The sequence below is a fragment of the Lepisosteus platostomus genome, chromosome 3, assembly GCF_059453375.1.
Source record: "Lepisosteus platostomus isolate fLepPlt1 chromosome 3, fLepPlt1.hap1, whole genome shotgun sequence".
NCBI classification, from domain to species: domain Eukaryota; kingdom Metazoa; phylum Chordata; class Actinopteri; order Semionotiformes; family Lepisosteidae; genus Lepisosteus; species Lepisosteus platostomus.
Window position 1 is genome coordinate 4,579,101 of NC_142613.1, and position 72,089 is coordinate 4,651,189.

General features: G+C 42.3%; 1 long non-coding RNA gene across 2 annotated transcripts; it reads left to right on the forward strand.

Annotated features, from left to right (window-relative positions):
• Nucleotides 1-31,833: 31,833 nt before the first annotated feature.
• On the forward strand, nt 31,834-42,940 carry LOC148674159 (uncharacterized). 2 transcript variants are annotated; one of them, XR_015935018.1, is made up of 4 exons: nt 31,834-32,112; nt 32,619-32,867; nt 41,264-41,343; nt 41,830-42,940. It is a non-coding gene; the product is annotated as an uncharacterized LOC148674159 (long non-coding RNA). The 2 variants fall into 2 exon arrangements; XR_015935017.1 differs by having other exon boundaries at nt 41,264-42,940.
• Nucleotides 42,941-72,089: the final 29,149 nt, after the last annotated feature.

Consider the following 72,089-nt stretch of genomic DNA (forward strand, 5'->3'; position numbering starts at 1 on the left):
GTAACATATAGTATACACAGCAAATATAATACACTCACTGTACACATGCTATTATAATAACTATGAGTGTTAATAATACAGCTTCGTCTGGGTGAGAAGAAACAAATCTTGTGATTTTTTTGTGAACTTTAATTTGCACAGATCAGAGCTTTCAAAAACTTGGAAACGACAGTTTAAGGCCAATGAGAAGTGTTGTTGTGCATACAGTGCTGAGAAAAGGTTTGTGAATCCCCTGAGGTTAATGTGTATTTTCTTGTAATCTAGACATTAATGGATCTAGGTTCTCAGTAAATTTTAATTAAAAGCTGGGGCTAACCTGATTAAATGTATTATACAAATACAAAAGATATATTTGCCTTCTATATTGCAATTAATTAAAAAAAAAATCAAGCAGTAAATTTCCTCTGGTGAAAACATCTGTCACCCCTTCGTTTCAGTTATGGGAGGCACCTCTTTGAACAGCAGTAACGTCATCTGGACATTTCCTGAAAATGTTTATCAGGCTCTCGCATTCACATTTAGGAATTGTGGCCCATTCTTCCTCACAGAACTGCCTCAGGTCGGTGACATTTGAGGATGTCCTTGTATGAACAGCTCGCCTGAGGTCCTGCCATACCATTTCAATGGGGTTTTGGGTCTGATCGTTGTCTCAGCCAGTTCCAAATGCAAAGCTTCTCCTTCTTCGGCCATTGTATTGTAGATCTGCTCGTATGTGTAGGATCACTGTCTTGCCGGAAGACCCACTGTTGATTCGGCTTCAGGTGATGAATGGGCTCCAGAATGTGCTGATACAACACTGATCTCATGGTTTTAGACAATGATGGCAAGCTGTCCAGGTCCTGAGGCAGGAAACCAGCCTCAGACCATGAGACTGCCCAACAGCCTGCTTGACAGCTGGTATGAGGTTCTTATGTTGGAAGGGAGCGTTTGGATTTTGCCACACAAGACGTTTCTCGTTGTCGCCAAAAAGTTTGTCCAGAGATCATTCTTCCAATACTTCTGTGCATCGGGCTCTTTGGTGAACTTGAGAAAGGAAAAATATTTTTTTCAGAGATCAACGGCTCATTCCTGGCCTCCTCACATGAACTCCATTCCCATTCACTCTTCTCCTGATGCCTGAGGCTTGAACATGGACATTAGGCGCCGGCAGTGAGGCCTGCTGATCCTAAGTGTTACTCAGGGGTACTTTGTGACATCTCCTGGAGATGACCTGTCCTGTCACTGTGTTTTTGAATATTTTCCATCAGTGGAAGGAAGGATTCTCAACTGTTTATAAATGTGTTTGTTACCCCTTTCCAGACTGAACATAAACTATTCTTTTTTGAGGTCCTCTAAATCTCTTGATTGTGGTGAGAATCAAGTTTCTTTTAACCTACACGGTGATGATATAGCGATCCAACGGATAGGAAAAGGCTGCTCAAATTGCTCCATTTGTTTACACAATTATTTAACTACCTCATTCTAATTAATTTCTTAATTGAGGAAACTAGGGGTTCAGCTGTTTTTCCAAATACATGATGCAAATGATTTTTAATTATTATTATTTAATACACTATTGTGTCTGAAAACACACAGACTTGGGAAATACTAACCCTTTTGGTAATTTAAGCAAAGACCTTTTTCGGTTAAACAAGGGTATTTTGGCAAGAAACTGGAATTCCCATAATTATATTACGGGTTCCCAAACATTTTCTCTGAACTGTAAAAACTTAAAGGTTACAAATGAGAGTAGGCTATTTGTCCCCTCTAGTCTGTTTGGTTGTTAGATAATTGATCCAAAGATCTGTTTCATGAAAGAAGCTAAGATTTTACCAGATACATAAAGTCTAATTCTACAATTTAAATTGGTAGATCACATAAATCTACTGATTGCATTTACCAATTACTAATCACATGTACCAATCAAATCTAACATCTAATCTAATTTCTGATAATTAACAAATATGATTCCTTCATAGACAATCATAAAGCTAAAAAGTAACTTTTTGCACTATAATATACAGTTTTACCATGGTTAACTGTTATCCTACAAGGGGCTACAATTTCAATAGACGATTTCAAGAAATTGATTCTGCAAGTGTTTTCAAGACTTTTGAACAGTGAAAAGACAATATTAAAGAGTATTCCAGTACATACAATATTTATTATGCATTATATGTAAATAATACCCAAGGGTGAATGCATATCATTGATAATCTTATTTCCAAGTTTTTTTTAATGATACACTCACATCTACAAAAACAAGTAATGTAAATGTTAAATTATTCATGTCCAACAATATGTGCCTCTTTCACTAACATTTGCTATGACACATAGAAATATCCATGTTTGTACAAGGTCTAGCAATAGAGGGCTTTGCCCAGCAAGGTGCCTAATATTCTTTCCATAACTTGCATTTCACATCTCTAGGATCTAGTTTAATATTTAATCCTGTTTTCAATAAGGACGAGTATCCCTTTGCTAAGGTCATTATATAAAAGATACAACAGCTAAAAACAAAAAAATACTGCAAAGCACACTACATGTATGTGCAAATACAGTTCTCAGAATGAGGGAAAAGAACACAAAAAAGCAGGCATTTTAGTAAAGCTGAGACAGAAGCCAGAATTGCACTGAGCTCCCATAAACCTTTTGTAAAGGACTGCCAGGAGAATTCCTCATAGGGTTAAGAGAGTCTTCATTTCCTACAGTCATGCAGTATGGTACTCTGAGCAAAGATGCCAGGCTCCCAGCTCTAAGACATACATTGATTCTCCTTGGAGGAAATCAGAATACAGGCCAAATGAAAGCAAAATAACGCCAGACACATGCTTGAGGTGTTTCCAATCTCTGTTTGACCTTTGCTTTTAATAAATAGTGATATGGCCAGCAGCCATATCACTGCCAACAGCCATATCACTCTGCAACTCACAACTAGACACCCACTGAAGCTCAGCAGGTGTGAGCCTGGTCAGTACCTGGATGGGAGACCTCCTGGGAAAAACTAAGGTTGCTGCTGGAAGAGGTGTTAGTGGGGCCAGCAGGGGGTGCTCACCCTGTGGTCCATGTGGGTCCTAATGCTCCAGTATAGTGACGGGGACACTATACTGTAAACAGGCGCTGCCCTTTGGATAAGACATAAAACCCGAGGTCCTGACTCTCTGTGGTCATTAAAAATCCCAGGGCGTTTCTCGAAAAGAGTAGGGGTGTAACCCCGGCGTCCTGGCAAAATTTCCCATTGGCCCTTACCAATCATGGCTTCCTAATAATACCCATCTATGAATTGGATTCATTACTCTGTTCTCCTCCCCACTGAGAGCTGGTGTGTGGGGAGAGTACTGGCGCATCATCCAGGTGGGGCTGCACATTGGTGGTGGTGGTGGAGGGGATCCCCATTACCTGTAAAGCGCTTTGAGTGGAGTGTCCAGAAAAGTGCTATATAAGTGTAAGCTATTATTATTATTGAGGAATATAAAATGTCATTCAAAACACAGGGGTGAATGATACACAAAGTGCTTTTGTGGTATCATGTTTAGTTCTGGCTCAAATACAGGCCACTTCCAAACATCTGCCTATGTGTCTGCACATACTCGCCTCCTTCCATCCATTTTCAAACCACTTTATCCAAAACAGGGTCGTAGGATACCTATCCCAGCAAGCAACGGGCGCAAGGCAGGCCACACCCTGGAAGGGATGCGCGATAGAAGTATTGTCGACCAGCAACCAACCTCAATCGATGCCACTGAAGCTTTGGAAGAATTTGCAGCTTTAAAAGTTAGAAGGACATAATAAATGTTATTTAGCCTAACACTTCCATTAAACAGCACAATAGTAAACTGCACAATGCACTTGTAAGACCTCATTCAATACAGTGCATGATATTGGTCACCATGTTACAAAAAACCTATTGTTGCTCTGGAATCAAGTACATTACCAGGTGCAAAAGAATTTTCTTCTCTGACAGGCTAAAAGAACTGACCATTTTTGGTCTTGAACAGAGAACTCTGTGTGGGGACCCGATTCAAGGTTTTCCAAATTCTCTAAGCCACTGACTTCTTCAGAATGAGTGGCGAAGCCCAAACCAGAGGACACAAGTGGAAACTAAGTGGAAATGCATTTAAAAGCGAGAATAGGAGGTGGTTCTTTACACAAAGGGTAGCGGGGAACAGGAGCGAGCCGCCCAGCCATGTTGTTGAAGCAAATAGTTTTCTTTCAAGAAACCCCTCTGTTTCTCGTTCCTCTGATCAACTGGCTACTAGAGACCTAACAATCCAGCCGAGCTTTTTATTATTGATTTTCTTCTCATGTTCTCATATTCTTAATATTAATTTATGCATGTGTGGTCCACAGCTGACCTTACAATACAACTACAGTATTAAAACTAAATGTGGAGACCATGCAGCAAAAAACTAGGTGACAGAATCTCTTCTCAAGTGTAAAAATGAAATTTATTATAGTACCCATTGATTTAGTGCATTGTGACTGGCTGTCATGCCACTAATCAGAAAGCATCTTTTATTTACATCTTGATTAATGTGTATTTTATCCCTAGAAATAGCTTAAAACACATTTAAAACACAGGCAGACAGACGTCATACAAAAGCGAAGAGCAGATAGTAGAAATAGCAATCACAGTGATGATAAAAAGTGTCTTTCTGATCTTCTCTAGCAGTTCTACGCAGCAGCAGATTTCAGGTGGCCCACAGTGTGACAGTGAGCTCCCGACAGAGAAGAGATGTCTCAGCTGCGTGCCGAACTTTTCCGTGGCACTGTGAATCACAGCATACAGTAGGTGTCTCCCTGGCCTGGAAATGTCTGTGGGAGGAGAGTGAGAGGCAGGCGTCTCTGGCAATTTATTGGTTCATCTCATTAAGAAGCCTTTTATCTCTGACATCAGCCTGAGAAGACCAGTATGGAGCTTCTCTCCATTAGAAATGAGAAAGTTCCTTCTTTTTTTTTAAATCTGGAATTGCCAATTGCTTGTCAGTCCTACAACCCCTTGCACCCATATGAGGAGAATGAAAACTTGTGGGTGTCCTCATCCGACAACCCCCCCTTTCGCCGTTTGCCTTTTTAAGAAGCTGTGAGCACCCCACAGGAGTCTTAGCATCATCTGGAAGGTAGTGCAAGTCTCACTGATGTTGCAACACGCTTGCTAGCTCCAGGAACTCCCACTGCAGCCTGCCAGAACTCACAGCAAAACCCCCACAGCAAAGAGCATGGAACTAGGGGAGCACAGGTCACAGTTAGCAAATGACCCTTGGAGATAAGCCAGTGATATCAAGGCTCCAAGTCCTTGTCTTGACTGGCAGAGTATCAGAAACACTAGCAGAGCTTTTACCCTTCCGTCAAATGTAAAGGGTTTTACTGTCAAAATATCACAGCAAGCCAAACTCTGGAATGAACTTGAAATGAAGGACCCCACATAGACAGTGATGCACTGACGGTTATGTGCATGACAGACTTTTTCACATCAAGAACATCATTCTAGTTCATCACTATACTGTATATAGTAATCACAGAGCCGGCATCTGCAGGCGTAACCTGAGTGGTCAAACACAAATGTGTCACGCCCAGTACACCTAGAGAGCACTCTGCTTTTCTCCTGTTCCTAGTTCCCTGTGATTATTCATGACTTTCTGGTGTGTCTTGTTGTGTAGCCTATTTACTTCCTGCTTCTGCTCTGCTACTCGCTCAGCACTGAGGTTCAGATGTCCTGAGACCCGCCTAGCCCCAGGTCACTCCTGTCCGTGGCCTGAGAGCATAGGTTTCTATACGCCATTTCCTGAACAGCTGAGCCCGGGCTAACCCCCGTCTCGCCGCCACGCATAGGGTCTTTTCCGCTCTCCTGCCATTCCACGGTATGTCCTTTCTGACATCTGTGACAAAAGGTTCTTGCCAGCCTGAGTTCATGAGAAGACTTGGCATGCCAAAGCCTTTCACCTACTAGTCAAGAAACAGACCATTCCTGACCCCCACACAGCAGGGTGTAACATACATTGTCTTCCTAAATACAGAATCACAGGCTTACCCCCTCACATACATCCATTCATCTACCCATTTGTCCATTTTCTTACTGCCTCATCCAATTCATGCAATGGGCACAAGGCGAGACACACCTTGGATGGCACTCCAGTCAAGTGCAGGCACACAGACACACTCACACCAGGGCCAATTCTCTCAGAAGCCAATTAACCTACAGTACCAGTTTGTTTTTGGGTTGTGGAATGGACCGGGTAGAACCAAGAGGAAACCCAGGCAGAACATACAAACCACACAAACGGCACCCAAGTGTATAACTGAGCCCAAAGCCCCAGCGCTGTGAAGCAGCAATGCTAACCTCTGCACCACTGTGCCATCTCCATACAAAAATGAACTGAAAAATTCAGGTGAGATTATGCATGCACTTTACCACGCATGATGTAAATGTATTAGGGATTGCATGCCTGTATTCATATATCTGGTTTAGTGCAGTATAAAACATAAACATCCTGTTCATCAACACAAACACACAAGTAAATTAAGTCTCACTGCATGTCTTTGTTTGCACAGAAGTGGTGGCAGTGCACACAGTGCCAGTCATTGTTGTGTAAAGGCAGGAGAAGAATGGGCCCAGTGGAAGAATTGGGTACAGGAAATGCCATTGTTTGCAACAGTATGCTACATACTCATTCCATCAAGAAATAAAAAATAAGGACAACTGAGAGTTTTGTGCTGGATTTCAGACCACAGCATTTTCCTCATACATGCTACTACTTCATGTAAAAGAACCACCCAAAATAACAAATCAAGTTTATTGTCACGGTTCTCAAAATATGAGCTGAAGGCTGTTATACAGAACCACCTCCATTCACCTAAACCTAAATCCTGCTGCTGACTCCTCTCTCTCAATGCTGTCTGTGTGTGCCCACTGTATGCAATCTCATTTTCTCCCCTGTGGGAACGGATAAGACTTTCTTGCATTTTAATTGTTTGTTGAAATAAATTGCAAAACAAAAGAAAAAAAGTTCAGTCCAGGGGATGATGATTTACAATTACATTTCCTGGAAGCTGGGCGCAGTACTTGACAGCACTCTTAGCTGACAGTGGTGTTAATTAGTTTGGAATAATTTGAAGATGAAAACAGGACTGAATCTGTAAGTAAGACGTTCACATTAAGATCATCAAAAGCTGCACGGCGGGCTGGTTTCACGCATAACAAACGAGTGTGAGCTGCCGCTGAAAAAAAAAAAATTGCATGTTTTTAACAGAACTGCATAGCAGTGGAACAGAATGACAGGGAAGGTTTAAATTCGGTCTCACCAGGAATGACAAACACCCAAGATGAAAGTGTCATGGAGCGAAATTGTGGCTTAACTCGCTTGGCATAGGGCTGACCTCCCAGCCAGAGGACAAGGAGAGCGGGACCCCCCTGCAGGGTGACCAAGTTTGGGAGAGGAATGGATTGTCAGGAACGATTGCTGACAGTTTGGTTGAGTTTGGTTGTTGTCATCCCTCCAGAACATTTCTTAAAAACTCCATTTAAGCAATCAACCAATACTCACAAAGCCACTGGACTGATGACTGGTGACTCCTAGGAAAACTCCTAGTTTTTAGCCAACTATGCCATGTAGAAAATTTAAAGGTGGCCCATAGCCACCACTGCATCCAGACCAGACAAGAAAATTATCCCACATAATTGTCATCTTTTATTCCACTAACAACTACGATCACTTATCTCTGTTCACACCCTTCTGAAACACAGAAAATAGACGTATCCCCAGGGGACACTCACGTGAAGCCTCATGGAGCCCAGTTACCTAAACCAAATGCCCAAAAGAGCAGTCCAGCATAGCTTTTCTTCTGAAACAGTTCTATCTGGTGGCCAGGTGTACCTCCTTCTGTCACAGCAAGGAGCAGGAGGAAGCTGTGTATAGTCCTTTGGCTCTGCCAAAGGATTCTCTCCAGTCATGGTTGTCCTGAACAATGTGGTCCATTGTGGGTCCAACACAGGGCAGGGGGAGGTAGATGATGCCTTGGCCTTCCTCTGTTGCTCTCTGTAGAGTCCCCCGCTGGCATCCTTCTGCTCCTGTTTCCACCAGTGTCTCCCCAGACCTTCCTGGTGAGTCCTCCTGAAGGAGGCTGATAAAGCTCTTCCCTGGCCAGGGCTCAGAACTCGCAATGAGGGGTGGGAATCCAGACATGAAAAATACAAAACTGACTAGTCTAAATGAGCTGAGTATAACAAAAATGGACTATTCTAAGTTTATAAAATACCATTCTCTATTCAGTATTCTATCTATCTCTGCTTTTTTTATTTTGCTTGTGTATTATTAGCTTTAAGCTACAAACTGACCTGTTCACTGTTTCTTACCAATATGCTGAGTTACAGCATCTAATAGAGTATCAGACCCTCTCCAGCTGATCCCAGACACATGATTGCATTGATTGCTGTGTGTTTGTCCAGAAGGTCACTGTGGGATCTAATGATGAGCCAAAGACCTCATCCTCAATTTCAGAAGCCCTTCACAGAACAGCTTGGAAACAAGCATAGCAATGAGAGTCAGGGGGTCACCTCTAAAAAGAACATGACGTCTAAACAGACAGCAAAGGTCTGTGTCAGAGGTCATAAGGTGAAATGGGATGTTATATGTACAATATAGTGAATTAGTGGCTTGGGATAGGTTGTTGCTCTCTAAAGGCACATTCCAAGTAGTTTAAGACCATGCTTTGACATGAAGCTACTGTATGTCAACATCAAAATAGTTTCCTTTATACTGTACATGCACTCTATTGATATGCAAACATATATAAAGGGTCTGGAAAATATTTTAAAGAAATTAAAAAACCTATCATGCCTTTCACTTATAAATAGAAAAGCATTAGTATAATACATCATAATCACCATTTCCTTAATAGCACTTACACTGTTTGTGAAGTTTGCATTAAGTGTGAGTATGAAGGAAATACTTGATATGATAAAACAGACATGCAAGAAAATGAATACATTTCCAATAAACATGCAAATTATTCAAAATGCTATTTTTTTCAAAACCAATTCCTTTGATTTTCAAATGTTTTTCTCATACATCACCCAGGTGGGGCTGCACATTGGTGGCGGTGGAAGGGAGTCCCCATTACCTGTAAAGCACTTTGAGTAGAGTGTCCAGAAATATCTGTGTGTATATATAAGCTAAATAAGTTATTATTATTATTATAATACATGATAATATCATAATATTATTATATGATCATATTATAATTATTATATTATAACATAATATTATTATCATACATGTCTGCATCTACTTTTAAGTATTGAAACGTGCCTGTTTAACCCATCAGTTCTTTGTGGACTGTAGGCCCTCCGCAGTGTGAGAAAGAGCACCTAAATCACTAGCAGCAGCGTGAAAGCAGGTCAGCTCAGGTGCACCGAAACAATCAGACACCAAGGCCAGAAGACAATGACCATAAAGAAGTCGTTTTAAAAGAAAACGAAGAGGCTCTTTTCCGGCTGTATGGATTGGAGGCTCACTCTAAAGATGGATTAAAAGATTCCACAAGGCAGGACTGGCAAGACGTCAGAAGTGTTAAGGTGCATTAAACTACTTATTTAGTGGAATCAGTATGAGTTGAATTGAGACATTAATCTGGCAGCCTGGAGCAAATAAATCTCTTGAGTGAGACTCTTGAGTGAATCTGCCATTACAGGCAGTCTTTTGGGTAGCAGGCTCAGTCATATGGCCCGGGCACTGTGGGTCGGCATTCTTCACAACGAGGTATAGGAGTCTTAGCCAGATACCCTTAAAACAACTGGTGACCGCACAATGGTGTGCATGTAATAAATATACAGTATACAGTATATTTTTAAAAAGCGCCTTTTGTCTGGAAAGTTTCAAGCACAGCGCTATCTGTACATCACATTCCTGCTCACATTTCTTTCATCCACAGTGAACAGAAAGTGCCCGCCAAAAACCCAAACTCAGCTACCAGAGTTTGTGCTATCAGATAGTACCGCTGACTTATTTTCCTCCCAGCATAGAAATAGAATAGAATAGAATAGAAAGAACAGACATTCTTTCCAGGATGCAGTGTCACCCTGTGCACTGAATTGGATGGATGAACACAACAAAAACCCCCAAATAACTGGGGGTTCACAGCACTTCCCTTTCAGCTTTCAGCCACAGAACGTTTCGTGTTGTTTCGTGTGCTTGTGTCACTGTAATGAAGGATCTGGAAAGCAAAATATTTTAAGGCGACGCCAGTAAGTACAAGCAAACTACAATGTTCTTCGGCCAAAATGCTTTCCACAACAGCCCTCTCTCTTCCTCTTTACAGGAGCAGTTTTAAGGTTATGGCTGCTCAGTGCTCTTGCTTTTCCACAGTGATTCTCACGACGTGCTGATATAATGCAGGCTTGTCTGAGTTCACTGATCCCACGCTTGACTTGTCAGTGTCACAGATGCTACAGGGACTGAAGGCGCCCTGAGGCAGATATTGCAGGCAGCCCTATTTACTCTGCCCTCAAGTTAATTTTTAACAATAGGCCTTAATTGTGAGATCATTTGAATATCTGCCTAAGGGAGAGCTTTATCATCTCAGATTTTGCTTATGGGCTTGGAATATAGTTATAAAACCGGCTCCTTACTCATATCACAACCAATACATTTATTCCTACTCACTACGAGCAATGTAGAATTTAATATTAGTTACGCATCTAGTTCTGTATTATTTTTTATTTCTGTAAGAATGTATGTAAATGCCTGCGTAAATTAGTACTCGATATGTATCCGTTTCAGAGTCGAGGAAACATTTTGAGCTTGAGTTCAATAGCTGAACAGATGACATGGTTTCATCATGTGTTTAGCTAATTGATTTTAAAGACCCAAGAAACATCCTGATTTGTTTTTTAAATTAAGGAGTTATTTTAGTAAATAGAAATCTGACCTTTTACTTTATGCCTTAAGCAAATTTAAAACGGTCTGGAGGTTTGGTATTCAGTATTTAATTACTGATATGAAGTCAGTGTATTGTGGAAATATGGGCCACAGTTCTTAGGCCTGATAAATTAAATAAAAATATTCAGAATACACACACTTTCAAAGTGGAATTTCTGAGAAGGATTCTCTTGAAGAATAAGACAGCATGAGGAGGCTGTCAATTATAAGTTACAGTTTTGGGTCTCATAATGGCTACTCACTTGCTAAACATTATGAGGAAAGCTACATCTATTGAACATTTCTACAGCTAATGATCTGTTGAGAGGAAAAATATGAAGGAAACACAGCCTTTTGTGTTTCAAGAAAAATAGCCCAGCCAATTAATACCCACAGGAAATCAAGTTGATATATTTGAGATTATACCAATCAGGTTTCATTCCTTCACTCATTAGGTCCACAATCCTCTGTACAAGCTTTTTGATTACCAGACAAGCTGAACCAGTAACAAATGCTCCGATTGTTACAGTACGTCACACTGAAGAAGCACTGGGTAAGGACATCATCATCACATCACTGAACTTTCAATACCCACTTATGACCAATTCAGGGTCACTGTGGCCAGGAGCCCATTCCTGGAAGCACCGGATACAAGGAGGGATACACACTGACACAGACGTGCACACACTCACACCAGGGCCAGTACTTACAGAAGACAATTAACTTAAAAGCATATTTTTCGACTGTGGGAGGAAACCAGAGCACCCAGAGGAAACCCACACAGACACAGGGAGAACATGCAAACTCCACACATACAGCACCCCAGGATTGGAACCCAGGGCCCTGGCCCTGTGAAACAGCAACGCTGACCACTGCGCCACCGTGCTGTCCCCCCACTGGCAAGAGGAATAAAATGAGAAGAGACATATTTAACGAAAAGTGCAGAAAGAATCAAGAGCTGCTCTCCTCAAACAGGCACTGACTTCAAACATTTGCGGGTTTTCCAATGAAAAATAAACCGGGCTGAAAAGAACCCGACCCTTTCTCCCCAGTAATTCCAACCTTCCAGTTGTTCATAGACTGCTTATGATGTGTTAATTCTCAGTCAGATCTGAGTGTGTCCAAAAGCGTCCACATTTTCATCACGCTCTTTCTAATCAGTATTGTATAGTTTATGTAGTGCCGTCAGCAGACAGACTCCCATCTCTTTAAGATCTAGTCTTCGAAAAGGCTGTGGGACTGCAGTCTGCAGCTTTCACAACCTGAAGGACTCTATCCCGCCTAGTCTTCGAAAAGGCTGTGGGACTGCAGTCTGCAGCTTTCACAACCTGAAGGACTCTATCCCGCCTAGTCTTCGAAAAGGCTGTGGGACTGCAGTCTGCAGCTTTCACAACCTGAAGGACTCTATCCCGCCTAGTCTTCGAAAAGGCTGTGGGACTGCAGTCTGCAGCTTTCACAACCTGAAGGACTCTATCCCGGCACAAGTCAATCTCCTGCACACACGTCTGCTGAGGCTGACAGACACATTAGTCTTGAGAGCACAGAAATACATTTGTTTCCCTGAAGGAATTTCAGCTGCACACTCTTGACTGAGCAGGACCTGAGCAAGCAGTCACCTTTGCCAGTCTTCTCTGAGTCCTTGATTGCAGACACTTCCCAATCCACATTTCTGAGGTGAAGCTTTTCTCAGAATAAACTTAATTTTTCTCTTTCCACTGTATAACTATACAGTTATACTATCTATATAACTGTATAACTATACTCTTAACTGTATAGTTATCATATACAGTTAACTATACAAAAAGGCTTTTGATTACATTAAAGCATTAGAAAATATGATATTAAGAAAAGTATAAAATAGGGACAGTGGGAAAATTGAATTTTAGGTTGTAATGTCACAAACGTCATCACACAGCTCCATCACTTCTAATAGCAAACTGTGTTCTAATTTTACCCTGTACTACTGTTTTCACACAACAGGTCTCCTTGGGCAAATTACTGCCGCTAACAAGAACAAACTGCTGTGACATTCACCTTTCTAATGCGGAGGTCCTCATATCTGATAATTAATTTTAATAGGAGGCTGCGGAAAATTTATTTATTAAGCAGGACTGAGTCGTTACAGTTTTTAGCGCTTTGAGGTTAATTTCATATTTTCTTTGATGCTGTTTTACCGTTACCTTTTTAACTTATAAAAGCAGGCTGTCATAAGGTGTGGGCTGAGCAGAAATAGCAGCTGCAGTCACCCGTTTTGCGAAACTGTACTGGAACTGGCAGACGTAAGCTCTTCATTACATGGGGAACTGTACATTTCGCTTCCTGCTTGCCCACTGGAACTGAGGGCTGGGCTCTCCTGTGGTTGTTGGTCCTGTGCTGACTATTCTTAGTCATTGATGTATCTTAGGCTGCCTGTTGTCGTTTTATTTTCATTCTCTTTCTGGGTGAAATATAGTCATTACTCCTTAGGCAGCACTTGTCTCCGCTACTGGTGCTTTTGTAGCCTTTCTGCCAAATGTACACAGATAAAGGCAGCTGCAAATTCAGACCCCAAATTCTGTTCAGAAAGAAAAAAATCATGAAATACCTCAAAAAGCTGTAAAAACGCCCTCGGGGGAATAGGGCTCCCAAAGGGCATAAGCAATCAAAGCCTCTGCTGAGAGGACAGGATATGCCCTGCAGCTGTTAAATGTGCAAATACCTGAACAGCCTTGTTGCTGAAGCCGATTCTCGCAGATGTTTCCGGAAATGGCCTCAGATCAATTACTAGTTACCAAGCAAGGCAGGTGGGCTGAATGATGTCCAGAGCTCTTAGGGGATGGTTTCCGAGCCTGGTCCTGGTGACCCCCAGACACCTGCTGGTTTCCGTTCCGGCCCACCTGTAATTAGACAGCTGAAGCCTTGATGGATCCAAGAAGCTGCTTCAGTTGAATATTTCCACTCTGTTTCTGGTCACAACTGGGGGATTTTATTTCACTTACAAAACACAATGTTTCAAGCTCCACCATGCGTAAGAGCTGGGGACAAACAGTTCAAATCAATCTTATTATTATTATTACAGTAAGTCAATGCAGGGCTTGATTGTGGAACTGAGGGCACGGCTGGCACACAAACCAACAGGCGTGTGAGGTCACCAGGAACAGGATTGGGAACCAATGTCCTACTGTGTAGTGCACAGCTGTCCCCATCCTAATGTTTCCAGGTGCCCCCTGTCAGGGAACCAATAGATAGAATGGGAGGATCCTTATGTGTAGCCGTGAATCCTGCAGAATGTAGAGTAGCACAGGGACAGTATCCAAAACACGTAATCTGGGGGCTTGGTCGATTGGAGAAGCAATGAGTCCAGTAACAAGGGAAATCCGAGAAAGACAATTCTGAGAACCGAAATCCAAAGAGCTTTTTTAAAAAAGGCAGGAGCAAAGATTAGGAACCGGGTGATAAGTCAAAAAGGTTGAACTGCACACAAGAGTATACTACAGAAGGCTTCTCAATTGTGACCATGGATTGGTGAGTGAGGGAACTTTAAATCCTGAAGGGAGAGGGACGTGGTTGGATAATTGGTCCGGGAGTGAGAATCTGTGGAATGTGGTGCATGTGGGAATGTGATGGGTTCAGTTAGGAATGAGATCGTGAAACAGTGGGATGGGGAATGTAATGAAATTTGCGAGGGAGAGCGTGCATGTTGGGATTGGCCGGTGTTGGAACCATGTGCCAGTTTACTCACTTTGTCTCCACTGTTGGGGCTGTCCAGAGGCACCCATCTATGCAGCTCTGCAATGCATCCACTAGTCATGTGCTACACTGCCCTTATCTCCTGCAAGGGCTGTAACGATAAGCCAGGGTGAGGAGTAACTGGTTATTCTAAATTTAAGGGGGAAAATAATTGGAGATTCTGAATGGGAAAAAAAAGAGATACACAGAAGACAGAGATTTGAAAGAAGTGAAGCTGGTGGATGATGTGATTGGGATTGTCAGGAGGTTTCGACAAGACAGGGCTGCCAGTCTAATTGACTACCTGCTGCTCTGCTTTGTACAGTCTGTGCAAGGGACTGGCAGGGAATCAAGAAAGAGTTTTAAGAAGGAAAAAAAAAGTTAGCTTTCTTAGAAATCTAAAAATAGAAGAAAGACGATTTGGGATAAGAGAAGCATTTAGGGCAAGTATAAAGGAAGATCATAAAATGCAAGTTTCTGGTCAGTTACAAAAACATACATATATTGTTTCTACAGTTTCTGTTTAGAAAATGAACTGCATGTTTTTTTCATTTTGAGTATCTTTTCCTGTATTTTGTTGTTGTATTATAAAGCTCGGTCTCTTTAGCTTTCAGTCACAGAATCAGAATCGACAGAATTTCCTTTCTTTGTAGCTTTCCTTAGATTCCTTCTAACTGCCCAGTAGATTTATCAGTGATTGTACCTGGCTGAGCTTTCCTGAAGACAGGTGCTTTACTGGGAAATGCAATTTCACCTGAGGGTAGACAGGTCCCCCAGATCATGGGGTTGAATTCCAGAAGCCACAGAGCGAGAAACGTTTTCCATTTACAAGGAGACCCCAGATGTTGCTAAGCTCTGGAAACAGGAACAAGCCTGGAAAACAATGGGATATACAGTACAGTGCCTTGCAAAAGTATTCTTTTACTGCTTTAAAGCTTGCAGTCATAACACAACGAATTAGCAATTTATATTTGGAATATACACAACTTACTCCACACATTCAAAACAAGAAAAAGAGACATAAGCATATAATATTTTAATATGAGGGAAACGGAAAGGTCATGATTGCATAATCATTCAAACCTTTTGCTGTGGGAAGCCTAAATTAATTTAGTCACACAAAATTACCTTAATGAGCCACATTATTAGTGGAGTGGCCTCTGCCTGTGCAGTTCTCATGAATTCTGAATAAAAACACCAGTCACTGCGAGGTTCCTGGTTCAGGTGAGCGAATTTAAAGCGACTCAAACACGAAGACAAAGGAGCTTTCAAAGCAGGTAATTTTGGGTGCAATAACAAGCTCAGTTTGTAGGTTATTTTCTCTTTAGCTTACTGCACTCACACCTATAGCACGATCTGCTGCAAAATCTATGAGAAAGACCGAACCAATCAACACTACAATAACTGCGAGTGCAAAAGAGGTTACAGTAAAATTGGGCTCATCACAACCTTAAAAACTTCAACCACAGGAGAAAAGTATGTACATTAGTATTTATTATGCTGTTTGTACAAAATAATGTATTTTAGCTAAATTCTATTATAATTATTTTCAAAAATTAGGATGGAAAGTTACAGTAGTTTTGTTCTCACTGCTGTATTGCAGAATTAACCCAATGCAAGTCATTATCAGAATATTCTTCACAATGTGTTTAGACTTTGAATGACCTGTGAGTTGCCCACATCGTTATCCAAGATCCCAAACAGGAGTGCTGCACTACTGTACTGCTGTATTACTGAGTTTGTAGTACTGGGTTGTAAACCAGAGAAGCAGTGTGAAGGAGAGATGTTGCTGAACTGTTGCTCCTTTTACTTTGAGATGCTGAGTGAGTTGTTTGAAGGGTTGAGGCACAAATCAGTAAACTAGCCAGTGTGAAACCTGTCAAAGTCTTGACAAATGTTTGGGTAGAGTACTGAAGATACTGCTCTCAGCAGGGCAAGCTCAGGGCTCTCTCTCTGTCTCAGTAGTTTCTCCACTGTTGTCTCCCCCCCTCCCAGCTACAGTCCCTTCCACCTCAGAGCAAGCTGGCAGTCAATATTGTCTTGTTTCAGAATTGCGCCCACCTGCAGAAAATAAATCTTCACCTGCGAATGATTTGCTTTTTTCTTTAGACTGCAGTATTTTCTTTAGACTGCCATCTGTTTTCTGAGGCAGGCACTTTTTCCACTATTGGGGTTGGAGCCCATCGGCATGCTCAGTGACTCGAGGCGCTGGAGCTCAGAGCTGGTCAAGCAGAAGAAAGAGAGACAAGGTCCGGGTCTGTCACAGGATAATCCTGGCTCAGACCCCCTCATCAGGGCTGGTACCCTGTACAGTAGCCTTTACTACAGCAATCACAGTAACCAGGAGCCTTTACTACAGCAATCACAGTAACCAGGAGCCTTTACTACAGCAATCACAGTAACCAGGGCCATCACTACAGCAATCACAGTAACCAGGAGCCATTACTACAGCAATCACAGTAACCAGGGCCATCACTACAGCAATCACAGTAACCAGGGCCATCACTACAGCAATCACAGTAACCAGCGGCCTTTACTACAGCAATCACAGTAACCAGGGCCATCACTACAGCAATCACAGTAACCAGGGCCATAACTACAGCAATCACAGTAACCAGGGGCTAATACTACAGCAATCACAGTAACCAGGAGCCATTACTACAGCAATCACAGTAACCAGGGCCATCACTACAGCAATCACAGTAACCAGGGCCATCACTACAGCAATCACAGTAACCAGGGCCATCACTACAGCAATCACAGTAACCAGGGCCATCACTACAGCAATCACAGTAACCAGGAGCCATCACTACAGCAATCACAGTAACCAGCGGCCATTACTACAGCAATCACAGTAACCAGGGCCATCACTACAGCAATCACAGTAACCAGGAGCCATCACTACAGCAATCACAGTAACCAGGGCCATCACTACAGCAATCACAGTAACCAGGGCCATCACTACAGCAATCACAGTAACCAGGGGCTAATACTATAGCAATCACAGTAACCAGGGCCATCACTACAGCAATCACAGTAACCAGGGGCTAATACTACAGCAATCACAGTAACCAGGGGCTAATACTACAGCAATCACAGTAACCAGGGCCATCACTACAGCAATCACAGTAACCAGGGCCATCACTACAGCAATCACAGTAACCAGGGCCATCACTACAGCAATCACAGTAACCAGGGCCATCACTACAGCAATCACAGTAACCAGGGCCATCACTACAGCAATCACAGTAACCAGGAGCCATCACTACAGCAATCACAGTAACCAGGGCCATCACTACAGCAATCACAGTAACCAGGAGCCATTACTACAGCAATCACAGTAACCAGGGGCTAATACTACAGCAATCACAGTAACCAGGGCCATCACTACAGCAATCACAGTAACCAGGGCCATCACTACAGCAATCACAGTAACCAGGGCCATCACTACAGCAATCACAGTAACCAGGAGCCATCACTACAGCAATCACAGTAACCAGGAGCCATCACTACAGCAATCACAGTAACCAGGGGCTAATACTATAGCAATCACAGTAACCAGGGGCTAATACTATAGCAATCACAGTAACCAGGGCCATCACTACAGCAATCACAGTAACCAGGGCCATCACTACAGCAATCAGAGTAACCAGGGCCATCACTACAGCAATCACAGTAACCAGGGCCATCACTACAGCAATCACAGTAACCAGGAGCCATCACTACAGCAATCACAGTAACCAGCGGCCATTACTACAGCAATCACAGTAACCAGGGCCATCACTACAGCAATCACAGTAACCAGGGCCATCACTACAGCAATCACAGTAACCAGGAGCCATTACTACAGCAATCACAGTAACCAGCGGCCATTACTACAGCAATCACAGTAACCAGGGCCATCACTACAGTAATCACAGTAACCAGGGCCATCACTACAGCAATCACAGTAACCAGGGGCTAATACTACAGCACTCACAGTAACCAGGGCCATCACTACAGCAATCACAGTAACCAGGGCCATCACTACAGCAATCACAGTAACCAGGGCCATCACTACAGCAATCACAGTAACCAGGAGCCATCACTACAGCAATCACAGTAACCAGCGGCCATTACTACAGCAATCACAGTAACCAGGGCCATCACTACAGCAATCACAGTAACCAGGGCCATCACTACAGCAATCACAGTAACCAGGAGCCATTACTACAGCAATCACAGTAACCAGCGGCCATTACTACAGCAATCACAGTAACCAGGGCCATCACTACAGTAATCACAGTAACCAGGGCCATCACTACAGCAATCACAGTAACCAGGGGCTAATACTACAGCACTCACAGTAACCAGGGCCATCACTACAGCAATCACAGTAACCAGGGCCATCACTACAGCAATCACAGTAACCAGAGCCATCACTACAGCAATCACAGTAACCAGGGGCTAATACTACAGCAATCACAGTAACCAGGGCCATCACTACAGCAATCACAGTAACCAGGGCCATCACTACAGCAATCACAGTAACCAGGGCCATCACTACAGCAATCACAGTAACCAGGGGCTAATACTACAGCAATCACAGTAACCAGGGCCATCACTACAGCAATCACAGTAACCAGGGCCATCACTACAGCAATCACAGTAACCAGGAGCCATTACTACAGCAATCACAGTAACCAGCGGTCATCACTACAGCAATCACAGTAACCAGCGGCCATTACTACAGCAATCACAGTAACCAGGGCCATCACTACAGCAATCACAGTAACCAGGGCCATCACTACAGCAATCACAGTAACCAGGGCCATCACTACAGCAATCACAGTAACCAGCGGCCATTACTACAGCAATCACAGTAACCAGGGCCATCACTACAGTAATCACAGTAACCAGGGCCATCACTACAGCAATCACAGTAACCAGGGGCTAATACTACAGCAATCACAGTAACCAGGGCCATCACTACAGCAATCACAGTAACCAGGGGCTAATACTACAGTAATCACAGTAACCAGGGCCATTACTACAGTAATCACAGTAACCAGGGCCATTACTACAGTAATCACAGTAACCAGGGCCATCACTACAGCAATCACAGTAACTTACAGCCATTACTACAGCTGCTTTACTTAACAGTGAGAAATTCGGCATGAACTAAAAACAATTCCTGTATAAGCATCCTAAAAACAATGTTTTTAGCCTGGAACGCTAAACTGACCTGCATTCTTACATATTACTTGTCAGGTTCTTTTGTTGCTTTAACCAAGAAAATAATCTCAGGCGTGCAGCTGTGTAAATCAATATTAAACACGCTAATGTGCCGATCCAATGAGAAAGCAATTTCTCCAACTAGCATATGAGTGAGGGAGGTAATCAGTCGTGAGTCTGATATATAATACAATCGACCTTGGTGGTTTTAAGGTGCTGTGCAGTTCTCTCTTCGAAAACCGCATCTGATATCCAGTACGCCCCTATGCGCTGCTTAAGTCAATGGCGTGTTACCATTCTGTCCATTTGGACGAAAAAAAATCAATGCCCATTACAAACCATTGCACTTATCTGTCACCGGCGGTTTCAGTCTGTCATCAATTTCTGTTTGCTCAGCCTACAATAACAACGTTAGTATTGATATCAATATCCGCATGAGGGGATCTGGCTCTATGACTGAGTCTTTGGCAAACGGCAATTCGTTCTTTAAGTAGAGAAACTTAACATCAGCGCCTGTGCAAGAGGCTAACGCATTTACTTTTGTGATGTGTGCACAACAGTCATATCAGTTAGCAGAGGGGGCTGTTAACAGCTCACAATGTAGGTTGGTCCCGTTTGGACAGCATGCAACAAACATGAAACTTAGAAATATTGCATTTCAATAGCTGTGCCTAGCTGCCAAAATCATCACACTACTGTACATCCTAATACTTATCAGACCATGTTTACCACTGACCTGTTTACAAGAGCTCATACCAAACAGCATTAGGGAATGCTGACAAAACAGTAGAAAATCACAGTGAAAGCACAGAGAGGTATGTATGGTAAAGTACTCATGACATACTGTAGGAAGCTGTAGCACGGCAAGGTTAATATCACACCACAGAAACATATCAGTACTTAGAGACAAGAAATGAAATAAACTGTTACTTACAGTGACGGGAAATTTACTTTGCCAAAACAATCCTTTATAATTACCGATTAGTTGTGTGAGTGATTACTTTTTCAATTTAAGAAGAAGTTGAGAGGAAATTAACTCTGAACAGTTGTCAGTTACACTGATCTACAGTATGTAGTGTACATACAGTCTAATCCTGCTCACCCATCTATCTATTTTCTAACCACTTTTTCCAATCCAGGGTTGCAGGGGAGCTAGAGTCTACCTTAGTAAGCAAAGGGCGCAGGGCAGGGTACACCACGAATGACCAGTCCATCGCAAGGCAGACAGACACAAAAACACACACACGCTCACACCAGGGCCAGGTTTCCCAGAAGCCAATTAACTCACCAATATGTCTTTGGACTGTGGGAGGAAACTGAAGCACCTGGAGGAAACCCATGCAAACCTGGGGAGAACATGCAAACTCCACACAGTTAGTACCCCAGGTCCAGAATCAAACTTGGGGCCCCATTACAATACATTCCCTCTTAAAATCAATTTCTTCTTACTTCTTGTAAATTCAAAAAAGTAATCCCTTACACAATACCCTGTAACTGCAATAGATTAATTCTGAAAATTAATTTTCCCCAACTGTGTGAACCTGTTATCACAGCTATCTGGGCCACAGCATGTGAGCAGTATTAATTAACACAGAACAGATGTTCTGTGCTTGTGGTTCTATATACCTTTGCATGGTACCCTGGATCGAACTCCCACCAGTGATAAAGATGCCAAATATGAAAAGAGAAAAGCAAAAAATCACAGATGTGACTTTATGAAGAGTTCAGCACAAAGACTCTCCCACCAGCAGCAACCTCCTTCCACCATTCTATACAACCTGGACTACTACTTTGATTTGTAGACTTATTATAAAACACATAGGAAGAGAGTCTAACCAGCAAAAATATTTATCACCCTCTCACCAGTATTCACAGCGGCTTGAGCTGTAATCACTCATTCGGCTGCTGAAAAATGCGTTTAAGGACAAGGGCTGGTATTTGTATTCCTGCTGAGTAAAAAATAAAGTTAAGTCTTCGAGATTGAACTACCACATAGAGTGAGCTCTGCAGCTTGCATTATTGCAAAAAAAAATCAAAGGAATATCAACGAGTCACAGATCAGTGATGAATCTCTCTGCTGTTTTACTCATGTACCAATACATCAAAGTCCTAGATACTCGCTCCAGGAACCTATGGAGTGAAAAGGCTCATGGCCTGGATTTTAGTATAAGAAAGGTAAGGGATGTGATATATTTGGACACCCAGGGATTTTCCTAACTCCTCCCCTGCAGAGCAGCTGTTAAAAAGGGTTGCTCAGGGTTCTTCCTGTAAGCTTTGGAAGTAAAGTACAGTAGAGGACTAACATTTAATACCACTTAACACGGCTTCATCCAGTTCCCAGATAGCTGCCTCGCGCGTTTGACAGGAGACCGCCAAAGGCAAAGGCCTTCAGTCTTTAATATTAAAATTAATGAACAGGTTTCGGAAAAGGGCCTGGAGGCAAGGTTTCATCTAGTAAATAACGTTGTCATGAGAACACAGAGGGAGTGAACAGGAAATTAAAAAAAAACAGACGGCCTCCCATCTGTGTACTGAAGGAGAGCAAAGGTCTTTGACATTTACAGCCACTCACTGGCACCTTTGGGTATCTCACTTCAGAGTGGAGGCCCCGATAAAGAGAAGCCAGAGAGAGAGAGGATTGAATATCATGCCGCGCCTAATGAGCCGGCTAACTGAGAATCTTCAGAATGCATCCGAGTTTTGCGTACCCTGTAGCCAGGAGATTGAGGACATAAAGATGTACAAGTGTTTGGGCCTTGTGAAGAGAGCACGCATACACAGTGCTGAAGCCATTTTGTATTATTAGTTCCTCGCACGCAGCGACTTTGTTATAGCATTCCCAAAAGCACAAAACAGATACACAATATGCTGTAACTGCTGGGTAAAAGAGAATAATTGAAATGCTTTAACAAAACAGTAATAATGAAGCATAAGCAGATTAACGCCATTGAACTGAATGAAATTTAAAGTGGAAAGTGGCTCCTTATTTCAAATCCGAATTCAAATATATTGGAAACAGAGGACTTTGGACTGCCTTTTCTGGGACCCAGACTTTGAAATACTTGTCATACCTCACAAATATAGTTCTTTTTTTGCGCTTACCAGCACCCCTTCTGATTCACAGCACTTAACGTGACGAACAAATGCCAAACATCCCCATTTCTGGCACAAACACGAGCCTTCAGATGGATTTGGGCCTCAGGCCCTGCACGACGCAGAGGGGCAAGATGCAGTCAGCTACGTCTGAGGAGAAAGAGAGAAACACATGGCTTTCGTGTTTCTGGATGTGAGTGCAGGGTTACACTGTACATAAGCCAGGTATCTTATTCCACGTCCTGACCAAGAACATAAATCCATGACAAACTACCAGTGGTACATGAAAACAAACAACTCCAAATGTGAAACTTCTTGAAGACTTGCCTTCTTGGTAAAAACACTTGCAAATCCACTCCCAGCTCAGGGAAGACCACACACCGGAAGGCGCCCGCTGGCAGTCACAAAGTGCGGGTGAAGGACAGTTTCAGAAACATGCCCTCTTCTCACTAACCGCCTGCGTACGCCTCTGTGTTGCCGTGGCTACACGCGCCTTCAGAACGGCCTATTCATGTTTACAAGGTTTTGAATACTAAAACAGACTGTACACTATTATGCTGATGTCTGTGGGGAAAAAAAGGGGAAGACTTTCATGAGCAGTGGCGTGGAAGTCACGCAGTTCCAATACTCCACGACTAGACTGAATCTTCTACCGTGGAGGCTCAGTTTAGTAATGGCTTGCATTTGCTGCCATGTCACCCTGTATTATCACAGACTACCATCTTATATTAATAGTTCAAGCTGTTTTGCTGTGTAGGAGGAACTGGGCTAACCGATTGTGACTTGAGTTTTTAAAGACAAAATGATCTTTAATAACAAAACCCATTCCTTGTTATATTATCTTCTTCCCTAAGGATCCTAAAGTTAATTCAGGAGCGGGTTGGGGGGGGGTTTATTACTTAAGCATGGCACCCATGTGGGTAACGTGTGCCAGCCATTCTGCTCCAGCGGCTCGTCAGTTGAATTAAAGGTGGAACTCCGATTGTTCAAGCCCAGAGTGGAGTATGCAGGACACCAGAGTTGACACACTGTAACTGTGACACACTGTAAAGCTCTTTGAGATGCTACGTTTAAAGGCGCTATATAAAATAAAGTTTCTCCTTCTTCTTACTCTTCTGAACACTGCCATGTGATAGTTAATGGCCAAGCAGGCAGGACCTCTCTTATTCAAAGGATGGCGCCTCCTACAGCAGAGTGACCAATAACCTTGAACAACCATGCTGGGGCATTGGTTGGGAAATTGTGGTACGCAGGGAAGAGCACCACCTACTGGTCCACCAGTACCATACGCATCAGAAATCTGGTTTTCCTTTGAAAATAAATGGTTATTCCATTGAATAATAGAGAATAGCGTATAAAGCATTCATTTTATAAACTCACGGCTAAATCCAACCCTCTTGAACGCCCCTCCAAAAGAAAAACGTTTGTGCTGCCAATCTTCCATCTCTTGGCTTGACACTCCTCCGCGGGAATATCCGTGATGTTATTGCGCAACCCTGTTTCCCCTGTGGAGACAGGGGGGTAACGGGACCACTGTAGGGTGACCCCCTTTTTGTAAGATGTTATTTCATTATTCAATCTCCAAATAATGAATTTGAAGGCTGCCTCTTTAACTTCGGCCAAATTGGTTCGGTCTGCGTGCCGGATAACAAGATCCTGAGTGTCGAGCAATCGAAAATGGATGACATTAAAATAAAGGTTAATTGATGTAAATGGCTTGTCAAACAGAATGGAAAGGGCTATCTTTATGCACTGAAAAGAGATAACAAAAGCTTTTGTCCTACACAGCATGAAGCTTTCGCTTTTCCAATGATTCCTGGGTTATCTGTGACTGATACTTTTTTTTCCCACCACTTAAAGGGCAAATAACTAATTTTCGAAACCTTTTTTTTTTTACAATTTGCATATGAATCTTCCTGAAAGCAGAACGTGTACAAAAGATTTTTTTTAACATTAAAGCAAGGAAATGAACCTTCAGCTTGCTGAAACGGAGACTCTACATGAGTTAATTTCACTCACAGATATAGAAGGACATTTCAATGGAGCTACAGTATGTCAAGCTCACCGAAAAAAAAACTAGTAAAGGCAGCATACAATTATAGATTTAAAACATGCATTTATTTATAAACATGCATTTTGTAAATCGTTTGCAGTCCGTGCATTGTAATGCTGGAAGGGAAAGGCAGTTTGGAATGAGGATCATCCTTGTTATGTCAAGCGAGTTCATTGCCACTTGTCATAAATAAATGGTACTTGCATTCTGTCTGGATCTTAATAGGGTTGGTGCACTTGGTAGTATTGTAAGACGGAAAGCACTGTTTAGCATTTAATAAGTAAAACACAAGGGAGATAATGGCCCTTTTTCAGGAATGGAAAATGTCTGTGCAGCAGTGTGATCCATTTCAGTTTTTCTAAACCACACAGTCTCAGGCTTGCTAAGCTAGTGAGCCCACTCTGACAACTGAATGCACAAAACCAGTGGTCATGGCACAGCAAAAATTCTCCTCTTGAGGTGTGCACTATGCCCACTCTGATGCCTCCCTGCTGTGTGTTTATGACTGTGCATGGGAATGTTCATCACCATGGCATTTGTACCCTACAGTACGTGTCCCAAGTTCCACCTGCCTCATCAGCACAATTTTTGCATAGCGTAAAAAATGTAAACCAGACAAACACCCATGTAATTAAGAGTCCCATCTTTACTCATACTTGTAAACAGGCATAAGAACTTCACTTCACACACAGATTCAGGGAAAAAGAGCATCAGTTCTCATCGCACAACTACAAATGTTCAAAAACCTTTTGAGAGCTCCTACATCCACACCTTCTGTTTGCATTTCATCTTCCTATCAGGCTGACTGCAGGAAGTCATCTCAATCACAGTGATATTACATCTGCCTTGCTGGCTTAGGTGGCTAATTTGTACTTGTGGTGACTGGAGCTCAAATCCAACTCTGGATAAGACAGAAAGAAAGGAGTTTGGCTGCAACATAAAACTGTCTTCATTCCAAAGCCAGCTCCCTAACTGACCGTGTCTGTCATTAGCACGCTGCCTCTGAAGGAAGGGCTGGGGCAGCATGAGAAGTCCATTAACTGGGACCAAAGACATTCGAGTCATCAGGACAGGATCGTGAAACAACGAAGTTTATGCACACGTGCCCTCTAGACCCACCAGGCTTGAGGTTCTGTATTCTGGCCTGCTGGAGGAGGCAGGACCCCCAGTATGACCACACTAAGAAATGGAAGGAGCCGGACCAAGGCAAGTGGAGCTCATTAGCGATAATGGAGATGACGAACAGAATGGTGAAGACAGGAGGCAGATACACTCTCATACTGAGGTACTGTACGATGGGTTACAGCCCTCTGTTTTGCTGAGTGTTGCTAATTGGCAGAGTATTTGAGACACTGCAGATGGGCATCCACCTTCCAAACTGGCTTAATTCAATTTTCAAGAAAACACCTATAAATTTCATGAGCACTGTAACAGAATGTGATTGGTACCAATTGTCCTGAACTTTTGGGCTTCACTTCAGTCAAAGGTACTATAACAGAAACAACAGAGATTAGAGGGAAAAGCAGAAGATTTAAACAATCCTAATTAACCAAATTACACTTTAAAATGTTCACTTTTCTGCACAGTTCATCGAAAGCTGTTGCCTGGAAATCAAGTCAGGGTCTACATCTTCTGTGGCCAAAGGGTGTTGAATTCTCCTCCTTTTTGGTGACACATCACGTTCAAAGACTGCCCCAAGTGCTGTTTTCATTAACATTTCAGGTTGTTGAAGTGTCAAAACTTCATTAGGGAAATCGAGTGACCTGCCGTGTCCCTTGTCAGAATTTATTACAGAATTAACACTGCATTGGAAATTGTTCGGAAATTTCATTTTAGGCACCGTGAACGCAGGTCAAAGTTGATTTTTTCCCAGGTTGTGGATATATTCATGTCATGATTTTAGATCTTTCTTTGTGAAGTTATGAACTAATATACTGACGCACAACAGTATTCTATTATTGTACTGACGAACAAGAGGCAGAAAATGAAGGATTGATTATTGAATTTATCATTTGTGTGGAAAGGTTGCTTATTACTAAGATATATGTTTTTAATAAAATACAATATCGTAATGCCATAATACTGAAGGTCAGAGCAAAAGCTTTGGGTTTGAATAATGCAGAGGAGACACATTATTGCAGAGGTTGCCAGGCTATGAAAAGGCGCTGTGATAATTTTAGATTTTGCAGAACCAGGGAGCTACAGTGATACAGTGGTCAAGACAATAATTTAATAATAGATGAGACTCTTTACGACCCTCAAAGAGTGCTCAGGAACTAAGAAGCTACTGCTATCATAATGGGCCCATTAAGGTCCACAATCCAATGGATTTCCAGTATGGGAAGGGTTTAATAAGAAATAAATCTTTCAGTACATTTCAATAAGACGACATCCATCGATTTTTAAAGATAGGAATACACATCTCGGAGATAAACTTAAGCATTGCTTCTCTAAAGACATGGCCCTTACTCCCAATATTTCTTTTCTCCACTGTACTGACGTGCAACACGTGGAGGAGGTCCCTTGGTCGACTGTGGAAAGCTGTGGCTCTGATCTTTGAAACGAAGCACGAGCTGTGAAAAATAATGATGCTGTGGCTGGTGTCCATCCTAGAGTGTCCTGAGACTCCACGGCAATTGGACGTGACAGCTATTGTTTTGGATATATTGGATAACTAATTAATTCCCGCTTACAGCGATGAAAACTTAGGATTGGAAGACTGTCAACTGATCTGCAGTGTAATGATCTCATTATTTGTGCCTCAATGATTTGATGTGAAACGCCAAAAAACTGGCTCGGAAATACAACACTCACCCCCTCACCCCACTCCCCCCCAAAAAACATTTTCTTAATTCATATTGGTAATGACAAGCCCTTCTGTGTGCTGTTTCTCACAGGCTCCAGTGACAACATTTTGATTTCCCCACTGCCGTTTCAGCTAATGAGCTTCAGACAGAATGGTTACATAATAGTGGTGGCAATTTGGCCAGCTTCCTAGTTTTATTCGGGAATGATTTATTAATTCCGAAATTCCATCGAGCAGTTTACATCTCAGGCGGTAAGATCCAACCAAATACAGCACATTAACTGCAAGTTTTGTTTCAAGCATTCAAAGCTCTGCTATTAGTGCTGAATGCACTTCCTCTTGATTTCTAACGATGTTCTACAAGGTGTTGTTTCGTGTCTGAGTTAATCTTTTGGTTTGGCCATCTCTTAGGATTAGGAATACTTGAAATGGACTCCTACGTAACCACCCTGGTTTATGACTAAAGGGATTTAGTTCCTTTAAACCCTCGTCATATGACATCTCTCTGACATTACACTCAGCCCTGAATCTTTTTCTCCCAAAATACCTCAAAACACACACACTACCCATTCCTAGTGTTTGAGATACAACATTGTATCGCTGTTTTATCACTTTTAGTAGCTGTTACATTATTTTTTCTGTCTCTCTCAGAAAAAATTCATACCTGCTCTTTGGTATTCAATGCCAAGCATACAGATTTTGCTGACACAGTGTCTTATAAGCATAGGAACGTGGGATCATGGGTGGCGTGGTGGCACAGTGGCCAGCATTGCTGCTTCGCAGTGCTGAAGATCTGGGTTGAATTCTGGAGCGGTGGCTCTGTGGCTAAGGATCTGCGCCTGTAACTGGAAGGTTGCCGGTTCAAATCCTGCGGCCAGCAGAGGAATCCTACTCCGTTGGGCCCCTGAGCAAGGCCCTTAACCCCAGCTGCTCCAGAGACGCCGTACAATGGCAGACCCTGCGCTCTGACCCCAAGCTTCTCTCCCTGTCTGTGTGTCTGTGTCTCCATGGAGAAAAGCTGGGGTATGCGAAAAGACGAATTCCTAATGCAAGAAATTGTATAGGGCTAATAAAGAAACATTAATTCCTGGGGTTCTATCTGCATGGAGTTTGCATGTTCTCCCTGTGCTCTTGTGGGATTCATCCAGGTAACCCACTTTTCTCCCACAGTCCAAAGACATGCTATTAGGTCAATTGTCTTCTGGGAAAATTGGCCCTCGTGTGAGTGTCCAGTCCAGGGTGTTGCTCGCCTTGCGCCCACTGCTTCCCGGAGGGCGACTGGTCAGAAAATGGACGGACATGCGATCATGGCACGGCCACCTTGTAAGTCAGAGGAAAAAGAATGTGACAGCTGGTATTTCCCTTCGTTTCCTGTACTGACCCACCAGCATCGCCCTTCTTTAAGAGTCCCGTAGTACCTGGCTCTGGAGGATGACGCCATCGGGCACAGCTCTTCCTCCTGGTCCACTCCACAGTGCTCAATGGAAAGATCACGTCTGACATACTGCAGATGCCTGCAGTGGCCAGGTTAATGTAATTCTGCAGGTCTGTGTGGGCAGGAGGAGCAAACTGGGGTTTACAGGCCGTTACGTCTGGAGTACAGCACACAGCTCTCACAGCACAGTGCAGCACAGTGGGTTTTGACAGTCTGCTGTTAGGCTGTGAAAATAAGAATGAACGAGATGTGCAGCCGATGTCAACTTTACAGCTGCACACAGAAAATTTAAAAACTGCCACCTTGACTCCTCCACTACTGCTTTCTGAATTCTGAAACTGACCTCCTCCCAAACGCCTTTTACTGTATATATCACCAATGCATAATTCTATTAAGACACTGTGTTCAGGTTGTTTACAAACAGCCCTGTATCTATAGTGAAGACAGCCATTCTCCTGTGTGCTCCCTTCTGTTACGCCAGGAGGTGCTTCAGGCCCAAGGGCAAGGGTGTCGCAGTCCAGGGGTGGTGGCTGGCACACTCCAGAGACCAGGCCAAGCATGCCAGGGCGGGCAGCGGAGGTGCGCCAGGGCCCTGGTGCAGAGTCCCTGGGACAGGACAGGACAGGACAGGACAGGACAAGTGGGCAAGAACGCTGGCAGGCCGAAGCAGAGTCTGGTGGGCAACAACAGGCAGGAGTGCGCTAGAGCTGGCAGCTGTGCCACGCGCCCAGGTGCAGGGCAGAGCCGCCTGGTCCCCAGCCGGGCCAGGGCGCCCCCGCGAGGATGACAAGTCCAGCGCAGCAGGCGATCCTCACCGTTGGCACACACCCCAAGGGGGGCAGGGCCACGCCCACTGCGGGGAACATGCTGTGTCCCCAAGAGCACCTCACCCCTGCCGAAGGACATGTCCAGTGTGATGTAAGCTCCGCAGCGCCTCGCTGTGCTCTTCACAGCCAGGAGGCTGGATGCCTGCAGCATGCAGCAGGCTGGACCACTGGGGGAAGAGCACTGCAAAGGACACAGGGACATGGGCAGGCCACGGGGAAAGATCAGGCAGGCAGGAAAACAGGACAGAACCGAAAATGGGAGTCAGGCAGGGAGAGCTCTGCTGGCTGGAGGTCCGAAAGTGCAGGGCGGGGCGGGTCAGGGATGGAAACGCAATGCCAGATTGCCGAGGAGGAGACTCGCAGCCCCTGATCGGACTGATCTCTTATTGCATTCAGGCGTCATGAGTGTAGTGTGTCCTCAGCAACAGAAGCAGGGCAGGCAGGAGGGAGGAGCTTCACAGAGGGGTGGATGTAACATATTTATGCTGAAACCGCAAACAAACGTTAAGAAGGAATAGACTTGAAGTAGCAGAATGAAGGTTAAGGGGAAAGGAGAAAGGCTCAGTGAAAACAACATGTGGGTGCAGGGCCCAGGGCAAGGGGCTGAATGATAGAGAGAGAGAGAGAGAGAGAGAGAGAGAGAGAGAGAGAGAGAGAGAGAGAGAGAGAGAGAGAGAGAGAGAGAGAGAGAGAGAGAGAGAGAGAGAGTAAATGGGATGAGTCTTGCGTATTTAATGACACACACTGCTTTGGTCAGAGAGCAGTAATGTCACGCTGGATGTCATTCATCTGGGGAGGGAGGGGGGGGGAGTGTTGTGCGCTACATTGTTTTGGACTTGACTTTGCATGCCATGTGTTTTATCTCTCCGCCAGCTCTGCTCATCGCTGCACGCCACTCACAGCTCTTTAGTCAGCGGCACCTCACAACACTTACTCAGAGTCACGCCACCAAGTGCGGCGTCCCAGTTCACTGCGGCTGCACCTCGGCAGCAGCTTATGTGTTTCAGATAAAAGAAATAATCAAGGGGAAGCGGCGATCGCAGTCATTTTAAGAAGGTGCACAGGAGGTTGAGATAAAACAAACTCAGGAAATAAAAAAACCTCTCAGATACCCTCCAGGCAGATGACAAGTTCTGCTAGACTGAGACAAATTGGTGTGATGGCAAAAAAAAAAAAGGACAGACAGCGACGTTTCTTGGGTACAAATAACTCCTGGAGAATTCAGAGTGCGTGTGCAGAAGATATCAAATAAGATGCATTTCTTTCTGGATGGGCAGTTTGCTTGTGTTCTGTTCTTATTTTTTTATTATTTTGGTGCACAATTTGCTATTATATAAGTGCAAAACTAACACTGAGAATTAAGTTAAAACAAAGCAACACAACAAAGATGGAAGAGGATGAGGAGGTCCAAACTATTTGCCCTTAACAAGAGCTGATAGCAGATTCACCTTCTACAGTACATGAGCGGAAATGTACTTCTTATGACTAGATTGTTTAATAGCATAGCTAGCAATTCATCAGAAGCCTTTAAGATCTGAGAGACTTTACCCTCATGAACATTTACTGGAGTAAACCGTCACCTGATCACAGACTGCTGTAGCATTGCAGGGTGAAAATATATATATAGCTAGAAGAAGGTAAATTAGTGATTACACAGAAAACGCATGATACAATATTGCCAGGCAGATCTACTAAGGTTTACTTTCATAAAGCATCAGGAAGTAAAAAAAGGGTGTGAGGCACACTTGGCACATGTCCAACTTTAACAGTACCAGCCCCCTTTCCACTGAATTAAGATTTAATTTTCGTGAGCCTGCTGTGCATCGACCGTCTCTTGCTTGCAAGAGCTCAGCTTGAAATTTTAAACAGTTGTGACTATTACAGCTTCCAAAACAAAGTGCACAGCGGCATGTATACCCCCTTTAAGGCTCTCTCCCAAATTCCACTCTTGTGGAGTTAAACAAGACTGCAGCTCGCTGGATTACACACTTGGCTGCGTCTGCCTTCGGAAACCACATGGGCAGGCATGTGAAGCTGCCGGAACATTGTCTTCTCACAAAGAGCAGTACAAGGACTCTTAGGTAAGTTTTAAAGAAAGAAGCAGACTGGAGAAGCAGCCTACCTAGTTTCAAATTCAAGGCAGTGTACAACCTTAGCACTCTGGGGAGAGACAGAACACAGTGCTGAGCACATAAAACCCAACAACCTTTGTTTGCCAAGCCCCCCAAAACAAGAATAGCAAAGGCCGCGCATTTGTTGGCAAGAAACAAGTTTGGAAGAATCGGCATCCGAGACGATATTCTCATAATTTCTCCCCATCACTGACGCAGTCACGTAGAGCGGTTATTACTCATGGACGTGTTACTGACGCAAAACAAGGGACCTACACTGAGAGGCCTAATTAGGTTATTTGTTTTCTGTTTTAGGGAGGGGAGAAAAGTCCTCTGTTGCCTCAGGGGGACTGATGATTAGATATTCAGTTAAGGTAATGTTTCTGAGATCAGTGGCAGTAATGCTTTGTAACAGAATTAGCTGTGTAGCTCAGGTTCACATGACCATCTGTTCGTCTTTTCCTTCCCCCACACAGTTTGCTCACTGGATTCCCGAGCCCTGCAGGAGGGAAATGACAAGGGACTGAGGTGCCAGCCCAGAGCGGTGCTTTCCCTGTGCCCATTCGGTCCAGTACATCGCCCGGAACTGGGCAGCGCAGGTCCTGGGGCGCAGCCCAGCGAGAGCCGCAGACCAGCAGGGAGGCCTGCAGGAGCACCGCCAACAAGAGACGCCATCCTCCAGCACGGTGGCGGACTGGAAAGAGCTGGTGATGATGAGCAAAAAGGTACAGTAGATTCTTCCCCAATTTGGATACTGTGTTAATGCCCCAAGTGCTAATACATAATGTGCATCCTATAAAAAGGGCTGTAAGGAAGATGGCTAAATTCCACCTCTGATGAGCTTCTGGTGCTCCTATCTATGGAGATCAGAATAGGAAACAATCGTTCTATGGTCCGTCTGTACCTTTGTGGCCATACTATGCTGAAAGCTAATCACATCTTGTCTTAAGAACCTTAATGAATTTGTGTGCAGGCTCTGCAATGGACTAGCATGCTGTTGTGTGCTCACTGTCTGCTGCTGTGACCCAGTATGGAGAATGGATGGGTGATAGCCAGGCCATCAACATCAGAGACAAGCAGCCCTGTGGCCCAGATGTTGCCTGCTGAAGCCTAGGCCATACCACTGGCTGACTGGCACGGGGGGTCTGCAAGTCTGCCAGAACACAACCAGGGCTGAATGGACATTAGTCAGCCAGTGTCGTCTTGGCTAAACAGTGTACCCAGTGCCTTGCTGGGCCCCTGCAATCTTGCAGTGAGATCAGTGAGAGACACACCTCTCCTCCATTCAGCACTGACTCTCCTATACAGTGCGACAGAGCTTGCAGTGTGCACCACATACACTACTCTGACAGGTGGGTATGTCAGGGAAGCATGGAGCTGTGATGCTGAATCTTAAAACGGGGGATTGCAAAGGTGGTGGGTGTATCAAAAAAAAAGCGGGTGATCAGTCACAAAATGCTTTTCTTCCGAATTCCTTGATTTTCAGTTGTTACCTAGTGGTCCGTGGTGGTGAGTACCCGACTAATTCTGAGAATACACTTACAGTAACTCAAACCACAATCCTAAATCCTACCCCTTACCCCTACTCTGACTTTTAAACTAATCCTAGAGTCGGACGCGGGTGCAATCCTACCATCGCGGCACATGTTCCCCGCAGGTTTGGACTGACAGGCACATGAGAGAGAAATGCTTTTGTCAAAATTGATCAATGAGAGGCCAGCTCAGGTTCATGGCTTCTAAAAGAATCTCTGCCCCTGCTGGAGCGCCGGTGTCTCTGAGGGCCTGATCCTATGACAGCAGCTTCTATCCATTCAGAATTTGAGATGCAGGACATTAAAGCAAAGTGAATATGAAGCATTGCCTTTTAATGGAGTACATAGCCAATCTAGCCGAGAACAAGGAAGCCTCCAATCAAGAGTGGCATTTACACACATCTGATAATTATGTCTCTTACTGGCATACAGTTACCAAGTAGCAGCAGAAAATCATTATATTCATTATCCTACAGATTCATCACCAATGCACGAGTATAAATACTGCGAATGTCTCATTAAGAGAGCCAGCAAAGCTGAAAGATTGGACTTCTGCTCAAATCCGTCTCCTAACTCCCTTGTGCTTATTCATAAGGACGGAAGAAAGGAGCCAACGGTTTATGCACATTAGCCTTTCTGTCATCTGGAGCCATTTTTTCGTCCATCAACTCTATTTATACCGCGTGGCCATTTCAGAAACTTATTGCAGCTGGAGATTCATAAAGCCTTTCATTATCTCGAAAATCAAAGAACTCCCACCTCAACTAACTATACAGCACACCCACAAATTGCCCAGAGCCTTTAACTGTCTTATTACAAATAATATGGAAAAAGGGGTTCAGTTGTATTTTTTATTTTATTTTAGGAGAACCTGCACGCTTCACATATGTGTGACAGAGTTCTGAGTTTCTAATGAACTTTTTCTCAAAATCTTGTGAAATGTTACCACAGAACGCTTGCACAGATTGTGCCTGGACTAGACCACAGAAAGACCCCGGCACCCTGGGATACAGTTGTCTTCAGGAAACGTTTAATAGCGCACATCTATGGTTCTAGGTAGTAAAAGGACAGTAAAAACATGATTAAACTACATGAAAAAACTGTAAATGTACCAGATTCCCAGGGTATATTTTTCAAGAAAAAAGCAGGGCACTTACTGTACCTGAGTTCTCAACATCTCTTTTACTGGGGGAACAGCCTCTTGGATTGTTGGGGGTGATGTCAGCAGTGTCTCAGTAGCAGTCAGAGGTACCCCAAGATGGCAGTATGAATCTGGGGTGCACACTCAATTGCTCAGTACTATACTGCATACTGCTCTACACTGTACATTATTCCGCCTCTATCTTTGTGCTAAATGATTCACACAGCATTCAGGGCAAACTGTTCTAATATGGGAGAAGGTGGGCACGCCCCTGGAATTCTTAAACTTGAACCCCAAAACGAACATTGCGAATGGGCTTTGAATGAAGATAACAGAATGAGAAGAGAGAAATCAGGAAGCCTTAATGAACGCAGACTGCTGATTTTCACACACTAAATAAAAGCAGAAGAATTTAGTCATCTCAAATAATTAATTGGGAAAAATAAGTACAAAGAGAACAACAGCACCCAACTTGTCAGATTTCATTCTTCCTTCACTGAACAGATGTTCCTGCCCACACCTGCCTGGATAATGGAAGGAGATTTTTTAAAATTATTTTGGAGTCCCCAGAGTTAAGGCAGATATTTAGTTTTTGTTTATTTGTTGTGTAAATCAAAAGCATAATTATATAAAAATTAAAATTGGATTAGATGACAAGAGATGGTGAGGCCTTATTTAAATTAACAGCATTACTCAGCTGGCTTGTTAATGTTGCCTAGTTTAATAGCTATCATTGGTACTGCATGGGATAGTCAGTTAAAACCAGATTTTGTTTTTTGCAAATCAGGGATTGGGGTGTGCAGACAGTTTAACGGGATTCACTGTGAGCGCGACCTACACAAAATTCATTTTAGCGAGACGGGGTCGGCGAGAATGCAGACAGGAATTCATGCTTTTTTAGAATTGAAACCGCTCTCTATTACCGATTTCTATTACCGTCACTGCAGTAAAGACAGCTGGAAACAAAAACGATTATAACTGTAACGCATACGGCCATCAGGGCGTGTAAGAGCCGGCTTACCAGAGCGGTGACGTCGCCGCCCTTCCCTGTGATAGCAGGACTACTGGGCTGTAGAGAGATCTCTCTTTAGCTCACCGGGCTGGGTCCCTGCTGAGTGACGCAAGGGCGCCCGCCTGAACCCCCGTAGCGTTACATAACCAAGCTGGAACACACTAGGGTCACTTGGGGTACAGGTACAAAGGAATAGAGTGATTAAGCGGGTACAGGTATAAAAAGGATGTAAACTGGGGATAACTATTTCCATGACAGCCCGACAGCCCGACAGCCCACAACCGATGTGCAACCCGCGCTGGCCAGGAGCCCTCAGTCCCTCCCATCCTGCCCCGCGCCGCGCACCTCAGCCGAGCGCTCTTCGGGCGCAACGCCAGGCGAGGGCGCCACAATATTATAGCGTCCCGCTCCCGGACTGGGAGTCTCTGAAGCTTGCTAATTTACGGACTCATTTCCCCTCTCTGTAAATTGGGGGTGGGGTGGGCTTTTCCTTTCCATCTCTGGTGCCAAACCCCCAAGCTGAGCAGCTCCAGCAGTTTTACGAAATTCAAACAACTTTTACTGGCACGGCCGGTAAAATAAATCACAGTGGTGCCAAAGCACACACAATCAATTCAACATCTAAATATTGGGAATTTATAATACAAACGCATCGTTACCCCCTCTCTCTCGTCCCTCTTGGCCTCCCACCTGCTGTTCCTGTCCTTTCCCAGTGACCCACACACCCGTACACTACCGTCTCCTGCCTCTTTCACTACAGCGCCGCTTGTGCTGGGTGTTCGCTGAAATATTAAAAGAACAGCCTTACCTTACCTTAATCCTGGTCATCTATGAAACACAAATTTATTGACCAGATCCTGTAAATGCGTCGCCGAAATGGAGCGAATAAGAACGAACAATACTGTACATGCTCAATTAAGTAATCGATTACTAATAGGGGAAGCTCGTCACCGCAAACCAAACCAAACCAAACCAGTTTTGACCTACAGAAGCCGTCCATAAGGCAGTTAATTTCTTACTACCTCGTGTGTAACTTTGATAAAAACTCTAAAAACAGACGGTAAGTTGTGAGACCACTACAACATGCACACAGGTCTCTGCCGTCTGCACCTGCACGCAACACACGTCCACCACGGATGTTAAATTTCACACGTTTTTTTTTTTGCAATCATTTTAAAACGCCATCTTTACCCCTCACCCTTCCCTCTTCCGTAAGTACAGGGAGGGATTGCAATCGAAGTTTTAATTTAAAAAAAGTTTGAAGTGTTTTGGAATCATGGACTTTTTTTTTAAATGGGAGCTTTAATTTTAGGCTCTGTCAAAACAGAAATGCACTTTAAAACATCTTCTAATGTTAGCCCGTCTTTGCCACAAAATGACAGCATTAGTACAAAACCGCCTCAAGGACAGAGGAGAACTGGCGCGTAAGAGACGCTGTCTAAAAACGTCTTTCTCTTTTCTTTTCAGACAAATTTAATCAGTGCAAAAACACGCAAACGGGAGTGGGTGTAGGACTACTCGGGAATACTTTACGCGCCTTTGAATAATTTCAAATTTGCTTGGGTGGTAACTGAAGAAAAGCTGTTTGACCTCCTTTTCCTTTTACCACAGCTGTCAAACAGGGCAGCAAAGTTCCACCTGAAATGCTTTTCCCGCACCTTTTGCAGTAGTCCAAAAACAAAAGGCCTCACAGACTGTAGAAAACCTCATGCTGATGAAGTGTGGCTTCTGGTGTGTAAACAAGTATTTTTTTACGGATAAAGCAGCAAAACGTTTTTGTCTGTGCTTTTTTTTTTCCGGGTTTTTCATTCAAATCTTGATAGGTGGCACCTGAGGGCTTCATCAGTTCGCACAGGACTCTCAGTCTGGGTTAGGAAACGGGGAAATACTGCAGTTTTATTCCCTCAAAATACAATTGAGTGACCTGAACCACTTGAGTCTTCTAGAGCTGGCTCCCACAGCTGAGTGATGGATTTATTGCAGGGGACTTATGTTGGGGGTGATACCTTATTACTTATCTTGTTAAAACGCAATTATTGTGGCGCAATAACTTGAACTTGACCTTGAACTTTATTGCCATATGTAACCGGTACATGTACTGGTACAATGGAATTCTTACTTACAGAAAGTCTCTCGATTGTTAAAAAAGTGTAAAAACACAAAGTGCAGACAGTGCATCAAGACAATATACAAACAAACAGTAGACAATGTACAAGTAAACAGTTTGAATGTAAACAATGCAGACATGTAAATAATGACTGCAGATGTGCAATAAATAAATCATAATGAGGTAGATGGTGTAGGTGTGGTCCGTGGGGCATGGCCAAATGTGTTGGCCAATCGCACTGCTTGTGGGTAGAAGCTATTGCAGAATCTGGTGGTAAGTGACCGTATGCTCTTGTATCTCCTGCCTGAGCGCAGTGGGATGAAGAGCCCAGTGCCAGGGTGGTGACTGTCCTCTGTGATGGCCCAAATTCTACCACGGCAGCGGTCCTCATAGAGCTGTTTAATCTCTGTGAGACCACGGCTGATGATCTTCAGGGCCACATTCCCCATTCTCTGCAGTGCCTTTAATGTGATCTCGTCATGATAAACAGTATTGCGATGATTGGCGTGTTTAAGTCATCTCGTGGATGTAAGGAGTTGAGGAGGCCATTTTTCCCTGTGGGTTTCTGTTCCTCATACTTTGAGACACTGCTTTTCTGATCGAAAAGCAGGAGAGACAGCGTCTCTCAGTCCTTATAGGGCGTGAAAGACGGGAAAGAGGTGATCAAGAAGGGAAAGTGGAAAAGGCACAGGAATAGTCCATTCTTGGGGGAGCGAAATGATGGAGCATATCGCTACAATATTATGTTATTTTTTTTCCGCTCCGTGGTACTAAGAGGTTTTTATAGGTGTCCACTTTTGACCCTCGTGTTAGCGTCTAGCTTTTCCTATGTTTTGCTCCTGTGCTGATGTTTTCTTCCTCACGCCGTCACTAAGAAGTGGGAAATCGCCGTTTGTTACTATAACTCTAAGCAGGAAAGTTAAAAGCTGATGCCTTTCTGTTTTTTTCTTGGCAGGCTGAGTTTAAAAAAATTACAAATTTATCAACGCCTGAAATAAATCCTGTGAAGTTCGCCTGTTGGCAGCGGCCGTCCTACGCAGTATTTCAAATCAAATGTCAGTTACTGACGTCAAGATTCACTGATAGCTTGTTAAACAAAATCAGCTGAATGACATACAGTCGGCCGAGTCATAAGGGCTTAACTACAGATGTTGGGAAGGGATGTAACAGTCATTAAGCATTTTGTAAGATCAGTCCTGTAAGAATAACTAGATTGGGGCCCTCCAGGGCCAGATCCGTATCCAAGATCATAACCCCAGTCCAGCTGCCAACTGGAAACTACACTCCTGGTGATTGAAATGGTCAGAAATTGCTTCCTTCCAAACAGTGTACTGTACACCCCCCCCCCCCCAAAGTTCAGTTTCAGTTAAATGTGACGCCAACCCAACTTGCCATCTGCGTCTCCTTTCCTGATTTGTACTTGAGGCCTTTTGACTCTTGGGTTAATATGAGCCCATTCTAATCTGTCTCTCATAGACTGCTGCACAGTGCTTGAGCTGCAAATCTTAAAACTCCCGAACAGAACAAGTTTCCTGGTGGTGCATCAGATACAAAGAGGAGAATGTCTCTCTCGTACTAACAATTTAACTACTAGGCTCACGCTTCGATAAAGTGAGGCCTCAAATGAAATGAGCAAAAGCACATCACTTGTCTTTGCTTTGCACAGAATAATTGTCTAATGCACTGCAATAATGTGCTTAATTTAATTTGTACTGCACTGCAAGATCCCATTTCTATGAAAGTTTCTGAAAGCAAATTACCCCGTTTTTTAAAGATAATTGCGGTCAAAAAAATCAGATTTAAAGGCTGAAAAAACGAACTCTTCATGTATTTAACAAGATTTTTAATTCCTTCTGGAATCGCTAAGGAGAATATCGTATTTTCAATGCACTTCTGTTAGTATTAAGTACATTTGAGAAGGATTCCAGTTGGCATAAGTCAAGTGTTCCCAAAATTCTCTGGCTGAATGAACCATGATCATCCCACACTTACGCATATGAACAAATAGAAAAGTAGCATCTACATAATGCTAATATTCCAGCTGTTAATATCTTAGGAAGCTTCTTAATTCAGTCAAGAGTCAAGGAAATCCATACAGTAGCTTGTCTTGGAAGCACAGGGCACAAGACAGGACCTAACCAGCATGTCCTTGGAAGGTGGGAGGAAATCAGAGAACCTGGAGAAAACGTGGAGACTCCACACAGAAGGACCCTCAGGCTGCAATCAAACCCAGGACCCAAGCACTGGTGTCAGTAACAACTGCAGATTTGTAGAAAGCAAATATTTGTGGCACAATACAATACTACTCAGACATACAGTATATGCTTTTATAATATTAAGGAACACATTTTCCTTGCACTTTATTCCTGCGAAATGAAAATAATGTGATACGCCAGTGATGAAGCTCTTTTCCAACATTGCTCACTTGCCTGGGGTCTGGATGGAAGAGTTCAATTTTATTGTATTTTAATAGTATAAAAAAAGCCATTTAGGAGACTCCTCATTCATATCAACTAAGTGGAGAAGAGCTTCTGCACTGACTCCTGCAGAAAGGCCTGTGCTTTATGTGTCTTTCGCTAGCAGGCTCAGTAACTATGAGTTGGGTGATACAGACTGACTAAGTGCTGGATCATGGGCCTGAACTGGAGATAACTCAGCAGAAAGCTATTTACCGGAACCGACGGCTGTGCACGTTAGCTGTGCACGGAACAGGACTTTCCACGTGCCTGTCCTTCTGTGGCATTGCAAATAACAGGCCATTTATCCCACACTCTCCGCTGGCATTGACTTTGCTTTCTGAGAATGCATTAAATGCTTTTAGAATGTTCTCGAGAGGCTGCATTAGCCAGTTAGCAAATTAGAGGAAGCCTATTAGCACTCGCATGAAGTTCAATACAAAGCAAAAATATCATAAAAAAAACCAAACAAACAAATCTGACAGTGCAAGTAAAGGAGTGATACTGTGGGTACAGATCCTAACTCTTCCCCATAGATTTGACGTCCAAGCAATCCATCCATCCATTTTCTAACAGCTTAGGGTCGTGATGGAGCCAGAGTCTATCCTGGCAAGCAACGGGCACAGGGCAGGCTACACCCTGGATGGGACTGCAGTCCAACGCAAGCCAGGCACACAGATACCCACACACACACGGTCACACCAGAGCCTGTTTTCCCAGAAGCCACGTAAACTACTGGACCCGCATGTCTTTGGACTGTGGGAGGAAACTGGAGCTCCCGGAGGAAACCCACGCAAAACACCCACAGCACCATGGGATCCGCTTCTGTGCCAGCTATAATTCTAATCAATTTTCTTTCATACATCTTTTCAGGAACTGTTTGTCCTGGCGTAGTCTGATGACAGCCGCCATTCCACCTTGAAGTAACTCGTCAGGCTCAGAAGATAAGCTAGGTGTCACGATCGTTACTCCTCCTCTTAAGGGCGCTCCAGCCCTTCCTCGTTCTGTCCCATTCCCCACACCTGTTCCTTATTCCAGCCCCTCTTTAGTTCCACCTTTAAAGCCAGACGCAGGCGTTTGCTCGGGGCTTCTCATTGAATCCCGTTTCGTGAGAGCCCGGGGTCCTGCCGCGTCTGGCTCCGTTATGGTTTTAGTTTCCTGTTCCTGATTCCTTGTCCCGCCGGTCCCGACCCGGTTCTGGTTTTAACTACTTTGGATGGATCCCCTGGTCTTGGACTTTGCCTTCCGTTTTGGATTTCCCTTTTGGATTTATGCTTGGATTGTTTGCCCCGGACTCACTTCCCCTGGACACCTGCTCACCTTGGACACGCCCCCCTGTCTCCTGACCGACTCCTGCATGATATTTTTCCCTATTGTTTCTTCACCTTTCGGATCGTGTCGTCCGCATAGGGCCCGGAAAGAACTGTTCCTGACACTAGGCTGGAGCAGTGCTGGGGATGGGGTTGTGTCTAAGGGGAACTTCGAGTTGTTAATGGACCAGCAAGTGAGACTCTTCCCCACAAATTCCAAAACGAGGGCCCTTGTGTGGTGACGGAGGAGGGGATGACCCTGTTCAAAATGCAGAGGTGCAGTTGTCTCCTTCAGATCACTCCACAGGACACTGACTGACCTTCAAGTGATGATCAAACTCTGTCCTTGTATTCAAGTACCGGTGTTGCAAATCCAATACTGCCTAGCAAGGAATTATTATTACTATTCAGAGTGTTGTTGTACTTGAGAGATAAATAAAAAATACAAAATCAACCAGATATGTTAGTGAGAATGAGATCTGTAATACAAGTAACTGAAATTGAAACCTGAAGTGGTTTTTGGAGTAAATCCTACAATGTAAATTTCATTCAAATAAATACTTAAATATTTATTAACGGGGGTATTTCAAGGTAAAATGAAAGCTTTTTACCATCTGCTCTAAACATTACACATTGAGGACATGATATATGCAAACTGGATTTAATTTTCAAATTCTGTAACATATACATTAACAGTAAAGCAGCCTATTAAGTTTTAAATAATTTCTTTTCTGTGAGCAAAAAATCCTAAGATAATTGCATGGTTGCCTGGCAACTCCACATCAAGCATTGTCAGTTTTTTCATCAGCTTTGTAAACCCTTTTTTTTAAGTGCAGCAGTGACTTCAGAACAAATTTCATGTCAAGAAAATCCATTATACTTGTGCGGCAGTCTCTTCTTGAGAAGAGCTTTTCCAGGGGTAGTTAATTAACTTTTTTGGCTTTTATCTTTTTTTCACAAGTCACTTCAGAAATATGTATTATATTTTCATTTTATGTGGTCAATTTCCAATTTCAGCTTGAGCTTCAAGAGAAAAGTAAATTTGTGTTTGTGATTAACATGTTTAAAGAATTAAATGCTCTTTGTTGAAACCTCAAACAAGAATTTAGTGCTTAATGATTTCCAGAAATCAATTTATGATAAAATATAGCTGTATTTTACTTGTATTTACAACTCTTTTGTGTTTTATTCTTGTTTTGTAACACCACTTCGTGTATTTGAATGAAAGCTCAAGAGAGATTAAAACAACCAATATCTCACCTCTGCTTCCTCCATGATGTAAATTCCTGAAGAGCTGTGAGTGTCATAACATGCCCATCTTTCTTCCTTGCATTAATATTTCTACATCCCTCTTCCTCCAACCTACTGTATCTTCCTCTTTGTATGTCCTCCTTGTCTTACAGCCAGGAGCCTGGCCCTCAACAAAGAAGGTGAATCCAAAATGTCCAGTGCCTAACTTCTCAGTTAACATTCCATTAACACTGCATTGCTGGGTGTTGCTATTTGTCAAGATCTGTTTTAAAAACAGAAGTATTTAAGAAATGCTGTAAAAGTAGAGGAACAGCCTTTGCCTGTTTGTCCCATGTTGCTCATTCGGTCGCCTAACAACCTATCGATCCAAGGATCTCCTCCAGCTGTTTCTGGAAGGATCCCATAGACTTGACTACTGCAACATGGCTGAGTGCTTTGGTTCCAGACCCTCACAATGCTTTGGATAAAGAAGAGTTTAGCACTTTCAACCCTAAACGTACTTTGTGTTGTGTTCCTACTTGAAGGCTTGAAAAATTCTTCTGTCAAAGCACACCTGTGCATCAGAAAAGAAGAATCAGAGTCTTGACCATCACAGGAACTCAGATTCTGTTAGGATAGCAGCCTAACAGAAAGGGAATTACTGATAGCCATCTGGTCTTTTTTTCTGGAGTCAATCACACAAACAAGCTTACTCACTGCTCCATATGACAAATAAACACAGACAATCTCAGCCCTATGTATTATGCATGAAATGCTTATCCACACAAATAAATTATTACCCCTAAGTATTAACGAGAAATCATGCAAACTGCAACTATTTATAGGCCATATGGAAGTATTGTAAGAACCATGGTGTGTTCATTATCCACTCATGTCTCTCCCACACCATGTTCACAACAAAGAAAGATGGAATAAAGAACAATTGGGATTTAAGAGAAAAGTCCTGGCAAACTATGGTACACAGCTGTAAAACTGTTCTTCCCTTGCACACAGGGCTGTGTTGTTTTCACTGTGTCTGGGAAAGCATGTGTTTTGAATCTCTGAGCTGTTTTGATAATAAACAGACATGAAACCCTGGTACCCACCCTGTATTAAACCTCACACAGGACAATAATTAGCATCCTTTTCAATTCAATTCAGTACCATTCAAAATACTTTATTCATCCCCAAGGGGGCACTTTAAGATTTTTTGCCATTTGTATTTTCAAAGTGAAATTTCACACCCTTATTAAATGCAGAAAGTGGTACGTGGAAGTTAATTCCATGGGGAAACGGTCAAGCTTTCCTCACTGCTGAAGAGTTTTTAACAGTTAAAATGTATTTTTTCTTTCCTATCACCTTTCAGCTCAGAATTAACACGCCGGTGCACCTCCTAACCTGACTGTCTTCAAGCAGAAACCTCCTCAGGAATATTGCAAACAAAACAAAGTATTTCATTCTTCTCCCATTTTCTGATCTTAATAAACGTGTTTTGCAGGCATAATAATAGAGGTATCGTAGTGCTATTTTCATCAACTCTGAACTAATTGTGATAGTGTTTATGGCAGCAAAGCTAATGGAAAAGAGCCCCTGACAAACCCAGTGTAGAAAAAAACTGGAAAGGGCACGTTGGGTGTCACTGGATAAATTTGGGTTCGTGTGGAGATCACGCTGTTCTGCAAAGAAGTTTAACACATTTTATTTCGGTGCAGCCAGGCAGACTTTCATCCATCTATCCATTTTCTGACCTCTTTATCCAATTCAGGGTTGTGGGAAGGAGTCGTAACCTATCCTGGCAAGATACAGGCACAAAGGCAGGGTACAGTCTGGACAAGACACCAGTCCATCGCAGGTCAGAGACACACACACTCACACCAGGGCCGATTTTTCCAGAAGCCAATTAACCCACCAGCATGTCTTTAGACAGTAGGTGGAAACCAGAGCATCCGGAAACACGGGGAGAACATACAAGCTCCACACAGACAGCACCCCTGGTCTGGAATTTAACCCAGAGCCTCACGGCTGCAAGACAACAATGCAATACCATCCTGTGCAGGCAGGCATGTAAAACTTAAAGTAAATAGCATGTTTCACACAGTCTGAAAGCTGCAGTTTGGATTGTCCAGGATATCTGTCCTTGAGACACTTGTAATAAAGCCCCCCAGGAAGAGGTTACTTAATCGGAGCCGAGGCTCATCATGAGACTTTGACACATGACTGGCACTTGCAAGCTGAGCAACGCTGTGATTCACAAATTACAACTCACACTCTTCGCCCTGTTTGAATGGCAGCTATTCCCTTTATTTTTAAGGGGCTTCTCTCTCTCGTCTTTTTATGTCGCTTCTGCTCCTGTAATGTAATTTGCGGTTGTTGGAAAATAAAATGGCACCGCTCTGTTTTGACAAGAAAACAGATAGGTCTCGAGGAATGCACAGTTATTTGTATCGGTCTGCTGATCATGTTTTTACAATCATGTACGAACATGTTTTTAACAGAGTTCATAACAAAAAGCCGACAAACACAGCTCCTGCCAATCACCTGCTCTCAGTAGATCTAAATCCAAGAGTACACTAGACTCACTCTCCCTGTCTCCCTTTCCAAGTGCGCTTTCTCCAATGTTATGGACAAAACCTTTGTATCAGAACTGTTCAGAACTGTTGACGTGTCTTATAATGGGATTCTAACTGGGCAAGCTTGCCTCTTACCTCTTAACACCACGACGGTGAAGCCAAAATATGAACTTAGTGTAATGCTCATCGTCTTTCAATAAAGTATCCAACACCCTATTTCCTGTGATTTGTTTAGAGAACGCTTGAATTTTAATTGACTGCACAAAGTACGTGGGATCAATCTTATTTGATTTGAATCAATGCTCTGGCCTCTGTGCCAACATACATGTACAACCATTAATGCTAAAGATACAGTATAAAAGGGCAGAATCAACATCTACTGTAGAATCCCCTTCTATATTATAAAACCTGTAAGCATTCCCTGACCAGCAGGGAGATTAGGATAAGGGCTGGTTTTGTTGTAACTGTTCCTTTCCATAGTACAGATAACTTTGAATGTATTCCTGCAGTACAGTCAAAAAGCATTAGTTATTATAACAGGCCATACTGCACTTCTCTATCATCTTATGTGTAGAGGTACTCAATAAAATACTATTGACGTACTTTTGAACTGCTCAAGGTCACGTGTACATGGCTCAGAATGACCATAAGGTTTGTGTCACCTATGCAATTTGCCCACTTACAGGCTCCCTTTTCAGGCTGGACCGTGTTTCAGCTCTTTTCCTCTCAGAGCAACACATTTTCAGTTTCTAAACGATGACGTGCTGAAATGACTGTCTGGTAATCTCTCACATAAACATCTCCGGTAAATTTCACATGTAGATGAACAGCTACAAGACCGGTGTTAGCAGGCAATTTGATCCACCCAATCTGGGAAAGCAGCAGGTTGTACAGCTGGAGGCACAGTTGCCTTGTCCTGTAATGCAAACACAAAGGCAAAAGGTTTTTAAAGCTCTGGCAACCAGGAAAGATGGGGTCCAGCAAGTCATTCCTCTGGCAGATAAGAGGTGTGTAATGTGTATCGTCTTGTGATCAGCACTTAGCCAGCACCCATATCACCCTGCAACTCACAACTGGCACCCCACAGAAGCTCAGCAGGTGTGAGGAGGACACTAGACTGTAAAAAGGCGCCGTTCCTGGTCCTGACCATGTGGTCATTAAAAATCCCAGAGCGTTTCTCTGAAAGAGTAAGGGTATAAGCCTGGCGTACTGGCCAAATTTCCCATTGTCCCTTACCAATCATGGCCTCCTAATAATCCCCATCAATATATTTTCTTCATTGCTTTGTTCTCCCCACTGATAGCTGGTGTGTGGTGAGTGTTCTGGCACTCTCTGGCTGCCATTGGATCATCATGGTGGGGCTACACTGGTGGTGGTGGAGAGGATCCCCATTACCTGTAAAGCACTTTGAGTGGAGTGTCCAGAAAAGCGCTGTATAAGTGTAAGCAATTATTACTGTTATAAAATCAACATTTTACCTGTAAATCAAAGTTCAAAGTTGCAATAAGAGCAGACAAAAAGTAGTCAACCACCCCTCACCACACACACACAAGAAAAGAATAGGCCTGAGCAGTTTATAATCTCAGTGCTTCTCTAACCCAGATCTGTACAATATGGGCCAGGCGAGGCAGTATACAGTAGGAGCTTCAGGGAAGAGCGATAGAAGTTAACATAAGAAGTGTGAGGAGCCATCTCGAATCTCAGTCCAGCTGTCGCAACCACAGCTGTTAGAATGAGCCATGAATATTCTGCACCTGATCACAGGAGCCTGCGGCCTAGAAACAAATTGCACCAAAGAGCCCACCAGCCTCTTTAATTGACAAAACTGCAAAGAACACTGACTAGACCAGCAGGCAGGAGAGCAGATGTCTGCTTTAGACCTACAGCTAACACTGATTGCAATGCATGTGTCCTGCACTCTGCACAATCCTATCCCTGGTTGCTAGTTGTGTAGCTAACTACAGTATAATCTCTTCTGGGAAACAAATCTCGATCATAGAGATGACATGTACCTGTACGTCTGCAAAGGTTGCAAAGGATTACAATCTCAGTCAAACAAAATCAAATTGAGCTGGGTAATCAATAGAAATAACCGTATGATTAATTATTTTAAAAACGTTAAAAGCAGAGCTGCAGGTCAAAGGATTATTAACCAAGATGATTCGAGAGAACTCTTGCTCCAAACACTTTTATCAATTTTATCAATAGCCTTCTGAACATCTAAATAAATCACACTGTCTGAGTGTAAATTATATGTACAGTATATGTGTGCCTGCTACCGTTGTTGTTTGGTGCAGGGACTGCTACTGCTGCTCTGGGTTCAATCCCGTACCTGATGTGCTGTCTGTGTGGAGTTTTTATGTTCTCTCCGTGTTTGCACAAGTTTCCTCCAGGTGCTCTGGTTTGCTCCCTCAATCCAAGGATATACTGGTAAGTGAATTGGCTTCTAGGAGTGTGAGTGTTTGCTTGTCAATAGAAATAATTGTACTATTCATTATTTAAAAAAAATATTTTAAAAGCAGAACTGCAGGTCAAAACATTTTTTAACCCATATTATTATTAACCAAGAGGACGAGATACAGTTCTCATACAATTCTCATCTGTGTCTCGTCTGAGTCTGTGTGTCTGTGTGTCTGCCCTGTGATGGCCCAGCATCCAGTCCAGGGTGTTTCCCGACTTGTGCCCATTTCTTGCTGGGATAGACTCTGGCTCTCCTGTGACCCTGAATAGGCAGAAGCAGTTCAAAAATGGATGGAAGGCTTGGTGGATTGATAGATAGATGGCTCTGTACTAAAAAGCAGTACAATCCCTTGGAGTGGAGCTGAGGCTTCTATGAAGGGAATTCTGAGTATTAGTCCCGTTTAACACACTTCCAATTGTTAGATTTCACTTAACACAGCAGAACACTGCTAATATCTTTATTGCAAAATGAAAATTGCTGCATTTCATTAGGCTAGGCCATTTGAATCAATACTATAGGCTGTTTTTGCTAATAGTCACTGATAATAGGAAGACAGTCTTTAAATGACCAGAGGCTGTAGTGTATCATGTACAGTTTATCATACAATCACGTTTCTCAAGGTTTCTCAAAACAGCACCTGCTGCCATGGAGTGACTTTGCTTCTGCTTTTGTAGAGTGAAGGATTATATTTATATGCAGCAGCAGTATGGGATGGACGAATGTGTGCAATTACAAATTAAATCCACCTTAGAGATACAGTGAGTATTTTCAAGTCTCTGAATTGTTGTAAGTACTCAGCTCGATCCACTCCAGTCTATATTCTACAAATAAAGGCACCCCAATCGTTAATTAGGCAACTTGAAAAGCACACAGACGTTTATATTACAGATCACCAGAGGTCGTTTCTCCCATCATTAATTCGGGGATTTGAAACTGGGGGTGCCGTCTGGTCATTAATGGCTTTCTTACAGGTTTCTTCCATGGTAATTGATTCCTAATAAGTGATGAATCACGAATCTCTGCACGGCAGGATTATCCTCACTCCATGAGCCATCATGACTATAACGTCTTTACTTTGTTTTCTTTTATTGGCACTTTAAGCAGTTTTGCTGTATAAAAGCTAAGTGCTCTTGAGGTAATTAGGAGGTTGTTTCAGAAGCAGTTTGAAGAGTACACAAAGAAACACTGTCACAGCAGCAGTCTGGAGCCTCCTTTCATGCATGACATTATAGACTTTCTGGTGCCCTAATGTCAACCCATACTGTGGAATTACCTTCTGTGTTACTCCTCAGCCAACTTGTGAGGGTTTCTTCACTCCAACGAAGACAAAAAGGAAATTTCAGCGCTGCTAACAGGAGGGCCTTAATGGGTAACATGCATACTTTTTTGAAAAAGGAACAACGCATTAATCTGTGACCTCAGATCATCAACATTTCTATATAGTTATTATTTTCTTTCACACCATCCATGTACAGTATGTCTCTTATTTGTCAATGTGTCCACGCTGTGTTCGATGTTTTGTGGAATATGTTTACTGTATGTCTTTTACCTGCCTGAAAATAAAATTTCCCATCTGGGACAATAAAATAAATGAAGTCATTTGCTTCTGGTTTCATCTCTTTGGCACAGCATTTAGAATCAGTAGGTTGGATTGTTCCTCAGGGCCAATTAAAGTTTGCCCCTGTTTGCCAGTGATTTGGCTACATGCTACAGAAGGGCTTTTTGTCACTCACTGTTAATCACTGCACTCCACCTCCTGTGATCATAGATGGAGGATATCCATTTCTATAGTCAATCCATTCAAGAAATTGATTAACACCCGAGAAAAAAAAAACATGATGAAAATTATACTATATTTATTTGTATGTTTGTTCAGGTAAGATAGCTAGCAGGCTGTTTCCACTTCAGATTATTTCAAACTGGAGAAGCTGTGGAAGGAGCAGCTTTTTCCCAACTGATTTGGTCACCTGGTGAGGGCATGATACTGTATTATAAGCTTGTACTGCAAGCCAGCACAGGTGAACGAGAACCACTGTCTGGTTTTCTCCAGTTCCTTGTTAACACAGAAGGAAAGCAACAAGGGAAGGAAAACTCTCATGTTGAGAAGCCTTTGGGGAAGGAAAGAATGGTGAGAAATGGGGAAGGCAGGGGGCAGGGGAGAAGCACTCATCTACATTTCTCCATTCTGTAAGTAACCCTTTCGACCTGCCTGAACCTCTCTTTAATCTACTGGAGGAAGCAGTAAAAATCATGCTGCTCGCAAGACGGGACTCAACTTTCTCAACCTCTGCAGTGTTGCCAGCACCAAGCCTGCGTTGGAGAAGACGTCATTATGGATGACGAATTTGGATGTCTCGTTATGCCTTTGCTGTCCATTTGGTTCAACCATACCATACATTAAAAAAGTTAAAAGCAGATATTGGCAAGTTTCCCTGAAATGAATGTTTTTCTATTTGTGCCAGTCAACCATCAATCATTTTTTAAACAGGTGTGCTTTTAATTAAAAATCTCTGCAGCACCGCTTTGCTGGAGCGAAAGTGGCACTAAGATATGGCCCCGAACCGTGATCTATGCCTTTGTTCATAATTAATGATTACAGTTGTCGCTCATTTGATTTCCAATCTTGTGTGTGCAAGAGTACTCAATTACTCTGAGTGCACAGCATATTCAATAGTCCTACAGTTGTAAAGAGGGGGCTATTAGATTGTACTTTAAAGAATGATGAGGAGAAATTCAGTCCACATGTAGAACAATCCATGTTAGATACTATTTATCGTGCTCGTCGGAGGTCATGAAAACCTATTAATCTGTTTGCTGCTGTCACCCTCTCAGCAGTCAATCTTCTCTTCATCTCCTACAAATGAATATAAATTCTTTTCAAGTCCACCCTCTTTCAGCCGATTCAAATCTATACAATCCCAGCAGCGCACTTAGGACACCCTTCAAATAGTGCCAAGATGCGACAGATAATTTTTAATGCACTTTTTAAATATGTTTTAGCCGCTTCATCTCTTTATCGTTGCCTTCATTAAAGATAAGCAAAATCAACATACTTAATGCCACTTAATATGTAAAACATTGAAAGCGTGAAGGAGTTCATAGGGAGCACGGTTGTTGTGAGGTTTTCAACTGCTTAGAACAGAGAACAACAGAAACAAAGTGATGTTTTGGGATTTCCACAGCTGTAACAAAGCGTACATGGAAGAGAAATAGAAAAATGTATTTTAAAATAGGTACTGATGCACACCATTAAACAGGCTATGCTTTACAACTCACAGATACAGTACAAATGGAACCATATTTTAAATAGTGAGCAGACAGGTCTGTTTATTGTTTAAGCAGTATTGAGCTTAACAAAATACTAAACTCGAGACATGTGATTTCATAAGAACACGTGACTTACAAATGTCAAAGTTAGTTGTGCAAGAATGTGTGCTGATAAACATCCAAAAAGACATAATTCAAGAGACAGCCATTCAAATAGATGTGATGTTATTCAATGGAAGAACAGAATAAGATACAAGTGTGCCCTTCTTGAGTAATGAAGATTGCTTGTTACGCCCTCTACAGCTAGAGGGCGCTCCTACTCTGTCCTGGTCCTAGTTTCCCTGTGCTTTGCTTGTCCTTCCGGTGTGTCTTTGTGTGGGGCTATATATTTCCGGTCACCCTTTCCTCCTTGCTTAGCATTGAGAGATTTTGGATGTCTTGAGACCCGCCTAGCACCAGGTCGTTTCCTCCGTGGCCTGAGGGCAAAGGTTTGACCTCCTGAACCCGGGCTAGGCCCCGTTTTGCAGCTACACATAGGGTCTTTTTTGCTCTCCTGGCCATTCCACAGCATGCCTTTCCGACATCCGTGACATTGCCAGAATTGCTATCATTATGAACGAAGGCAGACTTTCTGTACTTGCCCACAGAATGAGATGCTCTGCTACAACAATCAGCAGACGAGTCCAGATAATCTAGGAAACAAGCTCTGGGAGGGACAGGTCACTTTTTGGAAGGCAGAGAGTCACCAACAATATCATATCAGTCTGCTCGATGTGCATAACCAGCTTTAGACTATACCAGCTATGACATGAGCAGTTCCAGGAAGACATGACAAATTCCTAATGCAAGAAATTGTATATGGCTAATAACGTAATCTTATCTTCCCCTGAACATCTGCTGAAAGATTTGCTTGCCATCTGCATGGAAATTATGTTTGGAGAGCGATCAGGGGTAACATAAACAAGTGAGACAAAATTGTCTTTTGTTGGTCCAGGGATCAATGGGCGTATTGGCAAAGAGTGTGGAAGAGTTTGTTATTCAGGGAAAAGGACTCTTTTGCCCCTGAAGGAAGGCAGTGACTGTTGCATTAGTCAAGACCACCACTGAGGTGGTAGGAGTGTGATGATACGTGGACAAATCTCACGAGAACACCCTTGATATAGATTTAGAAATCAAATGCAGAGGTGTCGTGCTGGCCAAAGGTTTCCTGATCCCACCTGCACATTTGTATCATTATCAAACTAACAGACTCTTAGCTTGATTTTGATATTTTGATAATCAGCCACGAAGCAGCACTGTCAGCCCTTACCACTATTTCATATCGCAGTCACGCTCTCGCGTAATACGTCACATCATTCTGGTAAATGCTGGCGCATTCCCACGACCTTGGTCAATCAGCCACCAGCCCGATCCAATTCCCGTAAACGACCGAAAACGACAGCGCACAATCTAATCATCCTCTCACGCCTCTCGCTCCTCACCGCACCTTCTATTTACACCTTCACAACCCTCACTTTACCACTCGGTATTAAACAGCCAACTGTTTCTCTGAGCTCTTCAGCTTTAAAAACCCCTTTTTGCGAAACCTTTCCCAGAGCCTCCCGGATACGACACTGCCTGCCTTCCTGACTCCGACTTCGCCTTGCCCTTTTGGATTCGTTCCCTACCCAACCTGCATAGGGTTCTTCCCACCGTTCGCAACAATCGCTGAATCAGTACTCAAAACGTTCATTTCTTTAGCACCCACAGAAGCACACGGCGTCCAGCCAGGCTTGTAAAACTGAGACAAACAATTAACAAGAACTCTTCACTGGGTCCAAAGTGACACTCAAATGAACTCTGCTAGGACTCGGAGCATTCTGGGAAACAGACAGGGAAAGTTACTAATAAGGGGTGCTTTTGCAAATTCCAGTTATAGCCAAGTCACCTGTTAGCTGAGGCCACAAAACAAAAGCAAGAAAAAGTCGCGCTAGAGAAATGCAAAGCAACATTGTTTTCTTTATTCAAGAAAGAAAATCCCAAGTGAAGGAGAGAAAGTGAAAGAGAGAGAGAAAACAGTGAAGGGGTGGTTTCAGGCAAAATTATCTCTATAACAATGACTACGTCAATTTGGAAATAATGTTTACTTGAAGGGAGCCTAAGGTACAACTGACAAACAAATTATTCAGTCATATCCCATTTCAACAGTGTGAAAGCAGAGTGTTCACTAACCTTGTGAACCGGCTAATGTAAAGACATTGAGATTCCGACTAGTTTTTGTTTAAAACACATCAATTTTCTTTTGCTGTGAGTGCGGAGCTCCAGCTTCGCCTCAGTGGTCCAGTGAAAGAGACTGAAGGCAAAAAATGGCCTCTAACCTCCTGCCCAGTCAGATACTCTTCTAATCCACTTACCTTAATCGAGGAAATCTGCTGAAGCACAGGGGCCCAGCGGACAGGCAGGCTGTTACGTCCCCAGTGTGGCTCAGTCGAGGGGCGAGTGAGGACTAACATACGAGCCAGGAAATACACACAACTACGTGTAGGATGGCGGAAGAACGCTGGGAAGTAAGAAAAAAACCAACAGGATAAGTGAATAAAAACCCCCAACTAACTACACTATTCTACAACCCAATAACCCGCTAAACCTGTCTCCCGAGAAAAGGGTGAGAAAAGTCTTCCGCAAGCTATCTTTCCGCTCTATACTAAACTGAGCTATAACGGAAAACTAAAAAAAAACATGGGTTCCACACCAATCCCGACCCTTTTTCTTCTTACACCTATCTTCAGACACCCTCAGGAAATACCGGCATTTAAACCGGACCGCTCTCTTCAACCAATCCAGAGAGAGACTTAATTTAGGGACACGCCCACCTCCAAAACTGGATTCCCTCAAGGGAGGACAGTGAAAAAAGAGAATGTAACACAGGCCTGAAGCGAGCCATGCCCTGCAACTCCAGGACGTGCTTACAGCAGGCGTCACTGTCGCAAACTTGTCCTCTATGGGACATTCCAGCCCAAACTACAGAAGAGAAGCTGAGCCTTGTGTTTTATTGAGCTCTCAGCTTTCCCATAGAGATGGACGTAGTATATACATGCACACACACACATACACACCAGGGCCATTTTTCCCAAAGCCAACTGACCTGGCATCAAGTATTTGGACTGTGGGAGGAAATCAGAGCACTGAGGAGAACATGCTAACTCCACACAGACAGCAACACAGGTCTGAAACTGAACCCAGGGCCCCAGCACCGCAAGGAAGCAAAGATAACAGCCTTGTAAGACACGTTTTCCTGGAAAAAAGTGTGTATACACATAGAAATAGTTGAATTATCAATGACACAATATTATTTATTATTTTTGCAATTATTACTTCTGATCAACAGTACTGTATATAAAGTATAAACATAATATTTACAGACAATCCTATCATTCTGCATGTCTGTAGGTTTAGTCTTTCCTGAGATTGAATGGTGATGCCTTCAGGGCATTTTTAAATGGTGACTGCTATAGCTACAGTATGAATGTAGAAACAGTAGAAAAAATCAGAATATGTATTATTATTATTATTATTATTATTATTATTACTGACTGCAAAATCTGAACAGGTACAATCTGGAGCTCTCAATCAAACAACACCTACATGTCTTTAGGAGGTGGGAGTAAGTTGTTTACCTGCTTCTGCAAATCAGGACCTTGGCAACACAAGATTGAACAATAGCATTTGAGAGCAATTTAATTTGAGTTTTACACAGCACATCTGTAAAGTTACAACATCTCATCAAACATTACAATAACCGCAGAGAATCAGCAATGACACAATGGTCTGGGTTATTTTAGAGCAAATCAGGACTAGAACATTTGGATTAAAAAAAATATTTCTACTCTGTCGGTGCTGACTTCAGGCCTTGACCTTTGACCTGAATTTCCAGCAGTAGCCAGAGATGCAGGTGAAGGCTGTGGTGTGGAGTGAGTCTGTGAACAACAACAAAAAAACATTTGGGATTTGGGAAGTCTGGCAGTTGACCAGCAAATACATAAAAATTCAATTAAAAATTTGACCCGGATTTAAGCTACAAAGAGTGTTTGGTTGCTGAACAGATTCTCAAAGAGCAGGTTATCCCTCAGAATGCTGTTTGCCAGCTGAGGAGAGAGCTGTGTTAGAAGTCATCATTAGCTACTGCAACTCTGCTGCAGTGCTACACTTGTCACAAGAAAGAAAGGTAATATGTCTCTTCTGAGTCTGTAGGCTACCTATTAGTTAGGAGCTGGAAGGCTTAAGAAGCTGGAGGTGAGGGACAATTTATTTAGCTGGAGAACTCCAGAGTTGTGAGGACCTGACTTCGGAAGTCTGGCACCTCATCATTTCCACATCGTTCCTAAAACAGGGGGCATTTCTCAAGCACAAACAGGAACACAAACCTTGATCATCGTCTTTTACACTTCAGGTCACATCACTGTGTGTCACAGACTGTAAGCGACATTCCACTCAGTAATGCACTCATTCATTCAGACACCAGTGCATCACAGGGTACTGCCTCTCATCCTCACACGGGGACAATTAAGAGACAGCATTTTTCCCCCTTAACTTCCTCCTTGTAAGTGTGTGAGTGTGTGAAGTGTGTGAGGGAGGTTTGAACTGAGGAAAGAGTCATGTTTTCACCTCAAAACAACAATAAATGGTCTTTCTTGTTTTTTGTACTGTACAGAAGAAACAGGTTAAAGGTCCATATATTTTGTTACAGGTATAGCTGTTCATTAATATCCAGTACAACATGTTAAATGTGTTTTTTGTCAAAGATTGCTTAACAGGTGAAGTGCTTGACATAAAATTAATTTCAACATTTTGTAACTACAGACACCTTGACCTAATCTTTAAAAACTGCAGACTGGAGGTGAAAGTGTTTATGGGTAACTAGCCATAAAATGAGCTGTCATGTATCATGTTGTCTCAAGTGTGTTACACCTATATTTTAGTAAAACTTACCTTTGGTCAATTTACAATATCAAAATAATTGTAGCCCCTTTTTAAACATAGAAAGAGTTAAAGACACAGCTTTGTAAAGAAACAGCAGATACAGTATTGATCTTTGTGTCTGCAAAAGTAGATAATTTTATTTATGTTTCTTAAAAACTGATTCAAACTCCAAACCTTAAATGTGTAATCCAATTAAGCCATTTGGAAAATTAACCCAATTTGCAATTTCCAGTTAGTTTGACAAGATTGATTTCTTTTTCTTTCTTTTCTGTTTATGTCCAGAAAATAAAAATAAAACAGTAAGTATCCAGCTATGAAACATTAGATTATTTGTCTACTCAAGGTTAAAGAAAGGTGACTCATTATCAGTTATTATATCAAAGATGGATGATCAATCTGTGAGGATCTGTTTTCTAATTTATATGCAGTAGAACTTAATTTTGTGACAGAAAGAGTTTCAAAGGCCAGAGGGTTACAGAAGACCAACTGTAATAATCTCAATTATCTCACACTTCCACATTGCATTGCACTGGGAAAATCCAGACTAGAGCAACTGAGGCTGGTCCACAACCACATGGACCCATCAGATGAGAGCTCATCCAGATCACAACCAGATGGACTCATCATGCCAGAGCCCATCCAGACCAGAGCAACTGAGGCTGGTCAGGTCAGAGACCATCTAGACAACAGCCAAATGGGCTCATCAGACCAGAGCTCATCCAGACCACTGCAGCATTACAAGGATTACACAGCAAATGACCTTGCCCTGGATGGGACCTCAGTCTATCACAGGAATCACCAACCAGCAAAACTGGTCCCCACTTATAGAGCTGGGTGACTGGAGCAAGTGGGGGTAAAGTATCACACTCAAGGAAAAACAGCAGTGTCTGCAGTGAGGGACCTGGACCCCAAACTTTCAGTTATAAGTCTAAAGGCTTACCCACTACACACACCACAGAGAGTTCAGAAGATAAGCTCTCCCTTCTGTTACCACTGTCTTTCACCTCTCCTTGACAAGGAGAGCAGTTAAAGGAATATGGTCAATAGGCTTCAAAAAGCACTGCAGGGGACCACAGAGACTGCGCTCTCTGTTTCCAGAGACAAAAGCAAGCAGAGAACATAAAGCCGAGGATAAAAGATATGACTGACAGTAAGCCAACATGTCCCCACATTAATTCTTACATTTAACCTTTCTTATGTGTACAAATGGCTGCTCTTAAAGCAACATCTTGGCAAATCGATAGAATTTTTGTCCTCACTTTCCCTTTTCTTTGTCCAGAAAAGTGCTATATAAGTGTAAGCAATTATTATTATTATTATTATGTCTCAGTGTCTTACTAAGACTCCCATATTGAAAGTAAATGTCCTGTGTTTTACTGTACAGTACAGTATATACAGTATACAGTCCAGTGAGGCTAAGATGGTCATTTTATGAGCATTAAGCATGCTGTAAATACAGTAGTTTTACATATGTTTTCTTTTTCATATTCACATTCTTTTACATATAAAAATCTTTTCTCAATGGATATTTTCTGCAGATCTGACAGAGAGGCGTCTGGGATGAAAAATACTTCATTAAACCTATAAAATAACGTAAAGAAAAAACAATGAGATTAAGACTAGCTGGAGAATAAAAGACTCATCTTAAAAAAAGGAGTCTGAGAATATTCATTATGCTTCATTATTAAAGCCTGAGCGAGCCAGGAGACAGATGTAGGATGTATGTAAATCAGCGGAATATTTACAAGGAGGGAGGGAGGTGTTCTTTTGCCTGCTGTCTTCTTTGTGCTGGGTTTAACTCTCTCCTAAGAGCTGCAGTCCTCAAATGAACTAAAGCAAGTGTACTGTACGTCAGCAGCACACAAGGGAGCTGTCACCTGTACCTTGACGTGTGATGAGTCCTGATCACATTGCTGAAGATTCTGTCTCTCAGAAACTTGAAACTTGAATCTTGAAGACCACATTTCCTCCATGTAGTCAGGTGCAGGGCTTCGGATGCAGGTAGTAAAAACAAAATAGGGAAGGATGAGTTACAAGAGACTGCGCATGATCTTGTATGTTGTTTGTATCTTCTAGACAAGATGAGAAAGTTATTAGAAAGACAAGCACAATGCTAAGATTATATCATTAAAAAGCGTAGAATTTAATTATGTCTTAAATCAGCAACTCAGGTTGTTTCCTGTAGCTGGGAACCAGAGTGGAAACAAGAAATTTAGAAATGTATCTCAAACAGAAAAAGTGTATCTGCTCGGAGGAAACAAATACACATGTCCAAGTGTCTGAGTTGGGATGAACGATTTTGGGAAGAAATTGCAAAGCGAGAAATGTCTGTAGCAATGTGAAAGTTGAAGTTCTTGTTCTGTTTTTAAAAGTCAGACCCTACATACACCCTACAATGCTTTTGCATTGTTCTCCTATTATGCCTATTTCACCTAACAGTTAATCCTAATAGATCTTCACTTTGTAGTAAAAAAAGTGTCTTTGGCTTTATGGAGGTGCAGAGAGGAACTAGTGATGAGGAACATCTGATAGCGACTCAATTAAATTTGACTGGTACTGGTAAATTTGTCGGATTAACTCGGCAATGTTTCATTTCAGCTGCTCATGTGTAGCTGACTTGGAATTGTCTGGATCAAGTTCTTGAAGATACTAATCAGTGGGAATTAAGGATGCTACTGTACATGACAAGCTTGGTTTTGTTCTCATCCAAACTAAGCTGTATTAAAGACATTCAAAGTTTTGTACATACTGTACTGTATATCGTAACTCCAGACTGCATGTACTGTAAGATACAGTACATCATACTTTAACACAGCAGCGTACAGTATGTCTTCCTAACTCTTAAAACACAGGTTTATATACTGTAGCTCCACAGAAATTAATGGATACACACAAAAGTTATAAGAGAGTGGGACTGTTGACCTGATTTTTAGCTGATGGGATAAGAGTTGAAAACCTACTGTCAATGATTTTCTGTTCAAGAAGAAGCCTAGGAGACACCCTTGTTTAAACTCCTTCACTGAAGCTGAAGGTCCCAAAAGCACAAGCTACTTAAAAGAAATAAGACATGTATGTCATATCAATATTGAATATAGATCTTCAGTGTTGAAAAACTCTGGCTTAAAAGACAAAAATCTCTAGTTTAACAGTGATTAAACTGTGTTTGGAACAAAGATACACAGGCCTTATCATTCTAGAAAAATAGAAAGTGTTGCTGTATATCAGTATATGAAAGAGAGATGGAAATGTATTAATTTTTTTTTACATTTGAAAAATACTGCTTTGAAATGTATCTGTAGTTTGTCTAAAAACAGTCCCAAACAGAAGCTAGGGGAGATTGCAGAGGCCAAGATGGATGGATACTAATACAGGATTTCACAAGATTTTTCCCAAAATACAACCAAGAGGCTAACTAGGGCATTCCTTCATATATTTTGTATTATGCGATTTTGTGCACAAACAAGTGAGAGGATTCATTTAATGAATGCTGACAGTCTATAATTATGTGTCCCCTGAAGTATGGCGAGTTTCCTCTTCCAAGCCTCCCTCAGGACTGGGAGCTGCAACTGTAAGATCTGGCTAAAAGTTTAACCAATAAACAGCATCCCATCTGCCATTTCATTTCCTAAATGCCGGCTCTAATCTTCGCAAGCAAATGCCGTCTTTCGGCGACATAATTAGCACGAAGCAAGAAAATCATAAGCCCTGTGATTTGCTCTTCATAATAAATGTAGTGTTTGTGGAAGGAATTCTCCGTGGTGGAGGAGTAGGAAGAAAAAAGGCATCCATGGCCTTTCCGTGCCCCTGCTTCGCTGGCAGACTCCCAGTAACGTCACAGGGTCCAGCTGCAGAGCATATTGGACACAGCCAGGATCTGAAAGCCTCTGACACTCTTTGTCTTGCACCTGCCTGTGTTAAACATTCCGTTAAAAACAGGGACTCACGCTTTTGTCTCTTCTTTGAACTGAGTCTAGAGTGGCCACGTCCTCTGACGAACTCTGCTTGCAGAATTCTACACAGTTTTCTAAATGAGTTTTCTTTCTGGTACATTATATAAGTTTGACATACAGTAACATCCCTTGACTTGATTTCTATGCTTTTCATAATTAATCAGAGGATCTTGCTGGCTTGCATTTCTTAACTGTTCCACACTGGAAGAAGCCCACAAAAGCACATCAACAGTTAACCCCCCATTCTTCACTGTTCAAAGACAGGACATCCACCTTCCCAGTACCCTTTACACTTTATTGATGGCTCATTTAAGTGTGCATTAGTCAGAATAGGCACAAGGCTCTAGACCTGCCATATATCACTGTCACAGAGTTTCTAAAACCCACTCTGAGCAGGTAATCATTTCCTTTCTAGCAACCTTTCGTCATGACACAATTAAAACAAAAATCTGTTTTTCTTTGTTTCCTTTTCCTAACCAGGATTCCTTTAACCATCCTGTCCTCATCATTTTATTCTGTTTCGCTGAGTAATGTTACCTAGTTTTGGAGGATAATTGCGGCATTCACCAATAATATAAAAGAACTCTATGACGATCCACTATAAACTCAAATCTTTTTGACCCATTTATAAAGATGACCTGTATGCAACCAGTAAAGGCAAAAAAATATTTCAAAAGAGTGAGGGTAGTGTTTCAGATAATTATTCCTAAACTGCTTTTAGCTTAATAACTCTATAGATTTCAGAAATTGGCCTGAGCTTCCTTTTATGAGGCTGTGTAAATGATAAATGTTCTTTGTTTTCAATTTAGAGACCATAAAACAAATCTAAAAGAAAAACGCTATTGCCAAGTCCAATACACATATAACATCTGTAAGGATCAGCAATGCACTTAGCTGCATTAAAGACACTCAAATGCTTTACCGTTAGAAAAGTCCTGATTAGTAAACTGTATTCCCAGGGTTGCACTAATTGAACATCACTGACCTTCTGGCCACTCTCATTATAGTAAAGCCCATTGAGAAATTAACCAGAGTTTGTTCTGATCAAATCAGACTCAAGGCACTCAAGGATATATTCTGCCTCATTTTCTTTCCTGCTACTAAGGCATAAGTGCATTTCTGCTGCATGTGCTGCTTTGGTGCTGCCACAGTTGGGCCTTGTTCAATTAAAAACACTATGGTCACCTAGAGAGCTCGATAGTGCGACAGCAGTGCTGTGTATAATGGATGCATGGATTGCAGTGAATGATGGGAAGAGATAATCTCTGTTTAATACATCAACATATGCCTTAGGGCAGACAGTAAAATAATTTAGGTAGCAGTGGCTCGTGATAATACGCTTGGGCATTAGGTTCACATATATAACTTAGGCTTTAATTAAAAAACAACATTACTACATATTTAAAACTTCATACCTCTTTAGACGTTAAGAGGTTAATCAAAAAAATCCACTCAGGGCCTTCAAGGTACATATTCGTGGCAACAAATGTTTGTCCCTCTTTTTTTAATGCACAGAACCTGTACATTTTATGAAATGCAGTATATTTATATATTGCACAGCATATTCAAAACACGTAAAGGATTTTTAATAAACTTGGATATTAGCCAAGGTTTCCTGCTCTGAAAATCTTGCTTGTTTTCTAAGCCTGACCAAATCCATTCTTGATAAATGCAAAATTCCATCTTTTTAGACTCCTGCCACTCCCTTCTCATTATTCACATGAACAATGTCCACTTTGGTTAAAATGTCTAACTTTTTCCAAAGCCTTCTTCAAGCATCGCAATGTTGGTGCCAGTGGCTTCCTCAACACCCTCAGGCTCGTTGGAAGATATCAACAACGAAAGCACAGGTTCTGGGGTTTGTGGATTTGTTTTATGTGGGGCTGGTTTCCTGGATTACAAATGTATCCTTCTATGAAATAAGATATAGCTCTGGTTTTTGACCAAACATCAGTTGCTTGTAATTCACTGATCCGTATATGGCAAATCAAATTAATCATAATTAACTAACGGTCAGATAAGCTGACTGTGGAGTCAGCGACATGACAGGTATTTAGCATTGTGTATGTGCAATCCTGTGGTAATCTGCTGTAAAAGTAAAAAATGTATTTGTACCCATTTAAACAACAGGATTACAAATATTTTAGGGTGGTTGAGCTCACATACTGTTGTAGCTGGTGCCAAGAAGCACTGCAACAACCCTTTGAAATATTCTGGTTCTGACTGCCTTATTAACAAACTCACCTTTCCTGAAGCCAGGTGTCCTAAGACCTTCAGTCATTTGGAGTCTACTTTTTGGAGTATGCCTGAACTGGCAGTTTAAAATAGCAAGGGTGGGGTGAGGTTATCAGAAGAAACAGCAAAAAAACTTGAGGCGGAGAGTCTTGCTCTACTGCCAAGCATTGTCTGTGACGTGTAAGTGGACAGAGAATTTCCAATCATCCAAAAAAAAAAATTCTCTCGCTTCATTTCCAACCCCTCATTGTAATCATCCTCTGCCAGAGCCCTCGGCTCGTTAGCAGCTCTATAGATAATGACCTTAATGATCACAGGGGCACAGCATGATGCAACTGTGTGTTTCAGGCGCGGTTCTGTGTGTGCTTAAGAAAAAATAAAATATATCCTGGTCATTCCATTCACGTTTTCTCAGCCAAGACAAATCATACTCTTCCAACCCTGTAGCACTGACCTCAGAATCCCATAGAAATCGGATTCAGCAGGACTTTGTCGAACAAGCCGAACATAAACAAACAAGAGCCTATTTACAATACAGTGTGCACACTTACATACACAGGACGGTTCACCAGGGATATATTAGTGCAAAACACTGAGGAAGGCGGTAGTATAGGGTAGGGGATAATGGGAGATGGTCGTGGGTTCGAGTCTATGGCTGCTGTACCCTTGAATGAGGTGCTTACATACTGTAAATACTCGGCTCTTCCAAATGGGTCTCCAGTGTGCCCTCTTAAGGAAAAATTCCCATCTGACTTACAGAATTAATTTTGCCTTAATGAACACGGATTTCAGTATCCCTTCATTAAAAAAACTTAATTTTTTTATTACTGCCCTTTTTACCGATTCATCCATTTAACTTGTTGGATAACGTGAAACCTGTTAATTAGGCATCTGTACCGGTTAGCACTCTGGAAAATCCTGTGTTGCAATGGCAAAGACCAGATGAGTGACTGATTTCTAGTTGAAAATCACAGATACCCCCTTTGCATACAGTTTGTCTTGCCTAGTTTGCCTCAGACCAGCCTTAGCACTGTGTGGTTGAGTGTGTGAGCCATGCGAGACACATATTTACCTTGAACCCGCTTGACTGAAGGAACAGCAGCCCTAGCGTAAGAAGTGGATTGAGCCAGAGGCAAGGGCAGAGAGTGATGGAAAAAAGATTTACGCTTTGCTGGGACCATTGGAGGGAGTAGCTCTTCCTTCTCCAAAATTTTAAACTGTTCCAGACTGTTTACAGTTTTCTGCAGAGCAGGCCCTTTGTGCAAAAGTGAAAAAAAAAAATCTCTTTGTTTGTGTATGGGTTTAATCATATTCGTCCTTTGAAATACAGCCCCAATTTAAGACAAAACTAAGGTTTGAATAATCCCTTAGACTGATTGTGCAGCCTAAATACTTATGAAAGATATAAAATGTTGCATCTGAATTTCTTTAAGCCCTTTTTCAATGTTTTAGCTTGCTTGTATGTTTTACTGATGAGTTTGAATGAGCATATGGCTAACTGAGTCTTGACCAAGAAGAGGGTTGCAGATGTAATTGCTTCCCACCTGCGCGATTTCAGTAAACTTAACACCTGTTTTTCATTTTCAAAACTCTGCATCCATCGTCTAGCTCGGAGGAGGAGATAAGATTGTTATTTTACGACAGTTTCCCCAGTGATTCAGTTTAGTTATGCTGTGAAATCTAAAATAGTGCCTTCACTTTAAAAAGATAGTGAAGGAAAACAATAAATCAACTTAGGGTTGCCTTTAACCCTCCTATGTTACTCAATGGAATTCGCAAAATCTTGCTAAATTTCTTACTCATTTTTTGGTTAATCCTTTACTGTTTTAGGGATTGTGGGATCAGAAGAAGAGAAAATATCACCCTTAGTACTTCAGTAGTTTTTTCATCATTTGCCCAGTTTAAAGGAGGAAAAAAAGAATAGGATATACTTATAAATTAACCACACCCAGAATAAAATGCAGCTTTCCTTGGCTTCTTAATTTGTAATTAACTATAAGATGTTATCACTGAAATAAACAAATTAACTAAAAGTTTTTATTCTTTTTAACACAGAAAGAAACATATCTCATACTCGGCCAAAAACTCAGATTATTTGCATCTGCTTGTAATTTGTGGAAGGACAATTTATGTCATATATTTATTGGTTAAGATTTTGCTTCCAGCCAAAAATTCATTTTGTATCCCAAAATGCATGCTTTCTTCATATTAAATACACAGGTCATTTATTTATTTAACTTGACTCTCGACTTGGAACTGCACATCTGTCAAAAAGTTTCCTCTGGACTCTTAAAGTCAAAGCATACTGTGATTAGACGCTTTAAACTGCAGCAAAGAGAAATCCAGGCATCACTTTATTCATAAACACTTTTATGAAGCAACTAAAAGAATATACAAGAATAATGTTGCACTGCTTTTATATGAAAAGGACAGTCACAAAATCCTTCAGTTTAGTTTTAAAGGGTACTTCAAACTTCTGTCTTTGTCAAAGTATGTCATTGAAAACACATGTACTGTATAGTGTGCATTTATACTGGATGTATCCAAGTGTATCCTAATTAGTTAGAAAAACTTTTGAAAGGTTACAAACAGGAGGACGTCATCCAGGGGTATGTAGCCTGTTTAGTAGTTAGCAGAAGATTCAAGAATCTCTTCCAGCTCTGTCTTTAAAGAAGTCAGGGTAAAGTGTTTAGCAAACTGCTGTCATCTCCTGGTCTCTGGTACAAATGGTACAACATGTTCACCTGAATGCTTACACAATGGTGTGTGATAGGGACGCAGACTTTGTCTATACTACATTTCCCAGACAGCTGTGGGGGGAATGACCTGCTGCACTCAGTCACCCGACTAATTGGGGGGAAACAAATGGCTGAGTCATAATTAACAACCAAGAAGCGGAGAGCTGGTCGACCTCTGCTGTCTAGGCAGAGAGCAGAGCTGCGCCAGAGGCTGAAAGGAGCAAGGAACTGACTCACTGATGAACCTGTGGACGTGGTAGTGTGTGTTATTTTGGAAAAGTGTTTTGCCGAAGTTTGAGATTTATTTGATATTTTATCAATTACTGAACTATCGGTGACTGCCCAGTTATTTAAGGAGAGGATATACAGAGACAAAGTCTAATTAGAACTCCAAGAGGAGCTGAGGTTTTGCCTGTGTGTATTTCAGTGTTTTTTTTCTCCAAAAAGAAGCACTGTTTTTTTTTACCATTGGCCTATCTCTGTGTGTCATTCCCTTGAGACCAACTCCCATAACTAATTGGAGCTTTCGCCTGCACCCATGCCTTCATTGTCTACTCCAGTGGGGAAAACTGGTCCTCTGGATCCATCATAACTAATTCACCACCTCCAGAACAGAGGTTTAAGCATGACCCAACAAGTCTTCGCCACTACTTGATATGTGTGAGAACCTGACGGATCTTACGCTCTGTAGTCTGTACTTAAGGAGGCCATGGATGATGATTTGTTTTTGTGCTAAATCTATAGGCTAGCCACTTTTAAAGAAAGAAGAAATAAATGCCAATAATAATAATAATAATAAACTTTATTTTATATAGCGCCTTTAAAGGTGGCTTCTCAAAGCGCTTTACAGGATGACAATAACAATAAATAAGAAGACTACAACAATAAATAAGAAAAATTTCACAAGACAGGACACAATTATAATTACAGCAATACAACAATAACAATAGAGGAGACCGTGGAAGATGGTATTAAGAAGAGCAGAGGGGTGAAGAATGGAACCAGTTAAGTAAAGGCTTTTCTGAAAAGGAGGGTTTTGAGTCTGGATTTGAAGGAGTTTAGAGAAGGTGACTCTCTAATATCCTTGGGCAAGGAGTTCCAGAGCTTGGGGGCATAGCAGGAGAAGGCCCTGTCGCCCATACAATGTAGACGGGCTTGGGGGACAGTAAGGAGGGCAGAATTTGAAGAGCGGAGGTTGCGAGGTGGGGAGTAGGGCGATAAAAGTTCAGACAGGTATTGAGGTGCCAAGCCATGTAAAGCCTTGTAGGTGAGCATGAGGATTTTAAAGTCTACGCGGAATTTGACCGGAAGCCAGTGCAAGGACTCCAGGATAGGAGTAATGTGAACACTTGCACTAGATCTGGTCAGGATTCTGGCTGCTGAATTTTGGACATACTGCAGCTTGTTCAGAGTAGATTTAGATACCCCAGGGAGCAGAGCATTGCAGTAGTCAATTCGAGAGAATACAAATATGTTGATCAGCTTTTCAGCCACAGTTAATGATAGCATAGGGCGTAGTCTTGCGATATTTCTAAGGTGAAAAAAAGATGTTTTGACAGTATGCTGTACATGTGGGTCGAATGTTAAGCCAGAATCGAATATAACCCCAAGGTTTTTCAATTTTGATTGGAGCTCAAGTACAGAGCCATCTACAGACAGGGTTACAGGACTGGCTTTGCGAAGTTGATGGGGGGTACCAATAAGCATGACTTCAGTCTTGTCACAGTTAAGATGAAGGAAGTTTTGAGTCATCCAAATTTTTATGTCAGAGATGCAATTAGATAGAATAGAGACAGCCACATCAGTGTCGGGTTTGGTATGGATGTATATTTGAGTATCGTCAGCGTAAAAATGAAAGCTGAGGCCATGTGATCTTAAAAGCTGACCAAGTGGGAACATGTAAATGCTGAAGAGCAAGGGGCCCAGTATTGAGCCCTGAGGGACACCAGACTTGACAAGACCAATTTCAGACCTGTACCCATTGAGAGAGACAAAGTGACAGCGATCAGTGAGGTAAGACTTAAACCATTTGAGGGCAGTGTCAGAGACTCCAAACACAGTCTCGAGACGAGAAAGCAAGATGTTATGGTCAACAGTGTCAAAGGCAGCACTGAGATCAAGAAGGATGAGTATGGAAAGAGAACCAGAATCAGAAGCTATTTGGAGATCGTTGGTGACTTTGACTAGGGCGGTTTCTGTGCTGTGAAGTTGACGGAAGCCAGATTGGAGGGGTTCGAAAAGGTTGTTTGTCATGAGGTGGTTATGTAACTGAAGTGTGACAGCACGTTCTAGAATTTTAGAGAGAAAGGGTAAGTTGGAGATGGGGCGAAAGTTGTTAAGATTGTCGAGAGCCATGTTAGGCTTCTTTGGCACTGGGGTAATAGCAGCAGTTTTGAGGACCGTTGGTACAATGCCGGTGCTCAAGGATTCATGTATTATATTGAGGACAATGGGACAGAGAGAAGAGAAACAGGACTGGAATAAAGTGGTGGGAATGGGATCTAAAATAGATGTGGTGGGTTTCATGCGCGTAACTAGTTTGTTTAGGGATGCTGAGTCAAGAAGAGAGAAGCTGGAGAGACGGGAACCAGAGAAGTTGGATGCAATGGATGCAGGGAACAGCACTGCTGAAAACTTACTTCCGAGCCCTGAAATGAGACCCCAGGTTGTGCATGGGGACGTACACTGTATTTCATTTAAGGAATGACCTTTCCGAAGGTATCACGTTTTCCTGATCCACTAGAAGCCTTGCTGTCCCAGTGACATTTCTGCAAGCCTCATCCACGTCTGAGCTTTAGCCTGAAACAGGCCATCCTTATCTAGCCTGTGTGTGATACTAACAGTTTTGGATTTCTGCCTCAAAGCTCAAAAAGGGCAATTTAACATTTGTGGATGAGGACAGGAGCACTGCATCAACATAGAAGATGAGGTGGCAGAAAACATCCATATCTCTGCTGATAGTGACAAGGTGGAACATGTCTTCATCAGTTTAATTTATGAGCAACATTTTAATTGGCTTTCATTTAATGATGATGAATTTGCACTGGAATTAGTCTGGTATCAGCATAAAAAAATTGCTCAGGCGTGTTGTATATATTAGTTGGATGCGGAGGTGAGTGCAAGAAATGAAGTTTTCAGACTCACTGAAAGAAATCAGAGCCAGGAACATGCATTGCTATAAGATTAAGTTAAGCCATAGGGTCAGTTCTTTACCTTCAGGTGGCTGCTAACTCAACACCTACTGTATGGCAAACACAAGAACAATGTTCTACTAGTGCCTCAGAAGCCAGAAGATCAAAGACGCATGCAGCTTGTTATTTAAATTTGTTACTGTAATTCGATTGTGTAGGATGTTGTTTGTTGCTGCATGGTTTGGGTTTGAAGTGAGGCATCTGGCTTTGCCAGCTGTGTTACTTGACCATCTTCTGAGAGACATCAGTGCCAATTACTGAGCTTCAGACCTGTCCCAGGGCTATTGTAATACTATAAAACAAGAACAGCCAGGAGGAATTAGCAGCAGGTTTTAGCTTTGCTGAGCCTAAGGCTTTGGGTAATATGTAATCAGTCTGTTCTTATAAATCCTTCCTCCAGTAAGAAATCCTTCCTTACATTGTTACATGCTAAGGCTACCCAACAGTCTTGGCTATTGAAGAACAACAGGTTTTCAGCCTTTAACCCACCTGATCCGGTTCAGTTCTCTGTTTGGTGCTGCTTAATGACAAAACACAGGCTCAAGCCTGTAATCGTCAGAACCAAAGAGTCCCTTTCTGCCATTTTAATCCCAAGAGATGACAGCAGGCAAGTTCAGTACACCCAGCAGTCAAAACTCCAGACAAATATTTATCTAAGCATCCTGCTAGCTTTAAAGAACGGGATGTTCAGCTGACCGATCAAAACCGCAATGTGTTCCATTGGCGCTTGTTCAGAGCTGAGGGTCTGTATTACAGAGGTTACATGTAAAATTAATCTGATCAGAAATTCTGTATCAGCGAGGCAGCATCTAAAGAACTTAAGCAACTCACTCTGCGCTGCAATAATTTTGTAATGCTTTGCAGCTTCATTGCATTATTCATGTTGTTTTCCAGAAGGCTGCAGTGCGATGGCTGAAATCAAGCCCTGGTGTCCACGAATCCCGTTTGTGGCTCCTCAGGAGTGCTTCTTCCTCTGTGTCACAGGGAGATTCTGCAGCTGCAAACATCTGCCTTGCTAAGTGTGTGAGCCCAGGCTTTCGCATGGAGAGTCAGTGAGGAGGAAACTCTCTCGAATCTGCACAGCCGCTAAAGGTAATGGAAAAGCACCATATGTTGGGATGCTATTGATGGAATGCTGTCTCAAGTAGCTCAAAGATAAAACCAAAGAGATACCGAGAGCACGGTGGAACAGCACATCCCTTCCATTTCTTCACAACCCTTCCAAAACCTTGTTTATCTTGTTTAGCTTGTGCATGTAGAGATAGAGTAAATAACTTGATCAATTGGCACACAACTTTCACTATCTTATCTGTCACTAAACAAGATACAATTTGCCACATGGGCCCACATCTGTACTTTAAAATGGTTGAACTTAACACTAAGAATCCCTAACTGGATAATGCAGGCATTTATTATTAACCTGAGTATTAAATAAATAATCAACCCTTGTTTAGTATCTGTTCATGATGTCTTAAGTACTAGTGACAAAGAAAAGTTGAATGCATGTTGTATAGATGGTGTCTAAAATCAAACATTAAATAAAACAAACTGTGACTGCTCACCTACATCTATTTTTTAAAAAAAATCATTGAACCCATGATCAGCCAGCATGAAAATGTCCCCATCCTGTGTCTTCTAATGCATTAGATAGGCTTAAGTGTTCTCTGTGTCTGTAATAAAGTGGCACCACTCTGAGAACACATCTCATTTAAGCCTTAGATTTTACTGTCTGAAAGGGCTCCAGTTTCACACCAGTTCTGTCTAAAGAACAGAATCAAAAATCCATATGAAATGACAAGGAGCCTGATGCATTCTGTAACATAAAAGAGTTGTCTGTATTGAAGAAAATGTAGAAAATTGACTGTAAAAAATAAAATTTATATCTTATCAGCAAAGAAATAACAAAAACAAGCTTCAGAAAGTCCTTCATCAATCAAAGTTGCTTGTCTTTCATTATTGCTAAGATGTTTCTGAGCTTTCTGACAGTGTTTTTCTCACCTTATATTGGCCAGGCCTGTCTGGAGATTAGCTGTTGTTTCACATCTTGTTTCACGAAGAGCGATTCATACTTAATGATAGAATCGAAGGGCAATTCTTGCCAACAGCTTTAAGAACTTTTCAAATGTTTCTGGGGAAGAGCAACTACAGTCTAAACTATATCTATATAAGCAACAAATCTCCAGGAAACGTGAAAGTTTTTTTTTTTGCTTTGCCAAAATACTCATAAACACCACATGGTTTCTTGTTTTGCTTGCCGTACAAATATACAAGTGCTGACATTGAAAACAAAGTGAATTTGTTAACATTGATGAACATATAAATCTACAGTTCAGTTCCAGGGAATCTGTACCATCAGTCACCACCTCTATCAGTCTCAGGGCTCAGGCGTGAGTGACAGTAAAGTTTTGGGAAACTTAGACACAAGCAGCATAAAAAAAGTTCCAACTGAGCAGCACAGAAAGGTAAGAGCTTTCTGTGATAACAAGAGATAATCTAGCTCAATGGGTAGGTAGCAGCAAACTGAACCAAGGGTTTCATCCAGTGTTGTATTAATTTGGCATATAGTACTTAAAGACAGATTAATCCACTTCTACTCACTAATACGTGCCATGTGTGCTGAACTTAACACTGCTACTGTAGGTTGTTCAGTAAGGCCAGGGTTTGAACACAGTGTTCAAGTGTTCAGAAATTAAGGTGAAGGATTTTTACAGTACAGTATGTGACTGAGTGGTGTTATGGTATACCCTCACATACAGGCCCTGGTTTAAGCACTTAAAGCACAAATGTTCAAATGTGCTCTAAAATACAAACAAAGATAAGGAAAACATCACTACAGTACATAGGCCAGGAAAGAGAAATTCATGCTCAGTTTTCTACTTCAAAATCTAAAATAAGAGGTATAAAAAGTAATTTTGTAACTTCTGATGGTACAGTATGTTCAGTATGTCTGTCATTGTAATAAAGTGTCGGTGAAGAATCTCTGCTTGTTGGTTTTTAATTAAAGATCCATAATTATAAATGTCTCAACTGTCCTGTGGAATACTGTAAAGTGCAATCCTTGTGAATCCTTGTGTCACTTGAGTGCTGTGTAATTGAGACGGCATTTTTGGAGAGACAAAGGAAAATCGGGCCCAATATAACATTTTTGAAACCGGCTACAAGAAAATTAAAACCTTTTGAAACCTTATGAGCGGCACTTTCAACAGATATGAGCAAAGTGAGGTACCGTGTGGTATTCCAGAACTGACCAGTATGCTGGAGGGAAACAGTGTGTAGCCAGCTCTTGCTGTTTAAAAAGAACTGCAAGGAGCTCACAGATTACAGGAATTTACTGGAGTGTAGGTTGGACCCTTGAGGAGGTTCCCAACCAGTATTGAGGTGTAGGATGACCAAGTCATGTTAAACACCCAAGTTATGGGGAATCCTGGGGTCCGGGCTGAGACCAGATCAACACTGGAGTTTATCTGTACATTAAAACCACTATCCATCCATAACCTCCTGACCAGAGCAGTTTCCTCTTTTGTCTTAACCATAAATGGGTTCCCTCAAACTAACCCTGTGGCTGAAGCTGCTCCTTACCACAAAGGTGACACCTCCTTCCTCAATACATCACGGGCTCTCTGGTGAAGCTGAAGGGCGAGCACTGAACTTTATCAGCGGCCCTTTTCCGAGCTGATTCAAAAGTGATCTGGTCTCTCCTCAACACTAGACTGGTTTCATCACACCACAAGACTAGTACCCTCTCCTGTGTTCTTTTCCTACTTAAAGAGACATCTAATTGAAATCAG